This window comes from Tiliqua scincoides, chromosome 2, assembly GCF_035046505.1.
Source record: "Tiliqua scincoides isolate rTilSci1 chromosome 2, rTilSci1.hap2, whole genome shotgun sequence".
NCBI classification, from domain to species: Eukaryota; Metazoa; Chordata; class Lepidosauria; order Squamata; family Scincidae; genus Tiliqua; species Tiliqua scincoides.
Genome location: NC_089822.1, coordinates 236,284,829 through 236,356,917, shown reverse-complemented (window position 1 = coordinate 236,356,917; position 72,089 = coordinate 236,284,829). Strand labels below are relative to the sequence as shown.

The window sequence follows — 72,089 nt, the reverse complement described above, 5'->3', positions numbered from 1 at the left end:
CAATTTCCAGTCCCTCTGACAGCCATGTTGCCACTTGTTGCCTAGGAGGCTGTGAGCATATGAGGCTGTCTGATCCCATCAGGCCACGTGCCCAGCCAACTTGCCTTGACTGACAACAGCAGCAAGCCAGAGTTTCAGACACAGTTCTTTCCCAGTCCCGCCTGGAGCTGTCAGGGATTGAACTAGCCTTCCATATTCAGCATGAGCTCTACTAGGGAATGATGGCCCTGCCCTTGAAAATTGATGATTTGGAATAGTAGGTCTGGTTTTGGTTTGGCTGGATTTGCAAATTATGCTTTTGAATGATTGTACAGTAGCTGCAGGTCAGTGGTACAGGTCATTGGTTCTCCTTTGCATGCAGAAAGGCCCAGGTTCAGTGCTTGACATCTCCAGGTAGGGCTGGGAAAGACCTCTTCCTGAGACACTGCAGAACTGCCCGTCAACATTGGCAGCAGGTGATCAATGGTCTGAGTCAGTATAAGACAGTTTTCTGTGTCCTCTAGGAGGTTAAAACATTTCTTGTTTCTGTTCCCAGAAGGTGAGAAAGAAGGATTTTCATGGCTACCATATTAGGACTGAATAACGCTTTATATTAATCTGAAGTGTACAGTGGGGAATAGGGGAATATTTCCACCCTCCTTGTTACATATAAGAATTTTATGTGTTCTTTTGGTGGCTATGATTGCAATAATTTGGGATGCATCTTCATTTTGTTCTTCTCCCATGGCAATTTTTTTTTAAATTTTTTTTTGGATCAGCTGCTAGAGCTGCTATGATGGAACACATGTTATAAAATATTTGTTGCTTTAATGTAATGCTATAAGTGACCTAGTGAGACAAGGTCATTTACTTCTAGCACATGTCCCTCATACTGCAGGCGGTCTTTCATTCTGTGAGAAGCAATGGCTTAATGTGCGTTGACATCAAGAGAAAATTAAGTGTTCTTTAAGGTGTTAAAATGTTGTTGCTTCATCTTATGCTTATGAATATGCTTATGCTTATGCCTTGTCTTCTATATGCAAAGAACTTTATTTAACAGAAATGCTTGTAGTCTTGATAAAGATAAAAAGAGAAAAATAAGCTATTCTTCATTGATGATGTGAAAAGGATTTGGGGGGGGGGAGTTTTGCATTTCTCATAGCTTTAATATTCCAGGAGCGCTAACATGCAGGGATGTGTCCAAGTCACTGAGCTCGAGTTGCAAGTTGAGTCATGAGTCACCGACCCTGCAACTCAACTTATGAGTCATAATACTCACCAGTTGCAACTTGACTTTAAAAAATTTCAAGTACTTTGAGTTGTGAGTCTGAGGGCACAATCCTAACTGCACCTTATGCCAGCCCAAGTCCCTTGGGCCAGCCTGGGAGGGTCGCAAACATGCTTTAAGGCACATTTGTGCCTCCTTGGGAGGAAGCCAGGCTGGCGCTCCCAGAAGTGCCAGCCTGTGGAGACTGATGGAAGCCTTCACACCAGCTTCCTCCCATCTCCTTGCATCAGCTTGGATGAGCCGACACAAGGAGCAAAGGTAGGTGTGGGGGAGTCGCGGGGAGGAGGGAGGGAGGCGTTTCTGGGCAGGGGGAGGGCGGGTGGTGGGCGGCCCCAGGGTCGGGAGGGCAGGGAGAGGGAGAGGGAGGTGGTTATGCCAAATTCCAACCCCCGTTCCCAGGGAGAATGGAGCGGCTTGAAGCCGCTCCACTCTCCTTGGACTTGTGCCACCTCCAGAGGTGGCGCAAGTCCGAGGAAACCCATTGGCACCAGCAGCCCTTACCCAGGGGTAAGGGGAAAAGTTTCCCCTTGCCTCTGGGTAAGCCACTTGTGGCCACAATCCTGCACTGGATACAGCGCAAGCCTCCTGGCTTGCCTGTTCCAGCGCAGCATAGATTTGTGCCCTGAGTTATTTCAAGTCGTAAGTCATGAGGCCTTGAGCAAAAATGCAGAGAAAAAAAGGAGGGGTGTGTAAGTAAGCAAGAACACTCTCTCTCTCTCTCTCTCTCTCTCTCTCTCTCTCTCTCTCTCTCTCTCTCTCTCTGGACTTGAATCATTTTGAGACTAGACTCTCTGAGTCACTGGCCCTGAGTTGTGAGTTGGGTCAGAGTCAGTGACGTCCATGACTTCAGTCATCTTGAGTTGTCAGAAACAGCTGCCCAGCCCGCCAACATGTACCAGAATCCTAGTCCCTTCCTTATACCCAGTCCCTCTACTTTTCTCTCCTTGAGCTTACACCAGCTATATAGCTGGCATAGGTATGAGGAGGTCTATAAACCAGTAGGAGGCCTACAGAGAGGTAAAGAAAATATATTTTTCCTTCCTCCTTCTCCCTCCGCCCCACCCAAGGCATGCATAACATGCCTCTATGATGCACCTGCATGCTATAGCATGGCAGGGGATAGGATTGAGCTGTAAGACCCAGTTTATATAGAAAGACTGCCTACTCTAAGAGGGGGCATTGAAAACCACCTCTGCAGGGTACATGTCATGTAGTAATGATAAAATTTGCAACCCTCTTATCACATACGCTGGCCCAAGTATGAGGATCTTCATAATACTACCAGGGATTGCCAACAGGACATACTGTTGAAAGGATTCTAGACAGCATAATTCATGTATTTATATATATATTTATAAAATATGCCTATCATATTTTTGTCAGAATGCTCTCAGCAGCTTCCAACATGTAAACATTATAGTAAAACCAATAAAAGACAATATAAAATCAAACATATAAAACAAAACAAATTTGCAGCAAATTGAAAGCACTACTCGAGCAGTACCGACCATGATGGCAGCAGCTGTCAAAACTTTGGTGGAAGTGAAAGGTTTTCATAAGGCAACAGACAATCTTTAGGAGTACAGTTAATATACTGTTTTGCAAAAATGAGGACAAGGAGGCAAACCCCAAAATACAAAGTACTACTTGCGTATGGTGACTACCATTTTATCAATGGCATGAATGTAAGAATTCCAGATCAGCCCCAAGGAAAAATATGGAAATTATACAACTATGTTGACGGATGTTTTGTTCCTCTCCACCACCCCCAGCAAAAGTTTGTATGTTACTCAAAATGAAGGAATAGTAGTCTAAGAGCCCAATCCTGTGGTCCACGCTGCACCTCCGCGGCACGGACCACAGTCGCAAATGTGCTGTAAGGCACGTTTGTGGGGCTCACCGCCGGGCTCCCAACGGAGGTGGCTCAGCTCCGGCTGGCACTGAGCCACTGCCCGGCGGGCGCCTGTGTTCCGCAGCTCAGCGGTGCCTGCGACCACCAGGCTGCGGAACAGGGAATGGGGCGGGGACAGGGGCATTCTGGGGGGCGGGGAGGCCAGCATGACACGGGAAGGGGGCGGGGAGGCCGGCGTGATGTGGGGAGGGGGGTGTGCCCTAGGCATGCTCAGGGAGGAGGTAGGAGGAGGATCCGTGGAGCTCTGCTCCGCAGGATCCTAAGCACTCGTGAAGGCTGCGTGCCTTACACAAGCGCCTTTACTTTAGTGGCGCTCAAAGGAGTAGCCCCATTGTGGGGCTGCCTCCCTTACCCGGGGGAAGGGGACGAATGTCCCCTACTCCCGAGGTTCCTCACGCGGTAGTGCAGGAGGCGCTGGATTCTGCGGCAGCTCTCGTGGTACCGCCGAGCGGGGGCACTTTGGGCAGCTCAGGATTAGGCTGCCCTTTAGGATTGGACTGTTAGTAGCTAAAAATCATTTAGTTATTGTGAATTGTGGCACTGGATTAAGGAGGAACAGGACAGTCAATTTCCCTTTTGCTTTTTTATTTTGCCCTTTATAATTATTTTGGATCAATGCTTTCAATTGCACTTGATAACTGATATCAACATTGCCGCCTTTCTGGAGAGATGCCTTACTGTGATGCTGTGCTATGCAGGTCTATCTCTAACCAGTGACTGCAGTTCCATTTCTCGTTGAGCAGAAATATGCTATCCAGAACTGATGGCACACAAATCATTTTCCGTGCAAACACGTGTGTGAACTGAATCATTTTCACTATTAATGCAGTTGTTAAAGGTAGTGCTTCTCAAAACACATGTAATAATTTGTATAATCTGACTCGACTCCACAGGTCATCCAAGAAGGCCCTTTTACTAGTGCTGTTGCCTAGGGAGATGCGAGGGGTGGCAGCAAGAAACAGCACAAACTCTGTGAAACCTCCTCCCTCATGTTGAAGAATGGCTCACTGCTTGGAGACTCACTGGGGCCTGAAGACATTTTTGTTTAGATAAGTCTTCTGAGTTTTTGTTTAGAGTTTTTGGCCTTTTTAATGACATTAATGGCCATCATCAGGTGGCACAGATTCAAGTAGACCCATTGGGCCCACTGCGGCTCTCCCCAGTGTAAAGGGAAAAGTTTCACCTTGCCCCTGGCTGAGTCACAGTCAGTCCCAGACTTGCACAGGCCTGCCTGTTCCAGCACAAGTTAAGATTGGGTTGACCATTTATTGCGTAGCTTGCGTTTTAAGTTGTTTTTATGTTTTCTGCAAATGTGATTTTATGCTTTCTGCATGTTTGCATCTACTTTTTTGTAAGCTGGTTTGGGTCCCTTCAAGGAGAAAAGCAGGATAAAAATACTGTAAATAAATAAATACAAATAAATAAATAAATAATTTGTGATATGTGCACATGGGGAAAAATAATATAATTATGTGGAGGGGCTCAGTGTAATGGCCAATGAAATAACTGTAGACAGGTGGCCCTAATTATTTTCAGGGGTTCTGTTCCCAGAACCCTGGTGGTCTAGTCGAGTCTGGAGACTCTTCTGAAGCCCGCAGAGGCCGTCTGTGGGCCTCAGAAAGCTACCTGGAGTCATTTAGAGGTGACTTCCTGTTTTCACTGAAAACCACAAGTTGCCTTTAAGCAACTCTGGGCTTCATTCTGAAGTCCACAGAGGCCATGGGTGTAAATGAGCGGCCTCTGTGGGCTTCAGAAGAGCCTCCAGACATGACTGGGGCTCCAAGGTTCTGGGAACAGAAGCCCTGAAGATAATGAGGGCTGCCCTCATTGTTCCATGACCTCTGGTCTAGAGGATAGAGCCTCCGTCTGCCTGAAGATAACATCCACAAGGTCGCCAGTTCGAGGCCACCGGCACCGTGCGACCTTGAAGCAGCTGACAAGCTGAAGCCGAGCTATTTCCATCTGCTCTGAGCGTGGGAGGATGGAGGCCAGAATGTGAAGCCAGATCGGAATGAAACACCTTGAATGTAGTGGTTCTTGAAAGAAAGAACCTTCTTTCAAAATTGTAAAAATCCCTATTTAATAAGGGATTTAAATAAGCCTGCCTATGTAAACCGCCTTGAATAAAGTCTTGAATAAAGACCAAGAAAGACGGTATATAAATACCTGTTGTTGTTGTTGTTGTTGTTGTTGTTGTTATTATGACCATTACACAGGTTGGCCTGCAGGTACGGAACCCGCTGATAATGCAGGCCACCTGTAATTCAGTAGTGAAAGGAAAATGGAGACAAGAGTGAAGGTGGACAGATGTTTAGTATAGTACAGTGCTCAGAACAAAAATGGGGATTCAAACTGTGAATTAGCTCACGCACATTTAATCTATACAGGAAATGCAAATGACAGAAAAAGAAGAGGACCCTGACAGATGCTAGGAAACAATTCAGTTGTAGAAACGTTCTGTAGTCTGATGAGTTTTGGGTTAAAAACCTCCTTTAGAGGCAGCTCAATTCATTCATTTCTTCCTTCAGATAACTCTTGCTACTGACATCTAAGGACAAGGACTAGTAACTTTTACAGGGAGCCTGCAGAGCTGTATGGCGGCTGCGCAGGGGTAGCTCCAGAGCACTCAGCAAGGATGACATCATTATTGCTGAGCTCTGGAACACCCTGACATAAGCTGCTTGGTGCTCCGATTTCAGCTGTGCAGCCATGCAGCTGTGCAGCTAACGGCGCAATCCTAACTCCTTATGTCAGTACTTTCCAGCACTGGCATAGCGGTGCCAATGGAACGTGTGCTGCATCCTGCAGTTGGGTGTCACTCAGGGAGGCCTCCTCAAAGTGAGGGAATGTTTGTTCCTTTACCTCAGTGCCCTGCATTGCCCTGCAAAGCACTGACATAAGGGGTTAGGATTGCACCCTTAGCGAGAGAACAATTTTCAGAAATAAGCCCCATTAAGTTCACTAGGACTCACTCCTAGGTAAGTGTATATAGGATTGCAGCCTATATAACTTCAGTGTAGTTGTATGAGGGCTCCCAAGTGAGCTCCAAGTATTTAAAATGCACTGTAAAAGCAAGAACAGCTCATAATGCGATCCTATGCATCTTTACTCAGAAGTACACCCCACTGTGTTCAGTCAGCTTACTCGGAGGAATGTGTGTATGGGATTGTAACCTCATAGAACTAAAACCACAGAAAAACAGCGACTAAAGTTGCAACCCTATATATATTTATGAGGGAGGAATCCCCATTGAATACACTGGGGAATGTCTGGGTGAGCATCCTGGGATTGTGCTGTAAGAAGAAAACTAAAGTCAGGCCACAGAAGAATTTCACTTGCACCAATATTTTCATCCTAGAATTCTGACTGTGATTCAACAAATCTTCCTTGGAAATTTCAAGATCCTGTAAAGCACAATTGAATTAGTGCATAGTTCATCGATAAGATCTTCTGTGGAAATCTTGTGGAAATGTAGGAGCAGCACAGGAGAAAGACCATGGTGTATGCATCCCTCTCATGTCAACAGGACTTGTGCAGAAGAAATTTTCAATAGGTTGCTTATCGGGCCCTTAGTTTGTAGCAGAGAGAATACAAAACTGCCCAAGCATCTCAGGGGTAACCTGGTTTATTATGAAATTCACCTCTGCAGCAATGGCTTGCTTCACTAGATTCACAAAGTGAACTGCAAAAAGGATCTGTTTGGGTCACAACTATAATAGGAAAAATAATATCCATTCCGATTGCTGGGGAAGGAATATAACCTGAATAAAATGGGCAACCAAACAGGAGATCATCACTTTGCAGTATTAATATTCATTAACAAATCTGAATGCTTTTTTTTGAGGACCTGAACAAGGATTATGAGTCAGTTTCCCAATTTTGTTTTTTTAATCTGCCATTTGACCGTACATTGAATTAATGTTTCATGTTCCAGTATTTGAGCCTCGTGTGTAATAGGACTGTACTGCAACGTGCAGTTTTTGTTCACTTGTAGAGTTTGAAACTCAACAGGAATAGATGATGTAACACAAAGAAGATGATCTAATTCCCCTAAGCAGCTATGAAAAATCCTACCTGTGTAGGCATTGTGAACTGTAATTGTGTCTCATTTGTATCTTTTCTGCCAGTCTATGTAGAGACCTGACTGTCCAGAGACTTTCACAAATAAATCCCAGCTATCTCACACTTAGCTCATTTTTATGTTCCGATACTACAGTGCTGACGTTAATAGGGACTAAGCATTAGCTAGCTGATGGCTGCATGATACTTGCCAAGACTTCTCTCTTTCTGCTAATAGACAAATCTGGTTAGATTGAATATCCTTTTGGGGGCAGGATTTACCCGTGTTAGACCCTGAAAGCATAGTAATGCTTCACTTATTGGCATATGCCTTGATGAATAAGTTGCAACGCATACAAAACTATAGTCTTCGTTGGATTCCAGGTAACAGCAAAGCAATTTGATCATGTGAACCTTGCCCCTGTTGCACTTTGGCACCATCAGTCGGACCTGTCTTCAGAGGCTGCTGATGTGCACAAGCCACATTGGCTTGCCAGAGCAAGCCAGTCATGCAGAATGGTATGATGCCTTTCCTGACAGCCGTAAAGCAGGCTACACCACTGGAATGTGAGTTTTGGCTGTGCAGCAGGCCTATAGGATTGGGCCCTAAATCTTGTTGCCCCTATCGACTGAGAAATGGGTGATGATCATAGTCAATGTTTAAAAAACAGGATTCAAACCCAGAACTTTTAAGGCTATATTTTTGAAGATCATGATCCCTTGCTTACTCCTTAGGGTTCAAAAAACGTAGGCTGCAGTCCTATTCACAAGTCCTTGGGAGTATTCTATTGGCAACCTTCAGTCTCGAAAGACTATGGTATCGCGCTCTGAAAGGTGGTTCTGGCACAGCGTCTAGTGTGGCTGAAAAGGCCAATCCGAGAGTGACAATCCCTTCCACACCGGGAGCAAGTGCAGTCTGTCCCTGGTCTGTCTCCCTGGCTATGGGCCTTCCTTCTTTGCCTCTTAGCCTCAGACTGTTGGCAAAGTGTCTCTTCAAACTGGGAAAGGCCATGCTGCACAGCCTGCCTCCAAGCGGGCCGCTTAGAGGCCAGGGTTTCCCACTTGTTGAGGTCCATCCCTAAGGCCTTCAGATCCCTCTTGCAGATGTCCTTGTTGAACACAGTGGGATTTACTTCTTAGTAGATGTGCATTAGATTGCGCTCTTAGACCTGGAGCTTTCTGGAGTCTTTATGTTGAACCAGTTCTCTCTCTACCTTTAAATATCCTTCAGAAGTTTTTTTTTTCCTAGTAGCCTAACTTAATACCGTTGTCTTCCTCATTCCTAGCCAAAGCAAACTTTAAATACATATACATTTTGGGGAAATGTTTCTTTGTACAGTATTTTTGGCACTTAGTACACTTCAGGTTTTTTTGCATAAAGCAATACAAAGTTCTAACAACTGAACAGGAATGAATCTGTCTGAAGAAAAAGACCAACAGCTTGGTGGGAATCACGGCTCATTAGCACTGAACATGTCCATTCTTTCTTTGTCTCTGGAAAAAGTCCAGTACCTAAAATTACTCATGAATGTTGTGGCAGGTCTGCTGCCAGTTGTTGAAAACCAAACAATAAACATTGATGCTCCTTTGCTCCCTCCCCCTCAGGCTTCTTTACTGTCTAGTGGAGTTTTCATCCACTGTGTCATTGCCAAGTGCCATTTTCAGATGCAGTGTACTCAGAACCAATCTTCCCAGCTGTTGCATGATGGTTGCTGCATGATGCCAACTGAAGGGATTGTCTGGCATGCCATTGTTACATAACAGAAAGTGACTAAGTTGGCCAGATGAGGGCTGTCACCTTTAGAGATCAGCTAGAATGGAAATGGCTAGGACAAGCTGTTTTCCATAAGCAGGAGTTATAGGAATGGAAGTTTACTTGGAGATGGGGAGAAAACATTGAGAAAGATAATTCTTTCAGAAAATAAAAAGAGTACACAGAACATCTAATCCCAAATCTCCAGCTGTCTGACTTTTCAGCCTGGATGCTTCATTGCCATCTCAAGTTCAACATGTCCAATCCAGTTGCCCACTCCGCTGGCACTAGCTGTTGCAAAAGTGCTATAAAGCACTTTGTGATGGCATGTCTACATGCAGTGCAGATGGGAAGGCCAGAACCTCCTTGCTGGTGCCAGCAGACAGAGCTGCACCTGCAGGAGCAGGTATTTCTGGTGCAGGGGGTGAATCAGGGCAGGGAGAGGGCAGGGAAGGGATGTAATGGGGTAAGGGAGGGCAGTGATGGCTGGAGCATGGGCAGATCCCAGGAGGAGGCAGGATCAGTGGTGTCGGCACATGCTGTATCCTATATTCCCTTTCCTGGGCCTTACCTGCTGACATGGGACAATGTCGCTGGTGCAGGTTCAAGTTGACCCATAGTAGCAGCTGGGGCTTTCCCCAGGAGCGGGGGACAAATATCCTGCTGGCTAAATTCCTCTGCAGATGCAGTGGACCCCAGTCTGGTACCACTGCATTGGTGTTGGGGAACTTGCATTGGGCTACCCAACTTTTTCCCCAAATTCTAGTGCAGTGTTTCTCAAACTGTGGGTCGGTGTCCACTAGGTGGGTCATGAGCCAATTTCAGGTGGGTCCCCATTCATTTCAATATTTTATTTTTTAATATATTAGACTTGATGCTACCATGGTATGTGATGGCATTTGGGGAAATGTTACAGACCTGTACTTTGAATAAGCTACTATGTATATTCTTTTAACAATGATAGTAAATGGGACTTACTCCTGGGTAAGTGCAGGTAGGATCACAGCCTAGGTTTGTTAAAAATGTTCCTGCTTGATGATGTCACTTCTGGTCATGACATCATTTCTGCTGGGCCCTAACAGATTCTCATTCTAAAAAGTGGGTCCCAGTGCTAAATGTGTGAGAACCACTGTTCTAGTGCAACTAAAAGCTCTGCTGTCTGTTCTATGTTAATAATAGTATCAGTCATAAAGTGAATCTTCACAGTTGTATACTGCGACCATCTTTCCCAATATGATAGAAATCAAGTTTATTATAAGAGTCAAGATAAGAGCAGGCAGCAGTTAACTTTATTCTTGTTTGTTGAACATACTCCCAAATATGCACTTATTGAAAAAAAGTCTATATATTTATGCAATTAAATTAATGGCTCATTATGAAATCTCCTACAATCCAATAAATATCTTGGTAGGGGATGAAGATAATTCTATTAAAAGGAGCACTAAACTCTTACACAGAACCTTTTAATAGCTGCAAACATTTTGATAGCCTGTAAATGGCCCTCTCCAACTGTTCCCATCATTAACAAACAGTTGCACAGGACCTGGAAAATTGCAGAAATGGGAAAAACTTATGGAAATTGTACAATTAGGAGAAAGACAGAAGAAAACAAACCTTTGAGTTGAACATAGGGACCTGGTTTACCTGGAATCAGATTGCTGATCCATCTGGCTAGGCATGGCTCCCCAGGGTTTCATGGAGAGGGGCAAAAATGGGGCCTTCTGAATGCAAAACATGTTTGATGCAATAAGATTGTTGCTTACACTGTCTTAGTTTTGGTAAAAAAAAATGCAATACACTGTATATATTTGTTGTTCAGTCATTAAGTAGTGTCCGACTCTTTGTGACCCCAATGGAACCCAGGCCTCCGACGTTTGTCCAAATTCATGTTCATTGCCTTGGTGACACTAACCATCACATCCTCTGCTGCCCCCTTCTTCTTTTGTCTTCAATTTTTCCCAACATCAGGGTCTTTTCTAAGGAATCCTCCCTTCTCATGAGATGACCAAAGTATTTAAGCTTCAGCTTCAGCATCTGTCCTTCCAATGAACAGTCAGGGTTGATTTCTTGTAGGATTGACTGATTTGATCTCCTTGCAATCTAGGGGACTCTCCAAAGTCTCTTATATATATAGGCATCCTATATAGAAGGTTTCTATATAGCATCTATTTACACAAGTATAAATGCTTTGTGGTGCAACAAATATTTACACTACTTTACTGCTTCTTCCTAAATAAATGGGGAGTAAAGTGAGCTATATTATTTAATAATCTTCTCTCTCTCTCTCTCTCTCTCTCTCTCTCTGAAACATTTTGTTGTACAGGATGTTCCAATAATGTACAAATAGCTGCAACATTAATAAAAAGGCTGAAACCAAGGCTTCAGCAAGGTTCCATGTTTCTTTGTTCTACCACTTCATGCCCTCCATTTGTTTTCAGTACCGGAAATTTTTTTGGGGGGGTTATTGAAGGAAGACAGAGGAGAGTGAGAGGTGTGCCAGAATTCATGTTATGAAGTACAGTAAGTGCAACTCTTTTATGTGAGTTCTCTGTTTTGTGTATAGGTGACTTCTCCATACATTAGGTTATGGTGCCATCTTATGGTAGCTTTCTTACCAGAGTGTTATGTCTGTTTAACAATTTCACAGGTTATCTTCTTGCTGATTTTAAAGGCAGTAAAAAACGAAAGCCCAACTACCACACAGCATAAGACCTTGAAAGAGAATCCTGAAAGGGGACTGGAACAGCTCCTAGGTATCTTATGCTCTCGGAGGTATTCCGCTTTCTTGAGGCTAATACGAAGCATGCTTCCATGCAGGAACTAGTATGCAATTTCCATGTGGATTATCATCTGTGAGGATCACACAAGCCTGTGGGGAAGACACAGTTAGTGCTAGCCTCTCAATATGTAACTCGCAGAGAGATAGAGGGCTGCAGCAACACAGCAGAAACAACAGAGATCTGTAGCAACCACTGCTGAAATAACTTTGTTCCTTTTTCACATTTACATGCACTTTTTGAATATGCGAAGTGCTTCTTATGTATTATCATAATGTTGCGCTTTTGAACAGGTTAGATAAGTCTTAATATCCCCACGTTGCTGCTGGGAAGTTGAAGCTGGGATGGAGTGGCTTGCCGAAGGCAATCCAGTGAGAATTCGTAGCAGAAGTGAGACCTGAACGGATTCGCAGTTCAGTCTGTCAGCCAGCTGGAAGGGTTTGAACAATCCTGAGAAAGGAGGTGGGGATGATGAAGTGCTTCAAGTGTGGAGGGTGGTTCCCCCCCCCTCTATGCAAGCTATTCAGGGACTGGTTCCCCCAGGGAGATCCAGTCTTGACATCATTATCCTGAAAAGTTTGGCCAAGTTAGGTTCTTGTTGACCAGGGAGGGCTTCTAAAAGCAGGCCAGGAGCATTGTTTAGTATAGCCCCCACATGAGAATACCTTACATATGAATGCTACAAAAAGTTGGAACTGGCTTGTAATTGCATAAATCACTAGATAAGCTGAAAGCCAATCTGCTTCTGAAATATGCCATTTCTGCCCAACAGTACATATACACAACAGGGACTAAATGTGTACACCTGTGGGTCAGGCAAAAATGGGTTAATGTACAAGATTAATTTGTGCCTAATTAACAAGTTAACATTTTCTCCCTTTGGCTTAGGTTGGATGTTCTGTAGGCTATCTGCATTGTTTATCATAGGTGCCTTTATGCTCTCCATATACTTTTCCAACAAATGCTTTCATATAGCATTGAAAGAAAATTAAAAACCAAATTAACAAAACAACTGTCTAGTTGTGTCTTAATGTGGGAGGCATACATATAACTCAATCAGAGAATGACCTAGATACTGCAACGCCAATCGTTCAGGGAACCTGGCGAGTTTCTGTGACGTGGTCAAATCTGCGTTCCTTCTTCTCCACATTATCATCAGAGTCTTGCATACACAATCCTAAGCCTTCAAGTTGTGACATGGAATCCTCCACCCCATCAAATTCAGAACAAATGGGAACTAAACAATCCCGTTTACTGCCACTTCTGCATCAAATACCAACTTCTTTGAGAAGCAAATGCTGCTTCTCCACCAGGAATCCTGCTGAGACAGTGTGACTTCTCCTCACTCTCAATAAATGCAGTAATTAATTACATTTGAGAAACCAATGCCAGAAACCTCAGTTTCTCTAGAGCAAATTAAAATTGAATCCAGCAGCAATGTGTGAGCTATTAAAAATGAATTAGTAACCATGTTTTCAGAGTTTTCATGCACAATGTGCCAAAGTTCCAACTGTCAGTGCGCCCCATTTTGCAGATGCCTTGAATGTACATATGCTTCCAACACAAAAGGCCTAGTTTTAGTGATGAAACCGAACGTAAACAGCCTGCCTATTTGTCTAGATCAGTGGTTCTCACACATTTAGCGCCGGGACCAACTTTTTAGAATGATAATCTGTCAGGACCCACCAGAAGTGATGTCATGATCAGAAGTTACATCATCAAGCAGGAACATTTTTAACAATCCTAGGCTGCAATCCTACCTGCACTTACCCAGCGGTAAGTCCCATTGACTATCATTGTTCAAAGAATATACATAGTAGCATGTTAAAAGTACAGGTCTGTAACATTTCCCCAAATGCGGTCACATACCATGGTAGCATAAAGTCTAATGTATAAAAAATAAAATATTGAAACTAATAGGGACCCACCTGAAATTGGCTCACAACCCACCTAGTGAGTTCTGACCCACAGTTTGAGAAACACTGGTCTAGATCAGGGGTGCCCAAACCCCAGCCCTGGGGCCACTTGCGGTCATCAAGGCCTCTCAAAGTGGCCCTCAGGGAGCCCCTAGTCTCCAATGAGCACCTGGCCCTCCAGAGATTTGTTGGAGCCCGCACTGGCCTGACGCAACTGCTCTCAGCGTGAGGGCGACTATTTGACCTCTTGTGTGAGCTGTGGGATGAGGGCTCCCTCCACTGCTTTCTGTTTCATGTCTGTGATGCAGTAGCAGCAGCAAAGGAAAGGCTGGCCTGGCTTTGTGCAAGACCTTTTATAGGCCTTGAGCTATTGCAAGACCTTCATTCATTCATATAAGTTCATCTTTAATATATTGATTTATGTAAACTTATGCAAATTTATTCAAATTTTAAATGTAAATTAATTTTTTTTCCCTCGGCCCCTGACATAGTGTCAGAGGGATGATGTGGCCCTCCTGCCAAAAACTTTGGACACCCCTGATCTAGATGTTTGACTTCCTAAATACCTTGAATGACTCTACATTAAACAGAATAAAAGAGATTGTTATGGTACCCAGCTATGAAGAACAGAAATATCTGAGTGAAGGGCTGACTTGAAAGTGACATACACTAGACAAAAAGTGGAAAGTTGAATTTCCAATTAAAATATTGTTTCAGAAGTGACTGTTTTTCTAGTATACTACCTCCTTTTTTGATGACAACACAGTCATTACCAATGGAAATATAATAATTGCCCCACCTGTACAGGTTTCTTAACTCCTGTATGGAAATGCCTTCAGCTCTAGTGAAAGATTTTGTGAAACAGTGTGGTGTTTCCCAACACTCTGTACACTGTGTGTGCAAACACCTTCTGTGATAGGTAATAACACTACATTGTAGAAGCTGAAAAGATGAATGACTTGTCTAAGAACCCAGGCAAGCCATTGGCAGAGATGGGATCCAAAGTGTTTTTCTACTTGAGGATCCCCCATTGGATGTAAAGAGCCTCAATTCTCAACGCATGAGGTGGCCATTCTCAAGGGGGAACAAGTTGGAGAAGTGACTGCATGTAAGCAGTACCACCCAGTGAATATATTCAGAAATTATGTTAGCATTGGCTTCCACCAGTAGAGGGAGTTTGTAAAGGCTTGTGTCTTGCTCTCTCCTGCTGTTTCTAGACCTCTTGCTTGACTTCTTTTTCCATCTTCTTGTTTCTGCCTGTGGATAGCAATGAAAAGTGGCGTAGCTAAGGGAGGGACAGTGTGGTAAGTACTGCAGGAGCCACAACACGCCATGTAAGCAACCCCTCCCACTTGCCATTGGAGCCATTCCAGGCAGTGACAGCAATGCACAGGCACACCTACATGTTGTCGTTACTCCGAAATGGCTCTGACAGTGAGTGTGAGTGACCTCTTCCATGGCGCATTGTGGCGCCTGCAGTACTTAGCGCGCCACCCCTCCTGTAGCTACGCCATTGACAATGACTGAAGTTCTCTCTAGGTTCAAATTAAGTTCCCAATAAAGTCGGTTTTGCTATGTATGAAAGTTCTTAATTCCTTCAGCTCTGCTAACAGAACAGCACAAGCAGTTGCTAAAGGATAAAAAGGTTTCTCGGGGACCCTTTTCTCAGTCCTATGTATGTTTTAGTGCTGGTCACTTGCTGTCTGAAACACTGAGTGATTATTTGAATATGTGAATGAGCCACACAGCCCAGGCACCACTGAGAGAACTTTTAAATGTCAGAATGCCAGATGCAAGGGAGGGCACCAGGATGAGGTCTCTTGTTATCTGGTGTGCTCCCTGGGGCATTTGGTGGGCCGCTGTGAGATACAGGAAGCTGGACTAGATGGGCCTATGGCCTGATCCAGTGGGGCTGTTCTTATGTTCTTATGTTAAATATGGTGCTTTTAAATGGAGTCCTGCACTTCCCACATTCATTAATCAATTTATTAAAAACAAAAATTAAAAAAAAATCAAATGCTTACACAAACCAGTAGACTGCTAAAATTCTTCAAAGTACCCTTGCTTAGAGGAGCTTCCCAGCTCCAGTTCAACAATGTGGGAGGCAAAAAATAGAAGATAGGGAGGAAATGGAAAGGCAGTAAAGCAAAAATGTGGGTTAAAGCCCTCCCCCCCTGCCGTGGTCCTGATTCAGATCAGACAATTCCCCAACAGTTGCTATGTGACCTTAAATAACAGCTTCACTCAAGTGCCAATTGTGTGCTTGTCATAACATGTTGGGGAGGAGGGATAGGGTTTATCTAGGTTAAATTGGAATGCAATGGTTAAATTGGAATGAGTTTTTGCTATGCACACTTAGTGTCAGTATGGTAAATGAACTCTAAACACCCAGTTCCTTAAAACAGTCCAATGTCTGATATGGTAAATTTAAGGAACAGAATGATGATGAACTATAACCACTATTTGATTAAAAATAAACTGAGGGATTTATTACACTAAATCCTGGTGCTACAAATCCATCATGCCCATCCTAAATTACCATCAAGCGCTAGTTTCCCCCTATCAGCTTTCATTAAAACTGGTTCTCTGCTCCTTGAGTGGTGATGGATGGTTCCTGCATTGGTCTTTGCCTTCAGCCTGCCTTGGCTCGCTGATTTATGGAGTTTTATTGACAGTAGCTCTAGCGGAAACCATTTCTCCTAGCCCTCTCCATCAAAGATAACATGTCGCAGACACAGATATTGAAAGCAGACAGTTTGGAGGGGTTGATAGAGGAAATTAGGCATCAGTAAACCATGAAATCCCACTGACTGGCTGGTCTGTGGCATAACAGCTTAGGAAGGACGGTTGTGTCATTCTACAGGAAGAATACAGACCACTGCTCACTTGAGAGACATAAGAGCATTTTCTGCTCTTAACTGCCATTCTTGAAGGATTAACGTATTTTGTCAGCCATGAATTCCCCTCTGCCTATCCACATGGTGGATGCAAGCTATGGGCATCTATTCTGAAATACACAATCCACATGGTGAATGAAGCGGTGTAGCCAAACTCCAATCTGCCTATTGAGAACTTTCTTTTCTTAAGCAGAGGTAGTACTTCTTGAGGGACCTTCATATTTACACTGATGCACAAATTGGGGTAGAAGGTGAATCTCTGTAGTGGAAAAAACCACATCACTGCTTAGGAATTTTCTCAATTCTGATTATACTATCCCCCCCCCCCCCAATGACTATTTAATTTTTAAAACATACACATGCAGGGCCAAACTACAAGTTTAATCAACATGTAGTTTCCCCCTGAATCACTTTAATTTTTTTAACATTTAGGAACTCATTTTAAGATCTTTCCATCAACATTTGTATCCCAGACATTACATTGCATAAAAGAGCCCGATCCTATGCTCCTCAACCCTGCTGATGCAGGTGGGCCAAATTGACATGCGCTGCGTCCTGCAAGGAGGGGAACATTTGGTAAGGTGCAGAGGGATGTCCTCAGACCTGCACTAATGCTTGTACAGGTAGGTTCATGTGGACCTGGGCTTCAGAATTTGGTTATGCAAAAGGTTTTGGATTTGGCAGCCACCACTGTTACCAAACCCAGCCCCTTCCTGGACCTGTGATTGTAAAGTGCATCAGTGTGTTCCACAGTTGCTGTAACTGAAGGGCTGCAAAATAATAATAATAATAATAATAATAATAATAATAATAATAATAATAGTAGTAGTAGTAGTAGTAGTAGTAGTAGTAGTAGTAGTAGTACAGGTATTTATATACTGCCTTTCTTGGTCTTTATTCAAGACTTTATTCAAGGCGGTTTACATAGGCAGACTTATTAAATCCCCGTAGGGATTTTTACAATTTGAAAGAATGTTCTATCTTACAAGAACCACAACATTCAGGTGTTACTTTCTTGATCTGGCCACACATCCTGGCCTCCATCCTCCCATGCTCAGAGCAGATGGAATAGCTCGACTCAGCTTGTCAGCTGCTTCAAGGTCGCACGGTGCCGGAGCCTCGAACTGGCAACCTTCGGATGTTATCTTCAGGCAAATGGAGGCTCTACCCTCTAGACCAGACCTCCTGCCCAAGTATATTCCAAAGTCTAGTCCCACGCTGTAAACAATATGCCAAAGTTCTTATTTTTTAATGCCGGGGGGGGGGGGGGGAGGATACCCTGCAAATAACTCCAGTGCTTCAGTTTCCCTAAAACAAGTGATTTTGTCCTCTGGGGGCATAAAATGGGGTGACCCTAACACTCTGGAAACTGTGCAGAACAATCCTTTTGCCTCTCTACTTTCTACAGGAAAAAAGTTTCAGAAAAATTGGTGGGGTTTTTTTTGGGGGGGGAGGGTAATTTCACCTTTGACCAGCGTTGTGCTAAAGCATCTGTGGTAGAATTTAAATTAAACACAGCAGTTTCCTCTTTAACATGTTGGAGAGCATCAAAAATAATATTTATCTATGCTCCTTGTTCATTTCACCATTGATAAGTGCAGTATCCCAATGGTAGAGGGTTTGTTTCTGGCAAAATAGGATTACAGCCTACTGAGCACAACGGGCTTACTTCTGAGTAAAATAACACTGTTTTCAAACACTTCTACCCATTGGCTTCTAATGCAAATGCCCGCTCCTTCTTGTTTCTTCAGACAGTGCACCCACAGACAAGTTTTCTTCAGTGCTTCCTCAGCATTATTGCATTTGTGGCTTGAACATATGAAGCAACTTGATAGCAAGTCAGACCATTGGTCCATCAGTAGCATCTGTTCTGAGCGGCAACAGAACTGTAGGGTCTGTGAGGACTTCCCAACCCAGTTCTTCTCTCTGGAGGTGCCTGGGATTGAATTTTGGACCTTCTGCATACTGTATAAAGTACGTGCTGTACCAATGAGCTGTGACAACTGTCCTAAATCCTTTCACTGTAGAGTCTAGCAAAATGATTCCACCTCTTCCAACAAATTGCAGCCTTTGACATCTGCTCTGTTAGTGTATTTTGGCTTCAGTATAATTGTTCACACATATTTAAACCATTCCCTGTCATTTACTACATTGGCACAAGGCATAATGTAAGCCTGTTTCAAGAAGCAGAGGATTTCTGACAGAATTTCATTCTTCATTAACTTGTCAAATTAGGAGTTTTGTCAGATTTAAATGTAGTTAAGATGGATATTTCCCCCCACCTCAAAATTTGGGATATCCTTTATCATATTCCTTTATCTAATTTCTCTTACCTTCCCCACCACCATCCTCAGAGAAATAATTAAAAGGGGACTTTCACTCAAAACCGTTCATTAAAGTTTTTTATTAAAGGGGGGGGGAAGGAATCAATCTGACGTTAGGTATATGTGAAAATGTTTATACAAGTAAATCACTGTGTCAGTTATTGTGTCTCTTGCATTTGGAGTTATTTGCATTATAAGAGGACTCCTCTCCCTCACCCACCCTTGTTCTCAGCTCTTCAAGTTGATCCCATGGCAGTGGGGAAACACAAAACAGTTCTCTTCTTTAAGCCTTCTAGTTGGCAGAAACGGAGCATTGACATGGCCCTTGGGGAGCTGTTGTTCCTTTGTAACCCACCATATCCAAGGACAACATTTAATTAATTGGCACTGATAGAAATGTGTGATCTCTTCAGAGCTTTCCTTTGAAAAATATGTAAGACATGGAATTTGGGAGACGAATGAAGGCAAACTCAGGAGTTGTAACTGATACAGGCCTTGATGTACTATCTTTCAAATAGCTAGTTCCCCTCTTCTGATATGCCTCCCATTTTACTTCTGTTCCTTTTAACAGCTAAATCCTCTTATCCAAGACACTGGTGTATCAGATCCAAAGTAATGGTCCCAACCCTAGCACAACGGCTCATTACTCCTTGGCAATCCAATATTCTTGAGCAAGATGTTTAATACAATGTGAAGATGTATGAAATAAGTGATTCTTTGACCTCAGCTTGAACAACATAATAGACTTGAGAGTTTCTGGATATATACATTTTTAAAAAGTGAATGTTTGGTAAACATTGGATGGCTATGTACATGCCAATAAACCCTTTTCTTACATAAAAATAGGAACAAAAACAAGACATCAACTAGACCTGCCATTGTGCAGACAGAACAAGAAATTTCTGCTTTCAATTGCAGTTTTCCATTAAAAATGGTTTCCTTTTACAGGTATCACAGATGACACAGTCCAAAGAATTGCCAAATATATATATGCAACTGAAGATTTGAATGTGAAAATGTTGATGCCAATAAAGGTCTCTAAATCTAATCTAAAGAATGTGAAAATGAACCAGACTCAAAACAGTGATTATTATCCTGCTCTCTCTATGTGCAGAACAGTGTAATCAGCATTTATGGAAGGGAAGAGAGAAAGGATCTACTGCTGTGTTCGGGGCTAGAAAAAGTTGAAGGGATTCCAATAAGCCATCTCTCTGTATCCTCAGCAACCAATATGACAACATCAGTTTTTTTTTTAAAAAAGGAAAGTACTGTCTGTAGGAGAAGGTATGTCCTCTTTTCTCCATTATCCTATGCCCTCTAAAACTGCTTGGTCAGGTACAAGCATGGTGTACAAAAAGGTACACTAAACTTGGGACACTGAATGTAATGCTGATAAAGTAGAAGACATTACTGGAAAGGCAATGTCTATACAGAAGATCCCCTACTTAAGGTTAGGTGCCAGGGGCCTCTTTATAAACTTTTATTCTTAAGTTTAACATTACTATTGCAGGCATGCCCCCATATCTGGAGGGGTTCCATTCAAGAGCCCCTTGTAGTTAAAGTGAAACCGTGGATATGGGCAAACACTTTCTCCCCTCCACCATTCAGAGCCAAGCTCTTCTCCCCTCACCTCTGGAAGGTCCTCTAAGCCCTAGAGGTAAAAAAATGTCACTTCCTGTTTCCTCTGTGGAACTGTGACATTTTTAGTGTGTTACAAGGCATTGGGAGCCCTGGGGAAGCCCTGGAGGTGACACACCCGGTGAGGCCCTGAGGACCCAATCCATGTATAACTAAATACACAGGCATGGGATCCACAGATACAGGGCCCCCTTGTACTGACAGCAAACATGTTGTGCAATATGCAGATGCCCGATCTTGTCTGATCTTGGAAGCTAAGCAGGGTCAGGCCTGGTTAGTACTTGGATGGGAGACTGCCTGGGAATACCAGGTGCTGTAGGCTTATACCATAGTCTTTCGAGACTGAAGGTTGCCAACGGTATACCAGAGTATAGTAATTTACGGTATACCAGAGTATAGTACTGTCCTCTATATTATGTAGTCTTACCTTGGAAAGTAGGCTAACTAGGTTTGCTGAGGCTGACTGGAACAAGATGGGGAATGTTTAGAAATGCTGGGAATGGATGCTAACGCCATCTATGGATATGTGGTTGTACATATTTGCATCTTTAAAGTTCTTAAGTTGAATGTTCTTGAATGGGAAGCTTCTGTACTATAGTATGTGATGCAGTTGATGGTCCACAGAAACCAACTGACAGGTCTAGGCAGGCCTCAAACAGTATATGGTTTTGACCGTTTTCTGACAATCATTGTGACCAAATCCTTCTTTTCACCAGTGTAACTCCTAGTGACAGTATTTGGATGATCAAGCACCTACAGTAGTTATAACTACAGTGGTGCCTCGCATAATGAAATTAATCCGTTCCGCGAGTCCTTTCGTTATGCGAGTTTTTCGTTTTGCGAAGTGCGTTTTCCCATAGGAATGCATTGAAATTTAATTAATGCGTTCCTATGGGCAAGAAAAGTCAGAACAAAGTCAAATTTGGTTTATAAAGTGTTTATTAAGTGCTCTTTAAAGGCATACATACTGTACAGAGGATTTCAAAAACGGGGGGGGGGATGCTGAGTGGGGAGCTTGAAGGCTGTAATCCTGTGTACACTTTCCTGGGAGTAAGCACAATGGGACTTACTTCTGAGGAGACACGCACAGGATTGTGCTCTAAGCTGGGGAGGACACAGCAGCTGCACTCAATTGCTTGCTTTTGCCGTGATCATGGGGGGAAACGTGAAGGAAATGGGGCAGTGAGAGGGTGAATTAGCGATGGGGGGATGCTGAGTGGGGAGTCTGAAGGCTGTAATCCTGTGCACACTTTCCTGGGAGCAAGCTGACATGAAGATCCTCCCCTTACTAGGGTGGACGGGATCATAAAGGGACATGAAGATCCGCCCCTTACTAGGGTGGACGGGATCATAAAGGGACATGAAGATCCGCCCCTTACTAGGGTGGACGGGATCATAAAGGGACATGAAGATCCGCCCCTTACTAGGGTGGACGGGATCATAAAGGGACATGAAGATCCCCCCCCTTAAGACAAACCAGGACAATAAAAAAAAATTCGTTATGCGAAGCAGAAGTCATAAAAATTCGTTATGCGAGTTACCAAACTTCGCACACCGCTTTCGTTCTGCGGGTTTTTCACTGTGCGGGGCATTCGTTATGCGAGGTACCACTGTACAGTGGTGAATGAATTGAGATTAGACTAATAGTAGAATAGCATCATGGCTTCTACGTTTCCTTTCCCTTTCTACTTTCCCTTACAAGAGTTACCCACAAAGAATGGCTAATTTCCAGCAGTGTGCTTTGTGGCAGTTTTTATTACCAAATCCTTGTCTATTCTACCATTCTTGAAGGATCAATACGTTGTCACGTGTCTCATCTGTGTTACTTGCATGGGAGCTGCCACTGAAAACTTCTGTAAGATTTTCAGGAGGGTCAATGCATGACTGAGAATTATGCTACATTTACATGTTGTGGTGGAGGGGGAGAAGAGACCAGCTCAAAGCTCCAAAAAGATAGAGCCATTCAAAAATGCCTAACACACAATTCACTTTCAGGAACAGGCAGTTGTAGATCATAAAAAAAATTAAAAAAATTTTGTAAACAAAATGGAAAACTAGATACCTTTAAAAGGGACAATTATGAGAAGTTTGGCCTTTCCCCGTCTCATAATCCCAACATCTTGCAAAATATGTCTTCAGATGAACTATGTGCTGCAAAATTCTATGCAATTAGAGCTGCAGAAGTCTCTTAATTAGAATGCCCCAGTGGACAGCCTTTCATCCTTATTAAGAATTCATAATTAAAAAGGCATTGTGTTAACTGTATTGCTGCTCACTGGGGAGCTGTAGAGCCCTCTAGGTTACTGAAAAGGCCCAAGTCATTGGGAAAGAGCACTAACAGCAGCAGCATTCTCTTCGTGCCCATGGCAAGGGCAGCAATTCCTAGTATAATAAAAGCAAGTCTAAGTACAGTGGAAGGACCAAAACAAAAGAATGTTTGAGTAAACTTACATTGCAGTCCTATGCACACTTATGTTAGCAGTAAATCTCACTGAACACTGTGGGCCTTCCTTCTGAATAAACATGCATAGGACTGCACTGTAAGGCCACAATCCTCAGCATATTTTTAGAAGCCAAGTCCTATTGAGTTGAATGGGACTGACTTCTGAATACATACAGGATCTGGCTATAAGTCAAGTATTTTTACGTGTTACCAACTTTTAGAAAGACATTCCAATTCTTTCCAAACTGACAAAAGGAGAAAAACATGGAGGAAGAAATGGTAGTGAGTTGGCCTAATCAACCCTGCTGAGTCAAGGAATAAGGAGTCACTTGAATTTCTCCAGGAAACTGCTCATCATTTGAGATTTCTGGCATTCAATTAAAATTCCCCACCCTACCTTGCAGGGGGGAAAAATACATTCTGTATGCATAAAAACAAGTACAGGTTGAGCCTCATTATTCGCGTGGGTTCCGTTCCAAGCACTCAGGTGGATGGCAAAAAACGCACTATAGCAAATCAATTTAAAAAACAAAGTTTCTTTGCTCTGTTGATTTAAAAACAGCTTTGATGACCTTTGTGATGTAAGATAAGAGTCATTAAGAAGACAATCCATCAATCAGTCGTCCTCCAATTGCTTAGAAAGGCGCTTCACTCAGCCCCTCCCTTCACCAATGCAAAGTGATCCCTTTCTTTCACACGCTCAGGGGGAAGGGACGAAGGGAGGGGTCGCATGGAGAGAGAAGAATTAATGGATTGTCAGCCAGCTGCCCTCTCTCTCTCTGTCATTAAGGAGGCTATTGTTAAAGGACTGTTCAGTTTTTTAAACTGATTTTAAAGGAATGCACTTTTCTCCTTCTCCAGGGATCAGCAAACGGAGGATGATACAATTGTGTTATTCGGCAATGTGGTCACAGTGTAAACTCAATGTATGGCTCTTGCATTTCATGACACATACTACATGAGTGGACTTGCAAGCAATCTGCTTATTTAAAAAAATGTTGCCACTTAACTAGTAAGTTAACTAGCACTATTTGGATGGGTTGTTTTTTTTATTGCATTAAAGGCCCAGCCTATTTATACACGGATTTTTTATACATGGATTTGACTCAACACGAATGGCCCCTGCAAATGAGAAGGAATGTGCTGATCCCTGGAGGAGAAAAGTGCAATCCTTTAAAATGCAGTGGAGCTCCACTCCACTGGATCCAAGGCGTTTGTGTGGGGCTTGGTGCCCTACACGAATGCCTTTACCTTACCTAAAGGTCACTGGTAAAGTGAGTAGCCCCATTGTGGGGCTGCTTCCCTTACCTGGGAAGGGCGCTGCCTGTGGTGGGAGCCATTCTTGGTGCCATTGCAGCCATGTGCCCCAGGCAACGCAGGATTGGGCTGTGAGATGCCTCTCCTGACATAAACCCACTATATTTTCTGCTGCTTTCCTAATGGGCCTCTTTCTAGTTTGTTGAGGCCTCCCTTCCACTTTGACTCTGTAAACTTGATACAGTAAGCCCTTGAGAAAAACATAGATATATGGCTAAATGTTCACTATCATATAAATGGATGCCAAGTGTGCAATTTAAAAAATTCATGAAATTCCATAAAAAAATTACTGAAAGTATGACAATAAGTTTATAAAACTTTTATTTTATAATGCTTTGTAAATGCACAAATTTTAATTCATAAATACAGATGAACTAGTACAAAAATTAAAAAGGGGAAATTGATTTATAAATGCATTAAGTTCCAATGGCTACGTCTTGTAGAACTGAATGAGCCAATATCAGTGCAGTCAGAACAATTTCCAAACACTAATACTACTCCATCAACGCTGCCTTAGAGGAATATGTGCTCCTTTCTACTCAACGGCATCCTCATGTGAAAAACTAAATTAATCTTTGGTACTGCAATAAAAATACACTGAAACCTTCAATAAGTAGTTTGGGGAAGAAACCACACACGCAAACTAATGTCAAAAATGTTCACACCCAGACTTTAAAAGTGTAATGGACTTCTCTACATTGGTGGGAAAAATACTTAAGGCGCCATCATAGCTTGCAACTAGACATGGTGGATCTGGTTATGTTTAGAATAAAATTACTATGCATTTGATACTGACCTTGATGAGTGTAGAACACATCTGATATGATCACAATAACAGAGGGGAGGGAAGGACTGTTTTTTTATAGTGAGTGCTAAAATGGATAAGAACATAAGAACAGCCCCACTGGATCAGGCCATAGGCCCATCTAGTCCAGCTTCCTGTATCTCACAGCGGCCCACCAAACGCCCCAGGGAGCACACCAGATAACAAGAGACCTTATCCTGGTGCACAAATCCTGGATTTGTGAAGTTTCCCATTTTAAGTGAGAACATAGCAGAGGTGTTTTAAAAAAACAAACCACACAGAATTTACACAATGTGATCAAAATTGGCCGCCTCAGAATATCAATTATAATTTTCCTACGGAAACATTACTAATTTTTCTAAAATCAGGGGTATCTTAAACCAGCTTAAAAATGCTGATTGACAATGGGCCACTTCACACCTGTAGGTAGTCTCCACACCACAATGAGCACAAATACAGGTGCTTGAAAAAGTGCTGCTACAATCACAGAAGATGCATAATCACAGACCACTTGCGCTGAGCACCACCTGGCTTTGAGCCCGAAAATGAGGCCACATTGCCAGTTGGGGGCAGCCGTCAAGCCTGAACCAGCCCCAAATTTAAGGGGCTAGTATCCCCAGAATTCAACGTTAGTCACAAGAGAAATGTATTCTCAGTGTACAGACTCTCTGCTCAGTGATTATGAGGAAAAAAAATAATGCTACAGCATGGATATCAGCAGACAACACTGAAAGCAACTGGTTCAGCATAGGCGTGGTGCAAGCTCCATTCATTTCAACAGTGCTTCAGTAGGATTCCCATTACTCGATCTCTCCCATTATATGTTAGGACAACAGTGCAAATTTCAGTTTCACTTGGGACAAATCTGTGAATAGATCTTAACATGATAGGAATGTCTTAAAGCAAACGTTACAAAAAAAATGATTCACAAAGCTATTATTTCCTCTAAGTACAGCAAATCTAGAAAAAGCAGCATGTCATGCCTGTGCATATTTGCATGTCAACTAGGTACAGTAACACAACCATAAAATCTTCTACTTTAAAAAATATATATACTAAAGTAAACTGAAAGAAAAACAGCTTTTCTTGTGGAGAAGTCAAAAGAAATATCATAATCAGCAACTTCTCCTCGCTTTCGAGTGCCAGTGACTCTATGGGAATAGAAAGATCTACAAGAATCAGGGGCATGGTGTTTTGTCCATCTTCCCACTGTGATGATCTCAAAAAAAAAAAAAAAATTACAGCTTATGAGTTCAGAACTGTTAATGCCTTCCACGTCCACCTTCAAAAGCATGATGCTCTTTGTGAGCTGAAACACAAAATGCCACACAAGTATTAGAACACAGTTCTCTGACAGAACTACACAGATAGCACCACACATCCCACACTGTATAAGCACCACTTACGTTTATAAAAAACTGCTTTAAAAGACGTGCGTGGCAGAAGTTCATAGATTTTTTCTAAAACTGAAGCTTCACTTGCTAATGATGCATTTACATTCCAAACTTGAACGACATCTTCCCGGTCACGAACACTGACACTGACCCCTATTACTTCATCACCTGTCGAGAAGAAAACAAAATCATTTTTTTTTTCAAAGCTTGTCTTTAAGCTACAAGAATCAGTATTGAACTCTTAGGTCAACCAATCAAAACACAAACACCCAGAAATAAGAACAGTGTATTAGAACTGAAAGGAACATAGAAAATATTAACATGTGTTTATTTCTTCATAGATAAATTATACTACAACAAATCTATCGTAAAGCTCTAAACCAGAGGTGTCAAACTGATACTGAGTGGCTCATCACATCTGAGTGGCACCACTCATCTGAGTGGTGTCAAACTCATCTGCTCAGTGGCAGAAGTGATGCAATTAAGCAGGAAGGGGAGGAGGCAGGAGGAAGGCGTTCCAGGGCAGGGGAAGGGCATTTCAGGGAGCGGGCAGGCAGGCATAACTCGGCTGTTATGCCAGATCCCAACTCCGCTCCTCGAGCAGTACGGAGCAGCTTGAAGCTGCTCCATTTGCCTTGGACGTGTGCCACCTCCTGCGGTGGTGCAAGTCTGAGGAGACCCATTGGGGCTGTGGTGGCTTACCCGAGGGTAAGGGAAGAGTTTCCCCTTGCATCTGGCTGAGCCACCTCTGGCTCCAATCATGAGCCACTTCCGGCCTCCTGGCCAGCCTGTTCCAGTGCAAGATAGGATTGTTCTGCATATGATTTAAGACAGGAATATCTGACAGACAGACTTCTCCCATATTGTTCTGCCAATGTTTTAAGATCAGCCTGAGAAGGCCCTCTTCATGTCCCACCATAGCACTAGGCATTACCATCTTGCATGGTGGGCACTTGGCAAATTTATTCAATTTTCTGATGGACACTGCCAGTTTGTCAATAGTTTAGCTTCTAGGGGTGCAATCCTATCCACACTTTCCTGGGAGAAAGCTCCATTGACTTACTTAATGGAACTTACTTTTGAGCAGACAGGCATTGAATTGGGCTCTCGATAACTTGCACACATACACATTTGAAGAGTTCATGAAATGACATGGGCATGAATAGGAACTGTGCCACTTAAATGAAACAGGTATCAGGCAACAGGTATATTTAACTTGCTTAACCAGAGCCTACAAAGCACTCACCACACTACTGAGAGTGCAGTGGGAATAGTTGGGTAGTGACATATGCACTCACCAATCATGAGCAGTTGGAATTTTATAAACACTGGCAATCATATCTTTCCGACATCAAATGGACAGCTGGCACTGAAGTGCCTGCAAGCTGTGGCTGTGGATGGTCCATTCTCCACCCTCTCTGATAAACTGTGGGGGAGCATTCATTTAGCAGATGCTTCTCCATGGACCTCTAGAAAGGCAGCCACAGCCAGCAACAAAAACATCAACCCATAAATCTTCTCTATAGATAATAGATCTCTAATAAGTTTGTCATAATTAAAGAACTGATTGTGTTTTTTTGTGTGGTGCCACCACACCACACACTACACCATAGTGGTGGGGATGGGGGGGGTGCATGTGATCTAGGATGATTCCAATTTTTCTCAGTGATCTGTGGGCTCCTAAAGGTTGGGAACCATTGATACACAGTGAGATGCACAAGGCATTGGCATTGGTCAACACTGGCTAAAATATTAAAAACAACTCCAAACAAAAGAAAATGACGGAGAGAGAGAGCACATTTTCTTACCTCCTGCACAGCGGTCTGTAAACTGTTCCCCAATAGTAGCTAACAATAACTCTTTCCAAACTGCAGCCTAGCAAAACAAAATGTCAAGAAACTGATCATGTCAATAGTTTGGTGTAAATGGTTGTGAGCAGTTCAAACACTGCTATTATAACTACCCATTTTGTAATATCATCCCCATTCTTACTTAAACTTAACTGCATTAAGAACACCCACCCAATTGCTGTTTGCTACCATATAATTAGAACAAGCTTTGAAACAGTTGTGCAAGGCATTCTAGTTCAAAATATATCATCTCTGCTGTTCCCAAAAGTTTTCTGCCAAAATTGTCCTTCTGAATTATGGCCATCTATTGTTATTGTCCATGTCTACGAATAATTACTGTTCAGTTTCAGAAACAGATGAGTGCAATGCTCTGGAAAGAAACACATTTTAAAATTTTTTTTGAAGGGTCTTATGTGAACTTTTGATGACACAAAAAATTCAGTGTAAAATAAACTGAAAGAGAATGCTTCTGCAATCTTGATGACAAAAGTTAATATACAGGGGATTTAATAAGTTACAGAAGCTAATGCGCAAGTTTATATATGTGGAATACTCTTTCCTGTGACCCCATTTGCAGTATCTCTACTGAGTCTTCATGCAAGTTACTGACTCATGCATCAATGCATTCTAAATTTTAAATTGTGATTAAATAGAGTGAAGTTGGTAGCTGAAGTCATATATGACTTCAGGCACAATCCTAACCAGGTCTACTCAGAAGTAAGTCCTATTTTGTTCAACGGGGCTTACTCTCAGGAAAGTGTGGTTAGGATTGCAGCCTTTAAATGTTATCATCGTGCCTTCTGATTAGGGTGGAGCAACTGTTGGGCCCGAAGTATACCTGAGCTCAACTGCCTAGAATCATTTCCTATTGTCTTCCAAGCTCAATTCAAAGCAATGACCCAAACAAAAGCATCACATGAACTGGGTCCAACATACCCAAGATACTGCCTCCACCCCATGTTCTAGCACAACTATTCAGATGACCAGGAGCATCCTTATGTTTATCATTTTATACACAAAACCTTGACTGAAGGGGTGTGCAGAGAGGCCCAATGACTCCCTTCTCCCAAAGAATGCCTCTCATGGGGCATCTTCCAGGAGCAACAGAAGAGAGTTTTATACCTATTGGTTCTTGGTGGACAGGGTTAGGAAGGGACAGGATAAGAAAAGGATAATCATGAGCAACTGTTACCTTGCACATGCCTGATCTTATCTGATCTCGGAAGCTAAGCAGGGTCAGGTCTGATTAGTACTTGGATGGGAGACTGCCTAGGAATACCGGGTGCTGTAGGCTTATACCATAGTCTTTCGAGACCGAAGGTTGCCAACCAATCATGAGCAGTTGGGGCTTTCTAAACATATTTTAGTCTCCCAAATTGTTAAGAGAGGGCAGACTACAAAGTCAGAACTCCAGTGTTCTAATTAACACAGAGAAAACTGCAGACACTGAAGAAAACTGCAGGCAGTGAAACCAGCAAAGAGGACAAATGCAACAAAAAGCAGATATGGGCAGCATTGGCCCACCCATGAGGCCAACTGAGGTGAATGCCTCAGGCAATAGATTGGCAGGGACCGCTCAACTCCACTGCTCCACTAACTATGTAAAGCTAACTCAGTCTTCCAAGAAAGAACAAAGGCAAAACAAAAGCAGCATTGAAGTGAAAATCAAATAAAAATATCTTAATCCGACAGCAATATTTTTAAAACTTCTTCAGGGAAAAAAAGAAATTATTTGGACATTTAGATGCTACCTTCCCACCTCCTAAGAGGCCCTGAGCGCAAAAGTTCAATGTGAGCAATCCATGGTACTCCATCCTGATAGTTTAACGGAACAGTCATCTAGAAAATTCATCCCTTTCCCACCATTCCACTGCAGCAAGGTCAGAGAAGGCCTAACCATACAATGCTACACATACCGTACTGTCTTTGGGGACCTTCATTTTCCACACACCTCCTTTGGCATTGCTTTCCTCTTCCCTGATGCAAGAAGAAAAAGATCAAAGCTAAGTCCTGCAGTTATGTAAACAACGTTATCAACAGGCACAGCTCTTTCTATTCCAGAATTTCTCACAAGTGCAGAATTTGGTACTGGGCACAAAATTCAACATCTTAGAATCTTATCTGGCATTAAAAAAAAGAGAAGATGAAAGTTTCAAAGAGAGCTTAAGAGAGATTACTTATGGTTTGATACTGGGGCACTGAGGTGCCTGGCACTGCCTAGTGGGACATGGAAGATTCCAGTGCTTCAGTGTCTTCATCTCTGTCCAAGGCCAGCAGAAGCAGAATAAATTACTTACAGTAAGCAAAAGATATGCACATTTCCTTATTCTGCATACTTTAGAGAGGTTGCAGAACTTGAGTGGTGCAGAATTCTTCTCAGCATCGAATATGCACAGCCCTGCTTAAGGTATCCCCCCAAGAAAATAAACAAGCAAACCTATTTTGTGAAATTGATTGCTTCCAAGAAAACAAAATATACTTTGTGAATATATATGTGAAATCCAATTCCAGGCAAAAAGGCTCATATGACGGATTTTTTTGAGGGAGTCTTGGAAACATGCTCTGTTTTCTATATAAGGACTGAGGTTTGCATTTATGCCTTTGCCCTCTTCATACAGAAAGTAGTATCTGGGGATCAGCAGTATGGTTCATTTCAGCACTTTCTATTGCACTGGGATGAACAGGACAGTAGTGGCATGCCTGAGGGGTTCAGGAGTCACTTGTCCAGGTGCCCCCCAGCCATGCTGCCTCCCATGGTCCTGCCTGCTGTCTCCCTTCTAGAGGCCTTCAGAGAGCCAGAGAGCCTGCGTGCGGCCTCCCTGAACGTCCAAAGGCCTCCAGAAGAGAAGCAGCGGGCGGGACCGTGGGGTTGGGCAGTTTGCAGTCACTGCCCCGGTCGGTACTGGGGCCAGGATCGCCACTGCAGGGCAGGATGGTAGGAGCACAGGCAGTAAGACCAAAACCTAAAATCCCCCTTTTAAATCAAAAACAGGAAAAGGGTGTCCAGACAGGGCTAGAAACTGACAGCCATCTCTTTCAAATTCTTAATAGTGACTAAAAAATGGCTCCTTCCCTCAATGACTACAATGTGTTACTGAAATGGTAGCCAGTTGCTATGACATATGTTCAAGGAAACCAAACAGACGTCATATCACAGCCCCATACTTCAGGCACCACCACTTTGCCAAAAATTTCCATAATTTCTATGGCTTGAACAGAAACACAGAGAGCACTGGAGATCTGTATGGCTGTAATTGTGCCATTGAAGGTTATGGCTTCTAATGAAGAAACAATAGTTGGAGTAGAATCCTGAAAGTCTCTTATCTAGAAGAAAAATACAAAGAAAAAAATCTTCAAGCCCTCATGGAACAACAATTTCTGCTAAAGGTTAGGTCAACAGAGAGGATCAAGTTGAGTTTATTATTATGGGTGTGCATCAGTCCCTGTCAAAATACAGTGGACCTCCACTTTACAATGGGTTCACTTTACAATCAAATCACTTTACAATGAACTCTCCTTAGTAAAATAAAGTTCACCATATGGTAAGTTACTCATTTATACTGGGCTCATGATTGCCACAACCAAGACATCATCATGGGTGACAGCTGAGATGTTACTAAATGCTTGTATTTGCACAGCTGATTTCCTTATCCAAAAGCAGTGTTTTTAACATCATGGCTGTGTGTATGGAAGGAAGGATACAGCCAATGTAAATGCTAATATAATACTGTGTAAACTGATAACCTCTGAAGAGAACAGCAGGCACCTTTTAAATTACCTTTTTTGGAGGGAGGGGAAATAAAAATAAATAAAATTCTGATGTTGCAGAAACATCAACTTCCACAGTCATGGAACGAATTACCAAAAAGTAATATGTTAAAGGGTTCACATTACAATATTTCTACAATACCATTGGTCTCCAGAATGCATACCATGGTAAAAGAGGGTCCAATGTATAAGGCTAACACAGACCTAAATTCTGAAAAAGTGAAGCTATCTAAAGCATGCTAATGAACTAAAATAATGTAGATATGCCAACTGGCATAATATATGGCAAAAAGGGAATATGAAAAAGAGACCGAAGGAGTAGAACCAATTTCTAGATTCACTGTACAAAAAACAATACTTGTTTTTTAATGTAGAGAAAAAATACATATTTTTTAATGTAGAGAAAATCGTATTTTTTCCTTAACCCATTTTTGCCTGGCCCACAGATGTACACATTTGGTCCCTGTTGCATAAATGCAACTTTGGGCAGAAATGGCTTAACAAAAAAGAAAAGATACACTCCATATAAGGGTTGACATACACATGCAACACAAAACTAATCTGTAATCAAAATGAGCTACTACTTTCAAACTATTGTTTTTAAGATGAAGATTCCTTCTCTTTGAATCTCCAGATTTTATCTGAAGTCTTGAATTTAAAACAGTTCTTCCACTTGGAGAAAAAAATAGAATAATAAATTATACAGTTGGCCCACATCTTATGCAAGATAGACTCAGATCAATTTGTTAATGCATTGCCCCACCCTGAAGGACAGAGAAAAGCAACAGTTTGAGTAGCGCAGGCGACTCCGGCCATTGCACTTACTTTGTGTATAACCCAGAGCAAGCCTGAAATGGAAGAACGAAGCAGCTGTTCTCTCAGTCGCCATGTACTGTGGTTTTAATTCTTAAAGGGACAGTGTTTGTTGGCTTTAAAGGACTTTCTACTACATGAGATTTTGGCTTTACACGCTGACCTTGGAACATAACTCTTATGTAAGATGTGGGCCAACTGTATTTGCACAAAAATCAATACCTGGGTAATAACCAAACTTCAGCACACAAGAACTATTTTGTAAATAATATGGGTATACCTTCTATTGCTAAAACTCATTTTGTAAAGCAAAAACTCCCTTGGAAAGTTTTGCTTTAAACTTTACGAAGACAGAAGTTCAGAAATTGTCATTGCTACTTTCCCTCCAGCACAAATACTGTAAAGTACTGATTACACAGGCCAACCCACATTTTGCTGTCTTAAAAGTTAGACTCTAGTCTGGGTATATCTGGGATGCTGATTCCAAATATGGCATCAGTTTTACCCTCTCATGTCCAGTTTTGGATATATGGCATAGCCTCATCAGTGAATGGTTCAAGCAGCTACTTGTGAGGAAGCCCACGCCATGGCTTCCTCATGAGGAAGCTGCTTGAACCATTCACTGACGAGGCTATGCCACATATCTGAAACACAGATATAACAGGGCAAACCCGATGCCATATTTAGAATCAGCAGCCCAAATTAATATAAAACCACCATAAATTTAGAAAGAAGTTTTTCTGACCCTCAGTTTTGCAGGTCTGTTATTAACCAGACATTTGGTGGGTAAGAGGAGAAAGGAGGGGCTCCTCTCCACCAGTGTAATTAAAAGAAACAACTTAGCTGCATCACTGGTACCAATTTTGTAAAGGAAGGTGAACATGTATTATTATTATTATTTTATTAATTTATACCCTGCCTTTTTAATGGCTTTGATTAAGAAAAGTAAATGAATAAGATACGTAATGTTCAGGTATGGCCTTCTGAATGTCAGCTTCTTTGGAGACAGTTTCCTAGTACAAGCACAAGAATGAAAAGAAGCGAAACAGCTTTTTCCTTGGTGCCCTGCATATTAATGACTTATAATAAGAGCCAAATAAAAATAAAACCATTCCAAGCCAATTCAAGAATGGCATAGGTCACTTGCTCAGCAACATAGCCCAAGGTACATCGGACTAGGAAGTTCACCTTGATCTTACTTCTGTTCACCTTTTGCATCAGGCCTTGCCAATGTCTGCTGTGAGATCATCTCACTGCTTAGGGGAGGTAGGATTGGACTCAAGAGTCAATGGAATGAGTCAATTCAAGTGTTTTACACTTACAAAACAAATATTGCTTTGTTCTGTGATGAACCCTGGCTTAACACATGCATTGGGCAGAACCTCACTGCAGCCCCCAGTCAAATAAGCTTAGCAGGAGTTGCAATTTTCTTTTCTTTTTTTCCAGAAACTGCAAGCAGTGAGTGCTTTTTTAAGAGTCCATACAAATATCCCATTATTCATTATTATTCATTAACAGGCCATATTTAACATACAACCTTAGCAATGTTCATCTTTTTTGCCCCATTGACTTTATAAATGCTCATCATGAATTTATCTGAATGTGCAGGAAATATATGTCAGCTCTCAAACAAATTTTGAAAAATGCCCATCTTACTAAAGCACCTAGAAGCAGGATCTTTGACAGATGAAACCTGAAACAAACCTCCTGCAGTTCCTGTAGCACTCAAAAAATAACATGTTGAAAACTGATACTAGAGAACTTGGTACTGCCTCACCTGTGATAAGTAATACCACACTATTTTGCGTGGAAAGGAAAGAAAAAAAATGTGATTAGCTCAGTCTAAATGTTCATTATTGTCTCATTTTATCTTATTTGAGGCGCAATCCTAACCAACTTTCCAGCACCAACATAGCTGTGCCAATATGGCAAGCACTGCATCCTGCAGTGGGGAAGCAGTCAAGGAGGCCTCCTCAAGGCAAGGGCATGTTTGTTACCTTAGCTTGGGTCTGCATTACGGCTAGGTCAGTGCTGGAAAGTTGGTTAGGATTGCTCCCTTGGTTTTATTGTGCCTGGAGTTACTCAGCATACCTTTTATTCAAAGGACCAAATGCCTACATTTATAGTTAGGCTTGGCAGAATTCACCTTGGGATTTAACTGAGAACTGATAGCTTCGTTATCGCTAGCAATTTTTTATACTAAATAGTACTGTTTTAATGACATCAGAAGTCATGAATAAAAAAAATCAAAGCCAAAAATTAAAAGTCATTAGAACAAAATGCCATCATTGTGTTTCAAAGTATATAGATCATCAAATCAAAAAAATCTATTCAAGATTTCCTATATCAACTTTTATCATTTTTAGTGAGTTCCACTATTTCTGTGAACAAATCAGTTGCTCACAAGTGGCTCCTGTTGAAGGAATAGAACTAGTTGCACAGTTCATTGAAACTTGGCCTATGCTCTTTAGCATTCATTACAATGCCCAGCAATAAATTTTGCTAGTCGAAGTCATTTTTACATGGATCCATTTAATTCTGCAAAGTCTGTTTTGCCAAATGAATACAATGGACAAATATCATATTGCACAACATAAACTTTTAATAAATGCTGTTACCAATCCTTAAGCTTGATAAGGCATCTAATGACATAAATAGGTCACTACAGTATAACAGATTGTGATATTTACAGAGCATAGTAATAAGGCCAACCTTTTTAAATCCCTTGCCTCTGCACTTTGTTTCTGTTGCTGATTAGTTCATAACTACATAGGTGAGACTTTCTGTGCCCAAAGCACAATAACCATGCGAATATACGTACCACAGTGGTCGCCTCTCTCCACGCATTAAATGATAACTACATCTCAGGGGCAGGTTTGTCACAGGGGGAATATTATTATAAACACTCCAGAAGATCTAAGGAGAATGATCACAGTTTTATTAGTTCACACCTGACAACAAACATAATGATATTTCTTTTATTTTGGACATAATATCAGGAATAATCTTTTCTAGAATCTTCTTAAAAATGAACGATAACTGCACAAGAATCTTTATTTCAAGAGATGATGACTATGCCCAGACGCAGTTCCCAAAGAAGCCAAGTTATTTTCACCTCTGTAGAACTATGTCTTTGGTAAAGGCAAGCAACCAACCTGTAACAAACAGGCAACAATGCAGCAATTCCGTATCTAGGGTAATTGCATGCAAGTCTGGAAGCCAACACTGAAGCTGCAATCCATAATAATATTGATGAATCAACTAATGCATTTTAAAGCAAGCTGTTAACTGCACTATCCTCATAAAGATAAATTAAACCCCAGGGTTCCAACAATAAATCTTAAGAAGCAGCTAAGTTTTACCAGGAACTTCTAAGCAAGTCTTTAAAAGATACAGTTAATTATCATGGGTGTCTACCTATAGATTTTCATTAGCCTTGCAATAAGCAGGTATCCCAATCAACCTGCCCCCAAGACTTAATAGATTGTAGCTGAAGACCAGGCTTCACAGTTGTTTCCCAGCTGGTTTTCAGAGTTTCATAGGATGAAAAGGGTGTGTGGTGGAAACCTTTCCATCATCATCTAAGCAAAAGACATTTTGGACACAAGAGAAAGAAGGAAAGTGAGGGTGAGCATTTTTTTTTAAAGCTGGGAGCTAAGCTCAGTTAGGAGGAAGAGAATCTCAAGTTCCAAGTTCTCGGCATCACCTGGCAGGACAAAGTTCCAAACAACACAGTCCTGGAACGAGCTGGAATCCCCAGCATGTATGCACTGCTGAAACAGAGATGCCTGCGTTGGCTTGGTCATGTCGTGAGAATGGGCGATGGCCGATCCCAAAGAATCTCCTCTATGGAGAACTCGTGCAGGGAAAGCGCCCTACAGGTAGACCACAGCTGCGATACAAGGACATCTGCAAGAGGGATCTGAAAGCCTTAGGAATGAACCTCAACAGATGGGAAACCTTGGCCTCTGAGCATCCTGCTTGGAGGCAGGCTGGAGGCAGCATGGCCTCTCCCAGTTTGAAGAGGCACTTGGCCAACAGATTGAGGCAAAGAGGCAAAGAAGGAAGGCCCACAACCAGGGAGACACACCAGGGACAGACTACATTTGCTCCCAGTGTGGAAGGGATTGTCACTCCCGAATTGGCCTCTTCAGCCACACTAGACGCTATTCCAGAACTACTTTTCAGAGCGCGATACCATAGTCTCCGGAGACTGAAGAATGCCAATGATGAACATGCTACATGTTATCCTGTTGCAAACCAGACAACAACCTTGTATGGTAAGTGTGAACATTTTTATCCCCACGCTGCAGACTGGGGGGGGAGGGGAGTAAGTGGGAGTGTCTTACCTAACAGAGTTTGTGACAGAAGTGAAATCTGAAATGGGGACTTCTTGACTCAGTCTCTTAGCCACTACACTTCACCAATCTCTCATGAGGCACACACACACACATAAATACAGATGGACCCTTTTTATCGGAACCCACAAATTTGACTCACTGTGACCCAAGGTGGAGGGCATCTGGAAGCGCCTTCTGGTCACATCTGGGAGGCCACGCACAACCTCTTGGGCCTCAGAACACTTTCAGATGCAACTGGAAAGTGCTTCAGGAAGTCCTCTATTGCCCAGACCTGCAGATTTGCTTATCTAAGGGTTTCAGTATCCATGGTGTGTGTATGTGTGTGTCTGGGAATGGATCCCTTGTGGATACCCATAATAAGGCAAGTTGAAATATGTGTATATAAGAAATAACCTTGGAAAGTCTGAAAATATGCCAGTAGTTGGGTACTAGACTGGGACTGGAGAGATCTGGAATTAAAGTCCCACTCAGCTATGAAGGTCTCTTGGTCACCATGAAACAGTTAACTCTTTTAGTCTTACCTACCTCACATGGTTGTTGTAAAGATAAAATGGAGAAGGAGAAAAGAGAATGGACTAAATATACTACAGTGACCTACTTAGGGGAAGGAATTATACTGTATAATGTTAAATGCAATAAGCAAGATTTGAACTTTGGTCAGTATTCAGACTTAAGCTGACCCAAAATAAAGCAGTTGCTTTAAAAAACAAAACAAGCCAACACAATTTCATGATCACTGTTCTACTAAGCAAGGAAGTAAGCAATACAACCCTCTGTAAAACATGTGACTGTTTGCCGCCACTTCATTTAACATTACCATCATTTAAAAATATATTATCATAGTAGTTTTCAACAGAAAGTTCACAAAGTGGCTTACATAGCAAAAGAAAAAAAAAGCATGGTTCTCTGTCGAAGAGGACTCACTATCCAAAGATAAACATTCAAGAGACACCGGCAAACAGCCACTGGGAAAGATACTATGCTGGGTGAATAAAGATAGTTGTTCTCCCTGTCAAACCACTAGTTAAAAGCTGCCTGTTAGTCTAGTTGGCAAAGGTTAGCTTGGTAGACAGATCACTATGATTTATCCTACAATGTGCAATTCTCACATGCAACACTTTTGTTTTTACCTGTACAGTTTGTACTGTATAAATCTTCTTTAAATTCGATGCACATTCAGCTGCTGTGGTTCCCGGAAGTGACCTTAAGAAGGAGGGAAAGCAAATATTAAAATGAGGCAGAAAACTGTGGCTCAGAAGCAAAGGCATGGCCTTGATAATTCTGTGGTTGATCAAGGAATGCATCCAAGGCATATATCTGCATTTTTTTTTCTATTGGTTCAGAGAGCTTTTAAGATCAGACTGAGAGCATGGGCATGGTATAAGAACACAAGAACAGCCCCACTGGATCAGGCCATAGGCCCATCTAGTCCAGCTTCCTGTATCTCACAGTTGCCCACCAAATGCCTTAGAGAGCACAGCAGACAACAGACACAACCTGCCTCCCAGTGCCCTCCCCTGCAACTGGCATTCTGAAATAGCGCATTTCTAAAATCAAGAGGTTGCACATACACATCATGGTGTAACCCGTAATGGATTTTTCCTCCAGAAACTTGTCCAATCTCCTTTTAAAGGCATCCAGGCCAGATGCCGTCACCACATCCTGTGCCAAGGAGTTCCACAGACCGACCACACGCTGAGTAAAGAAATATTTTCTTTTGTCTGTTCTAACTCTCCCAACACTCAATTTTAGTGGATGTCCCCTGGTTCTGGTGTTATGTGAGAGTGTAAAGAGCATCTCTCTACCCACTCTGTCCATTCCCTGCATAATTTTGTTTGTCTCAATCATGTCCCCCCTCAAGTGTCTCTTTTCTAGGCCGAAGAGGCCCAAACGCCGTGGCCTTTCCTCATAAGGAAGGTGCCCCAGCCCAGCAATCATCTTAGTCGCTCTCTTTGAGTCGCACCTTTTCAATTTCCACTATGTCCTTTCTGAGATGTGGCGACCAGGATGCAATACTCCAGGTGTGGACACCAACCTGTTTGTGTTCCTATGCCTATTTGAAGAGGCTGCAGTGGACTCTCATGAAGTACAGGCGTGCCCCTGTATCCACTGAGTATCCATTCCAGCCAGCCCCCCCCCCCATGGATACAGAAACTATAGATATGGGGAACACTATCTCTATTGTCCCTGTGCCCCTCCTCCCATGCTCATTAACCTTGTTTAGAACCGGGAAGAGGTTAATGTGTTAAATTGGTATTAATGTATTACATTGGTACAGCAAACATTTAAAATATTTGATCCAATCCTGGTGTGATAGGCCACATTTATCTGCGAGCTATCAAGTTATTTAATGCTATTTGATTAAACCATTTCTGCCCAAAGTTGCATATATGCAACAGGGACCAAATATGGGTAGAAATGGGTTTTAACATGCTTTGCGGATAGACGGCAATGAACAGAATAAACAACAAAATTAAAGAATTAATGCTTTTTTCTTGGTTTTGTAAATAAAATTACAGCTAAAATCTTAGGATGTTTAAATCCTACTGAATTAAATCGAATTTCAACTGTCTAACTATGTAGGATTGTAGCATAATGCTGAACAAGGACAAGTTGGGAGAACTGTTGTTTCAGATCAGCTGCTCATCTTGTCTATGATTTTTCTGTTCATTAACAAAAAAGATGTTCATTATCATTTAAAAGAGAGAAAGGGACTATCAGGTTATTCTGCATTTCATCACTGATATATTACTGAAACTATATCTAGTGTTTTCACAAGCATTTTACCACTGGCATATAATTAAAAACATATCCTGTATTTTCACAAGCATTAACATACATGTGGAGGTTTCAACAAATCCAAATTCATTTTACACACCACTAGATGGCAACATACTACAAATCTAGCATTATCCCATACAGGTACTGAACCAAAGAACAGCTCAAACCTATTAAAGGACTATAGTTAACTCAGCAAATCATGTTATTTTATTTCATTTTCATGCATTGATGTCAACACAGAAAATCAGTCATGCAGAGGTCTCAAAATAAATGCTTATACTTATAATGCCAATACAACACATGGAAGCTCAACCACATTAGCCCTGAATGTTTTTTTCACAGATTAAATCCATGTTAAGAAACAATCCCCATCACCTCCACAGAAACCTTCTCTGTTGAATGAGCTTTTTTGCAGAGCAACTTTGTGCAAAAGTATGAACCAGCAGCTTATTACAATGGCACAGCCAACAAGAGGCAGACCAAGACAGACTCGCTAAGCAAGGAGACCCCATGAAGATCATAGCAACTGGTGTAGTGAAGGGGACAGCTCTGGTCTTCGATTCAATCCTTTATCAACTGCTGACTGCCCATACAGACTGCTCTACTGTTCAGCCACAGTTCAACCATCTGTAAAATGGGAACACTGATGGCTTATTCCAAGATTGCTGTAAGAAAAATAATTACAGTATCCTGAATGAGCAAGACTACACTTTTAAAGCAGTTGAACAATACAATGCAATAAATTAACTGGCAGTTAGCAAACAATAAAATATAATACAATAAATTAACTGCCAGTTAATTTATTGTATTGCTTGTTAGCTGTCTTGGGCATCTTAGCTTGTTGGCAGAAAGATGACATATAAATGTTTTAAGTAAATAAAATAAAGTGCACCGTGCCCTAAAAGTTCTATATAAATGAACTTGGATAATGCCAGTCAGCTAACCCATCTCCTCTAAGATAAGCATATTGTTAAGGTCAGGGTGGTAAACTGTGATTATGTTATCTCTCGCAACAAAACAGCCAAATGGATGAAGCGATCTACCAACTGATAATAGTTGCGTAAGTATTGCAACACAGACAGGCAGTGAGGAGATAATGCTCCAGCATACTAAAAAGCTGCAAGGATTCTGTGCACATCCTTCTTGAAATGTTTTCTGTATTTGGCTAATCATAAAGTACATTACAATACCAATTGAGGAGGACCACCATGAGTTTTGACTCCGTCTTTGAAACAGGTGATGGACAATATCAAAGTTGAAGCATGTAGGTGTAGAAGTGTAGGTGTAGGCGTGAAAATGTAGAAGTGGCTCCACAGGTAGGGTCTAGTGGGCCAAATGCCAAGGGCCACACAAGGGCTCACCACATATCCAGCTAAACCCTGAAGCAGCGAAGGTCCACTGCTACACTCTGGTGTCACCCAGTTAGTCAGGGGATGCTTAACAGGTGACTGCAGTGGACCAACTTCATAAGAACATAAAAAGAGCCCTGCTAGATCAGACCAAAGGCTCATCTAGTTCAGCTTCCTGTATCTCACAGTGGCCCATGCCTCAGGGAGCCCACAAGACAACATGATACTGCATCCTGTTGCCACTGTCTTGCACCTGGCATTCTGAGGTAGTCAACTTCTAAAACTCCAAGGTTGCATATAGTCAACATGACTTGTAATTTGTGATGAACTTCTAGAAATCTGTCCAATTCCCTTTTAAAGGCATCTAAGACAGAGGCTTTGCCACATCCTATGGCAAGGAGTTCCACAGATTAATTACACACTGGGTAAAGAAATATTTTCTTTTCGTCTTCTTCCCCAAGGGCCATTTTATGATACCCAGATGTCCTGTTTGCCCATCCCTAGCAGGTGAAAGAAAGAAGTCATACTGCTGCCGCCACCTGCTCCCTACTGCCTCCCAGTAAGGATTCCCCATTGGGTGCCCACAGCACCCTTCCACAGAAAATAACTGAGAACTGGATAACATACAGATGAAAATCCTCATTCACAGCGACGGCTGCAGCTGCAAGTAGTAGCATGAAGATGTCAGCCTCTGCTCCCATGCATGGGGTACCATAAGGTAGTAGCTGATGTGCATATGTGCTCTCCACAGAATGAGGGGAGTGCACCACCAGGGAGAGCCCTGTGGGGCTTCCGTCCCAGGATGGCTTTTGTCCCCAGAAGCCGATCTGCCTCTGGTTGGATGGTTAGGCATGCAAAGCCTAACGCTGCATGTATTTCCTCAGGATTGTGACCCTTTTCTGTAGTTTTCAACTGAATTCCTATTTGCTGCTAAAACATTCACTATATCTGTGAAGGGCAGAATGCTATAAAACTACTCTAAAGCATGGGGAGAAAGACACAGGTATAACCTAATAATCCACTAATTTTTCATCTGTGGTTTTATCTCAACATGCTGAGAAGTGCACTTTAAATTAAAGGAAAAAAGTCAATTAACAATAGCCTCGTTAATGCGGGAGAGGGCAGCCAGCAGACAATCCATCCATCAATCATTCTCTCTCCAGGCAATTAGAATAGCTTCACTCTGAGGCAAGCGACCCTCCCTTCCCCGAGCATGTGCAAGAATGCAAGTGATTATCACCTCCTCTTTGCATTGTGAAGAGGGGGGTCTCTGCCTGGGAGTGAAGCCTTTCTAAGCACCTGGAGAGAGAAGGATCAGTTAATTGTTTGCCTCATGGCTCTGTCCTGCATTACAAAGGCCAGCAAGGCTGTTTTTAAATCACTGAGCAAAGGGAAATTGTTTTTAAAATGGATTTCTTTTAATGCTCTTCTCAGGATACTGCCTAACTGAAGCTATGGGGATGGCGGCAAGGAGTAGGACCTTTTCGGTTGTGGCACCATGCCTCTGGAACCAGCTACCAGAAGATCCGGAAGCAGCTTCTTCAGTACATGGTTTCCAGCAGGGGTTGAAGACATATCTGTTTCGCCTGACCTTTGGGGAGTGAAGTACCCCTTAGGAACCTCCTTAACTTTTCAAAACTTTTATGCTGCTATATGTTATTTATTTCCTATCTGCTCTTTTGTTGTAGTTTAAATTGTTTTATGGTTTTAATGGTTTTTGATTTTAATAATTTATTTTGACATGTATTTATGTTTAATTGTAAACCGCTTTGGATGTTTAAAAAAGCTGTCTGGAAATCTTTTAAATAACAACAACAATGTGATTTTGGCATCCACGTGGGTTCTGGGAACGGAATCCTGGATACTGAGACTCATCCTGTACTTTTGGTAATTTTCCTCAGAGTACAAGTAATTTGACAGCAGCTTAGAAATTATTTTCTCTTTTTCGTACAGTAAATACAGAGGTGCTGAATCATCACAACTAGGTAAAACAGTCATAATAGCATCAGTAAGGCTGCAATCTTAAACGCACTTACTAGGTACTTAGCCGTATATAAATACAGTGGACTAACTATTGAGCAAACATGCAGTGTCATGACTTCTAATGATTCAGTAGGTACTGACCAAATGTGTGGGTTTTTTTGTAAAGTCTTTAGAGGATCCTTGCAGGTTGTCTGAAACCATCTGTTTCAATTGAGAAAATCTACTGTTGCATTATTAGTGGAAACAAAGGGATATGATTGAGAAGGAGAAGGTATCAGAGCTTTAAATTCTGCACCAATGACCTCACTAAACAGAGTTAGAGATAGGAAATAAAGTGTTGATTGACAATCAACCATTCTATAGCACAAAGAGAGAAGGACCAGAATAAGGACCAAAATAAGAATCCTAAATTCTTCAGATTTAGGGCGCAATTCCCCTTATGTCAGTGCTTATGACAGTGCTTTCCAGCACTGGCATAGCGGTACCAATGGGACATTATGTCAGAATGCCAGATGCAAGGGAGGGCACCAGGATGAGGTCTCTTGTTATCTGGTGTGCTCCCTGGGGCATTTGGTGGGCCGCTGTGAGATACAGGAAGCTGGACTAGATGGGCCTATGGCCTGATCCAGTGGGGCTGTTCTTATGTTCTTATGACATGTGCTGCATCCTGCAGTTGGGTGTCACTCACAGAAGCTTCAAAGTAAGGAAACGTTTGTTCCCTTACCTCGGAGTTGCATTGCCCTTATGTCAGTGCTTTCCAGCACTGACATAATAATAATAATATAATAATAAAACTTTATTTTTATCCCGCCCTTCTCCCTAACGGGACCTAACGGGACATAAGGGGTTAGGATTGCACCCTTATTCTTAAAGCATTTCACGAGAATGATACGTCGTTCCAATTCTGATATGGCAAAATGGCATGTGCACGACTTCAAGAATAACCTTAATAAATTAGGGATCAAGGGTTGGTTCTGGTCTGGTATTCTGACCAGGAAATCCTAACAAAGAGTCTTCCTGCATATCTTAAAGACTAAGGGTCCAACCCTATTCAACTTTCCAATACCGGTGCAGTTGCAATGCAATGCAATGCAAGACAAATGTTCCTTTACATTTAGGAAGCTTTTGTGACTGACCCCTCCCCACAGGATGCAGTGCATACCCCATTGACACAGCTGCATCAGTACTGGAATGTTGCATAGGATGGGCCCTAAGAAATTAATTTCAGCATAAGCTTTTGCAGACTACAATTATTATTATTAACAGTATTTATATACCGCTTTTCAACTAAAAGTTCACAAAGCGGTTTACAGAGAAAAAAATCAAATAACTAAATAAACAATCTGGGCAAAACAAATATTTTAGCCTTTAAAAGTGCCAGATGTTTCTTGGTAGATTTTCCTGGAAGACACAATCACCCCTGAAGTTTTTTTCTTGGACTTTTCAAGAGTTTTCAAATTTAGCCTTCTTCTCAGGCATGTAAAAAACCCTTTGGGTTTTTTCCGAAATATAAATGGACATACAGAAAAGGAGCTCATGTAACAATGGTCACTCTTGCTTGAGGATTAGAGACTGATAGAGTTAATAATGTTGCTTACTCGGAACACCTCGCTAGTGTTTGCCACATCAAGGTGCATCCTCAAACAAGGTGATCCAAAACAAAGTCACAAACTTGAGTATTGGAATGAGTAAGCACAGCAACACCAAAGAGGGGAAAAGGTAACTTTTAAGTTTGATAGAGCAGGACAAATGGGCAGAAGAGGGACTTGTAAGGTGGCTCACTGTGATGTTACAGACATCACCCCATAATGATGGGGGGTAGTTATTGTTAATTACTTCCAGTTTGACCAGTCAAGCATCTCAGGAAAAGGCATGCATATGCCCAACCATTTTAAAAGCCATTGATATTCCTAACTTCCAATAAGGGTCTAATATGGAGTGCTAAATCTGTGCCTGGACTATACCACTTCTGGCTGCAGAGGGAGAAGTCACATGATAGAATGTTCCCCCCCAACACCCCTTCCCCATAGAAAATGAGCATGTCAAGGAGAAGAGCTTAGCACAGTATTCTCCTTGAAATGCCAGTTTTCTATATGAACCTCCATTTGCAGTCAAGTGCAGCACAGGCCAAACACAGATTAATCATCTCATCTATTGTTTGAGAGAGCTTGGCCTTCCTACCGCTAACTTTATTTGGAAACGAGAGATTAATAAAGAGGAAAATAAGAGATATTTTTGAAGACACATACACAAAGATGAATGGTTTGCAGTCACCAGAAGTACATGCATACTTGTAGTGAGTAGGAAGGTGCAAAAATGCTGTAAACGTGTGCATGGTTGGTTGGCAACCTTCAGTCTCGAAAGTCTATGGTATAAGCCTACAGCACCCGGTATTCCCAGGTGGTCTCCCATCCAAGTACAACCGGCCTGACCCTGCTTAGCTTCCAAGATCAGACGAGATTGGGCATGTGCAGGGTAATAGTTGCTGCTCATGTGCATGGAAGCCTGGACTAATTGAAAACTTCCAGGTGTGTGTTTACCATATGTCCACAGGTATAACATCAAACAATATGGTGTCCACCACTGGAACAATTGGTGAGCACTCTGTAAACATAAATTTCTCTCTGTCTCTCTCTGAAAGTGGTGCTAAGAAATGTTTTTTTAAAAATGATTTTTAGGCAGATTTGAGCATCCATTTTTGAGGGTTTTGGCATCCATGGAGGGTCTGGGAACAGAACCCTCACAGCTGCCGAGAAACAAATGCAGATACAGTGGAGCTTTCCTGCTGTCCCTGATGACCAAATACATTTAAGGAGATGACCATTTTTTTGTACACAGCAATGTCAACGGAAGATTTATCATTAACTTTAGATGGCTGGAATACAGGCCAGCACCGGGCATGAGAAGACATTCTTATCTGAACATTTAACTACTCTAAACGAAAATATTATACCAAAGGGCTTATTGGGAGGGAGGGAGAGACCAGAAAATTTCCAAGCCAATATAAAATTGCTCTAATGACACCAATGTCAATAGTTTCAAACGTATCCTGAGAATTCCTCAGTGACTCTTCCAAGCTAAGATAACAATTTAATAAATTTCAACTGTAGGGAATACAGTTAGATGAAGCCGGAACATGTTATTCCCTTATCAAGTTGTTACTGACCCAGTTTTCTCCATGAGATTCTAATCTTTTCCACCATTTCAGCTTACAAATACTAGAATTGTGAGCAAGCAATAGCACCCAAGGAAAAACAGCCATTTTAAAAAATATGAATGAAATAGTTAAGATGCATAACTTTGTCACAGATTTACAGCCTCTGGAGACTGACAGGCGAAGGCATTTCAGGGAACAAGAGCTGAAGTGTAGAGTGAGTTGAAATTGTGCACACAGGCTGCAATCCTACACTCACTCCCTGGGAGTAAGTCCCGCTGACCACAATGGTACCCGAGTAGACATGCAAAGGAGTGCACTGTAAAAGTATCAAGTTTTTTCATGGATTACATGGGTTATCAAGCACAGAGAACAAAGTGTAACATTTCTCTTTTTATTAGCAGAAAGTCAGTGTGGTGCAATGGTGATAGCAAGATAAAAACTGGATTGGGAAACCCAGACTCAAAATTACCACCAATGTTTAATTTATAAAGAAAGGTGCCAGGGCTCAAGCTGGTCTAGAAGTTGCAACCTCAAACCTGTTGACCCTGTTTGTGCTCAGAAGAACATAAGAGCCCCACTGGATCAGGCCAAAAGTCCATAGTCCAGCGTCCTGAATCTCACAGTGGTCCACCAGATGCCTCAGGAAGCATACAAGAAAACAAGAGATCTGCATCATGGTGCCTCCCTCGCATCTGGCATTCTGATGTAGTCTACTTCTAAAATCAGGAGGATGCACATACCCATCACGGCTTGTAACCTGTGATGGACTTTTACTCCAGAAATTTGTTCAATTCCCTTTTAAAGGCATCCAGGCCAGATGCGATCACCATGTCATGCAGCAAGATGTTCCACAGACTAATTACATCCTGGGTAAAGAAATATTTTCTTTTACCTGTCCTAACTCACCCAATACTCAATTTTAGTGGCTCGGGTGTTGTTTGTGTGAGAGGGAAAAGAACACCTCCCCATCCACTTTATCCATTCTCTGCATAATTTTGTACATCTCAATCATGTCCCATACTCATCCCTGGTGAACAAGGTTTTTTCACAAACTTTAGGAGCTTCCCCCTCTAGCATGCCTAGTTAGGCATACTGATAGTCTCTCAGTTATTTCACACCTAGCCATATTCAAGCCAAGATGGACATATGCCCCAGTACCATTTGAGAGTGAACCAGGAAACCTGGGTTCATGTTCAGTCTCTGTGAAGCCCTGCAGACATCTGGCAAGTTCCCCAGCCTCAACCCACTACCTGTAAACTGGGAATACGTAGTATTCACACACCAGCTTCACAATGCACACTTCAGCTTCCTCCGTCCTTCTAGTAATGGCTTCCTGGATCTCTCCCCCCCCAGAACCTTTTACTTTCTTATCCTTCTTTCACTTCCCTTTCCCCCTTGAAGTCCCTTCTTGCCCCCTTTTTACTTCTTCCCCTCTTTACCACTGAACAGTACATGCATTTGTCACATTCAAACAAGTGATATCAGGGGTGTCAAACATAAGGCCCGGGAAGCTTTTAATCCAGCCCTCAGGCTCTCAGCTGCTGAGCAGAGCTGAGGTGTTACTGCTGAAACAGCAGCCCACATGAAAATTGGACTCTCCCATATCTTGAAATATAATCAAGATTTGCGTATTTTCTCTTCTGTCATTTGCAGTTAATGAGAACAAAATGCTGGTTTCTGGCCATCAACTGCTTAATGATATCACTTTCTGGTTAATGACGTCACTTCCGACCTTCAGCAGGCATCCCGAATGCTATCTTCGGCCCTCTGTATGGAATGAGTTTGACACCCCTGAGTTAGTTCAAGGCAACATCTAGTGCCACTTTGCAGCACCCATCCTGCATCTGGAGAGCAGATAGGATCTATGCAGTTCCAGTTAGTAGCCCTCAGGAGTTGCAAACTAAATTTCCAGTGTAGTCACATCTGGAATAAGGAAAGTCACTCCTTTACCACAGAAAAGGTCAGAAGAGGGCTAAAAGCAAAAAAGAGCTGCAAATCTGTCAGCCAACTGATCCCTGCCCCTACTGAGCGACTTTGGATGCAATCCTGAGGGTGCCCTTGGCTGGTGCAAGTCCCTTGCACTGACCAAAGAGTGTCATGAAAGTGCCAAAAGTACTTGCGCACCACTCTCGGGGAAGATAAGCCGGCACACAGATGTGTGCTGGCCTCCCTATGCCAGTGTGAACCCCAGAGCTCAATAAGTCTGTGTCAGCTGAGCTTGGCCACACAGGGGCCTGGGAGGCATGGGGAGGGCAGGGAGGAAGCAGACAGGGGGCGTTTCAGGGTAGGGGAAGGTGGGTGGTGGATGTTCCCGGAGGTGGGTGAGGAGTGGGAGGCAGGGCCAGGATCAAGCACTTATGCCGGATTCTAGCCCCATTCCCGTGCTTCTCTGATTTGCACCACTGATTTTGGTGGTGCAGATTCAAGTAGCCCCACTGGGGCTGCTGCAGCTCTTCCATGGGTAAGGGGAAAGTTTCCCCTTGCCTTGGGCCGAGCCACAGCCAGCCCAAAACTTGCACTGGATACAGGCATGCCTGCTCCAGTGCAAGTTAGGATTGCGCTGCCCAACCATTTCCATCCAGTCCATAGGTGTACATATTTGATCCCTGTTGTGTTAATGCAATGTTGGGCAGAAATGGCTTAAACAGCACATCCAGCAGTGCTGTAGTGCAGCTTTATGCATGTCTATTTGGAATAATAATAATAATAATAAGTAGGTATTTATATATCGCCTTTCTGGTCATCAGATTACTCCTCTGACTTTATTCAAGGCGGTTTACATAGGCAGGTGTTTCTAAACCCCTCAAGGGGATTTTTACAATCCTAGAGGTTCTCTCTTTCAAGAACCAACAACATTTCAGAATGGATCTTCCTGGTTTGGTCTCACTTCTGGTCTCCGGTTCTCCCACACAGGCTGACACGCAGCTCCATCTCTCACATGGAGGGCAGCCAAGACGCTTCTTGCTCACACCGAGAGCAGGTGGAATCACTCAGCTCAGCTTGTCAGCTGCTTCAAGGTTTCTCCATTCTCAGCCATTCAGGGAGCTGCTGGTGTCCTCGAACTGGCGGCCTTCTGATATTATGTTCGGGCTAACAGAGGCTCTACCCTCTAGACCAGACCTCCTGCCTTATTTGGAAGTAAGTTCCTATTCAACTCAAAGGAAGTTATTCTCATATAAGTGTGTATAAGACTGCCTATTTAAGATGCCAACATTTATCCCCTGCTAACTGGTATAGCATAGTAGCTAAGCTACAAACCAGAACTTCTCCAGTCTGAGGGCTCAATCCTATCCAATTTTCCAATGCTGATGTAGCCACAATGCTGCCCCCAAGATAAGGGAACAAACACTCCCTTATCTTGAAGAGATCTTTGTGACTGCCCCCCTACTGCAGGATGCAGTACACATCCCATTGGCACGCCTGGATCAGTACTGGAAAGTTGGATAAGATTGGGACCTGAGTCTTGCCTTTGCCACAAACTAACTGGGGCTGCAATCCTATCCATATTTACCTAGGAGTAAAGCCCATTGACTATAATGGGACATTTCTGCGTAGACATGCATAGGCTTGGGTTCTGTGAAGCCACCCTCTCTCAGCACCCCAGTTGCAACCTGGGGATGATATTACTTATCTTATAGGTTTATTCTAAGGACATCAAGATATACATGTGAAGCATTCTGCACACTTAAAAAGCAGTATGCAAATGCTAAATATTAATTATTACTGTTATTAATAAGTGGGCAAAGAGGACACTTGAAAGCAGTGGTTTTCTTAGCAAGTGGAGAGCACCTCTCTATCCCAGCATAGCATCTTCTCCAGCGGCTGTTTGGCTGGTGTCTCCCTTAGACTATGAGTCTGTTTGGGAGAGGGAATTAATACTTTGCTCTGTAAACCGCTTTGTGAATCTTTTGTTGCTGAAAAGCAGTATATAAATATTCTTAGTAATAAAATGTTCTTTTTGCTGGAACAGACCAACACATTTGTCACAGCATAACATTTCAGGAGCAAAAAGCCATACACAGCACAGCAGGCCGCTCCTCCCCTCTTCAGTAAAGACCCAATTTGGAGTTGCCTTGCTTGCCACACAGCATACCCACAAGCAGTTAACTTTTGCAGCTCAGATATTAATTTATTCTGCCATAGAGGAGGGTCAACATTATGTTCTTCTCTCCCTGCCAGCCACAGGACCCAGTGGTAGGATTGTTGTGATCCTCAGTGATCAGACTGTTGCAACTTTGCACCCCTGAGAGTGGCTGTAGTAACAAGTTGCAAGGGATATGCACTTTTTATATGCCCATAGGTATTCTTTTTCATTACAACTTTGTTCCAGAAATCAGGCCTTATGAGCCCAGAGCTGGGCTGAAATTAAGCCTGCACTGTTACAGGAGGAAAAAAAAAATCAAATCCATACTTTTCATGGCCCAGGGTAACTTTTAGTGTTAGCCAGTCTAAGTGGTTATCATTTGTAGATAACTAAGACTATACACACATATTTTTGGAGCACAGGCTATTTGCCCACAACTGCATATCTACACAACCACAAAGGCTCCAGTATGCCCAACAAGTTTACAGAACATACATGAATACCCAGACTGTCATGCAGTTTGCCATTTCTCTTAAACATAGTTATTTGCCTTAACTGATTTTATAGCTCAGTAACTTTCAGTGAAAACAATCAGAATTCTAGGAAATGTATACAACCTGGTAGGTGGTATAGCTAACATTTTGAGCCTGATGGTGGCTGAAATGAAATGTGTTTTTTTTTACATTAATCAGAACAAAACTAGCGCAAGTGCAATGCATCCTGAGCACATGGTTTCAAACCAAGAGACCAGCTACTAGCTACTCATCTAGACACTTGTGACAAGTAAAATGCACCTGTAGGCAATCAGGTGGGGGTAGCTTTTATAAACTGAGATAGAACTGGCTCTCTCTCAGACTAAATGTGCTTTAACTGACAACATAATGGGCAAGCAGAAATGTGTGGGCTATTAATTTTTGCAAAGACAAAGACTACTGAAGTCCTGCTCAGGTCCCCTGAAATTCACAGAATCAACTACTGTGTGACTTAGGCATTTGTAATCTCTTGAGGGGGAAGGATAATCAAAGATGGTCTGAAATCATGTGACCCACATCCTTCCTCCTGTGCCACAGGAACTACTCTATCTAGCCAAACTCTACTCATAACCAGTGAGAACGATGCAGTTTTTAGCACATTCTACACCACTTGCTGTCAGAAGAAGAGGCCGCCTGGAACAGGTCAAAGGACTATCTAGTCCAGCTTCCTGTATCTCACAGATGCCTCAGGGAGCACACAAGAAAACAAGATATCAGCATCCTGTTGCCACTCCCTTGCACCTGGCATTCTGAGGCAGCCTGCTTCTAAAATCAGGAGGCTGCACATACCCAGCACAGCTTGTAACCTGTGATGGACTTCTTTTCTACAAATCAGACCAAAACCCTTTAAGAGGGGCCACATCCTGTGGCAAGAAGTTCCACAGATTAATTACACACTGGGTAAAGAAATATTTTCTTCCGTCTGTTCTAACTCCCCTGCTACTCAATTTTCATGGATGTCCCCTGGTTCTGGTGTTGTGTGAGAGGGAAAATAACATCCCTCTATACACTCTATTCACCCCCTGCATAATTTTATACATCTCAGCCATGTCCCCCCTCAGGTGCCTTTTTTCTAAACTGAAGAGCCCCAAATGCCTTTCCTCATAAGGGAGGTGCCCCAGCCCAGTAAACATTTTGGGCACTGTCTTCTGCACCTTTTCCAGTTCCACTATGTCCTTTTCGAGACGTGGCAACCAGAACTGGACGCAATACTCCAAACTGATGCAATACACAGGCTGAGTCACCAAAGCGATCCCCGCAGATAACTATAAAGGAACTGTGCAGATCCTGTATCAGAAATTCTGCAATTCATTGTATCAACTCAGAAGAGCCCAAACATTGTAGCCTTTCCTCATAAGGAGTTGCTCCAGCCCAGTAAACATTTTGGTTACTCTCTTCTGCACCTTTTCCAGTTCCACTATCCTCTTTTGGAGATGTGGAGTCCAGAACTGGACACAGGATTCCAGGTGTGGCCATATCATCAATTTGTACAATGGTATTATAATATTAGTTGTTTTATTCTCACTATCTTTTCTAATGACCCCAAGCATAGAATTGGCCTTCTTCACTGCTGCCGCACATTGGGTTGACACTTTCATTGAGCTATCCACCAGTACCCCAAAATCCCTCTCCTGATCCATCACAGACAGCTCAGAACCCATTAGCCTATAGGTGAAGTTTTGATTTTTTGCCCCAATGTGCATGAATTTACACTTACTTACATTGAAACACATCTGACATTTTACTGCCTATTCTCCCAGTTTGGAGAGATCCTTCTGGAACTCCTCACAAACCCTTCTGGGAAACTGTCCCCCCAGGGAAAGTTAATATCATCTGCAAACTTGGCCACCTCACCGCTTATTCCCAACACCAGGTTCAAATCCATTTTGATCAATGGAGCTTACTCCCAGATAAGTGTGTTTAGGTTTGCAGCCTTAGTAAGATGGGAATGGTTCCTATGAAAGCGGTCAGAGGGTGGGGTGGGGGAAAAGGGTGAGGCTTAACAACAGTGATTTTGCTTTCCTGGCTGGCTTATAAACTGTTGAGAGGTATCCAACTGGGCACTGCAAAGAAAAGAATGCTAGAATAGACTGGTCTGATACAGCAAGTCTCTTGCATTCTTCAAGTGGAGTGCTTTCCCACTGCAAAGTTCAACCATATGATTACTGTGTCACATAACTGCCTAACTTTTAAAAAATTACACCTCAAATTCTATACTGCTTTTGACACCATGAGACTGAAGGCAAGGAAGGGAACCTTCTCCAGATTCATATTTCCTATCAATGAAACAAAACCCTAAGACAGAGCTAACTTATCCTACACTTAATCCTCACTTATTCTCAAGTTTAACTCTTAAACACAAGAGGACAATGGCCTCTTGGGCTAGAGGAGAATCTCTGGTGTTCTTCAATTTGTGGGTCAGGACCCCAAAGGGGTCACAAACTCATTTGGGGGGGGTATCCTTACAAAGCCTATGCAAAGAGGGCTTGGAGCCAATCTCATAACGGTACTGCCTTATCAAAACCAGGTTCTTGATATAATCCTGCACAAGATATCAGTGGTCTCTTTCTCCATGTTCTTTTACTTCTGAACACTTAAAAATCTGCCTCCACTGACATACTTGCCATGAGACAATAAGAAAATTAAAACAAAAAAATTCAACGTTTTATACCACACTGCAGTATGCAAATGATGGAATAATATATGATGGAATTATAACTGATGGAAAATGGAATTATGGATTTACATGAATTACCCAATTTATATAATCTACTTCTATTGTAGTTAGGGTTCACTGGGCATAGTTTTTTAGGATTATGTACACCTTACATAGTTGATGGAAACCTGCTGCTATGAATTTATGTGAGAGTACTAAGGAAATTCTCTCTAGGGTGGTTAAATAAAGCAGTTTATTTCACATTCAGGGTTTAATTACTACATTTAGAGGTTGGACGGGTAGTAACTTTGCCATCACACTGAGTACTAGCAAGGAAGAGTTTTTGTTTTTTGCCTTCTCTACCTTGATTTGCCTGCTGAAATATTTTGCAAGTTTCTGCTGAACTATTCATTGCCTGCAGGTACCTTGGATGCAGGGCACCTTTGCTTCTTTTTGTTCCTGTCTTGTGCCATTCTTCAGTTTGTGGACTGAACTGAAGTATTCTGCCTCAGGCTGGGGGTGGGGCAACCTAGTTCATCACCTTCAAGCATCAAGTTTCAGTTTTATGACTTGCTGAAAGTCCTTTATCCCACATCAAGATGTCATGCATTTGTTCCAGCGCATCAAAGACAGCTACAATTCAAAAAGCAGCCAACATGATCTCAGTCTACTGTTAGGATCAAATAACATGGGGATTGAAGCTGTGTGTTTACATGTAGAAAGAGAGTGGAGGACATGTATCTGCCTGACTTTCACAGCAAAACAGGTAACCACTATAAGCACTGTTGCTCCTTAGCAGAGCTCCAGTACAGAAAGCAACTCTGGTAGGGCAAAACACACCCTGGGAGAAGGACAATAGGGAAGTGAAAAGGAGCTGAGCACCCTTCCTCAAAAAAACCCAGCTTGATAACAGCCTGTTAAACAGTGCTATTAAAAATCTAAGGGCACAAGCCTAACCAGGTCTACTCAGAAGTAAGTCCTATTTTGTTCAATGGGGCTTACTCTCAGGAAAGTGTGATTAGGATTGCAGCCTAACTCTCTCCCTCTATGTATTTAGGAGAGTTCTGCATTTAAACACACATAGTAATTGCTGCTATCACATCCAGTTTGGCCCTTAGTATTTCACTTGATTAAACCCTTTGGGAAAAAAGGTGCTAATGAAATGCAATTGTTCATAAGCATGTTGCAAGCTACTGCTAGTTAATCGGAGGAAGCTGTTTATGCCTCAAAGACTCATTTCTTTCTCAGGTTACAAAATCAGATCTGTAAAGCAAAACAAGTCAGCCACCTATTATGGGCTCTGACAGGGAGTGTGTCAAGTGACAAGTGTTGGGATATCAGAGTTATAAAAAGTGAGAGTAAAAAAGAAACAAACTATAGTTTCAGGCAGTACAAGAAGAATACATTCAGCCTGATTTTGGAATTATTGGACAAGTGGATCTGGAGTGCAACAAACACTGAGATTAACAGTGCAACCCCGATGCAACCACAATGCTGCCCCAAGGTAAGGGAACGTTTGTTCCCTTGAGGAGGCCTCCATGACTTTCCCCCTGTCACACAATGCAATGAGTGTGTCACTGGTATGGCTGCATCAGTAGCAGAAAGTTGGTTAGGACTGGGTTTTAAGTTTCAAAAATCAACACTGATGGAAATCATTACGTTTTATATTCTAAAGCTTATATTTAATTGACAACTAGAACAGAGATTAGGAGTTTTTTTTAAATAAAAAGTGGAGGAAGGTATGGAATCTCAGACAGATGTCTTTTAAAAGTGGTGAATGAAAAAAGAAGGTGAGAAGAAGTCAGGTGGCAAAGAAAATCATAAATGAAGGTTAGTGGATCTGCTGCCCTGTACAGAAGCCTCCATCTCCATCCATGCTCTGCTGGTATAATTTGTAAATAAAGCAGATATTATGTCATAAAAAAGTCCCTTTGTGCTCAATGGGACTTACGCCCAAGAAGGTGTGTACAGGATTGCTGCCTCAGGATTGCAAATGTGTGAAAATGCCTTATTTTCTCACCTTAGGAAACCTTTTGTTTAGGAATAGATCTTCCAGTTAATGGCTAGACTTAAAATCTCCAGAGAAGAAGAGTGGGTTAAATAAACAGATCTTTTCACATCAGCTGTTCCCAAATTGTGAGCAGAGCCGACAATGAAAACACAGGTGTCAGAAAGATCACATAACTAATTGCCCCAAGCCCTGAGGCTATTCAAAAATCACATAGCTACTCATTGTCCTGCAAAGAACTCAGTTCCTTGTAAACTGAGCTCCTGCCTTTGCAAGCATATATAAATACAGGGAGATAAATGAGCATTTTTTTTTGTTATTGTTACTTGAAAACAAATAAATGTCTTTCTAGATCTCCCTTTTTTAAAGTCTGATAAACCTAGGTGGGTCCCAATAGTGTTTTTTATAAAGTGGGTGCGGGTCCTAAGAAGTTTGGGAACCACTCACTCTCTTACACAGATGCTTGGTAAAAACCTCAAAACCCAGTGATGATGGGTGGGCCAAAGGGGCCTTGCAGACACAGTGGTGGTGCAGGGACATATTGACATTCTTCTTTGCTCTGTACCCATAATAAGGGTTGTCCTTTTTAAAAATTAGCAAGGCTTCTGCACATCTCTGTGCAGATTGGACAAAGAGCTATACTTGCTTAATATCTGCCTTGTCTATTGCCAATGGCACAGAAGCATTGCCATGAAGTAAAAAAAAAAAGATGGTGACAGTGACTGATTAGTAAGAAAAAGGTGCTCTGCTCCTGCTCAGAGACATACATGACTTTATATTTCCTATGATTAAAAGCCCTGCCATTGAAAGCAAACTTCAGGGTAAAAGTCTTGCTTTATATTTAAATCCTGGCAAGGCACACTAAAATGCAGAAAAAACAGAAAGGGGGAGGGGAGGAGAAGGTGGGTTGCTGCTCTCCAAGTGCCAATTCTTAGGGTGGGGAGTGCAGCAATCTATAGGGCTGCAATCCTACTCACACTTGCCTGGAAGTAAGCTCCACTGACTATAATGGGATTCACTTCTGAGTAGGGGCGAGGCGATCTAGGGGGCTGCCAATCCCATCCACACTTGCCTGGGGGTAAGCCCCACTGCCTACACGGGCCTTACTCCTGAGTAGGCACTCAGGGGGCCTTCCTCGCCCTTGACACAGCACTGACTTCGCAGCGGGGCGGGCGGGGGCTGAGGAGCGAGCCCTGCCGGGCAAACAAAGGCCAGCCGCAGCGCGGGCCTTCCTCCTCCTCCTCCTCCGCAGGCCGGGGAGCCGTCCTGGCGCCCCAGCCCTGCTCCCGCCGCCTCTTCCTTCCCCGCCCGCTCGCCCGCACTCACTTGTCGAGCCAGAAGGTCCAGGGCGAGTGCAGGGGGATCCCGCCCGCCTCCGGCTCCAGGCCGCGGAGCCGCTGCGGGTCGAGCTCGGCCTCGGCGTCCGCCTCGCCCTCCTGCTGCTGGGGGGGCGGCGGCTGCCTCTCCGGGGGGCTCAGCGCCATTGCCTCCTGCGCCTTCCTCCGGCCGGGCTGAGTCAGCGCCGCCTCCCCTCCCGCGCTCGCCGAAAGCCCGCCCGCGCTCGCCCCTGCACGCACGGCCGGCGGGCAGCAGGGGGCTGCCTCGCGCTGCAGCGCTGCCTGGGGGCGAGTCCCGCGGAGCTCGTGGGACCTGCACAAGCTTCGGCTGCCGCTCTGTGCAGAGGGCGCGGGCATCGCCTTTTTGGTGGCGCGACCCACGCGTGAGTCTGGGAATGGGACCCCGCTGCCCCCCCAGGACCCACTCCACCCCTCCGTGCTGTCCCTGCTCACTGGAGCCGGGAAGTCCCCTTGAAGCGCCAATGAAAACACAGAAGCAGGCTGTGGAACTCATCGCCACAGGATGTGGTGATGACCACTAATTTAAGGTGGCTTTAAAGGAGAATTTGACAAATTCATGGAGGGCAGGTCTGCGAATAAGTACTAGTCATGGTGGCTATGTGCTGTCTTCAGTATGTATACACATTTTCATACCTCCCTTCCTCTAAAGAGCTCAGGGCGGTACACAGCTCCTCCCCTCCTTTACTCCTCACAACAACCCTGTGAGGTAGGTGAGGCTGAGAGAAAGTGGCTGGCCCAAGGTCACCCAGGAAGCTTCATGGCTGAGGGGGGATTCAAACCTGATTCAGTAGCCTTCAACCTTTTTCATGCCACGAATTAATAAAGTTTGAGACTGGAGACCCTAGTGGCCATCTCCCAGGATCCACTCCACTCCCTTCATGCCCTTCCTGCACTGTTCCCTGGAGCCAGGTAGTCTTATCAGAGAGAGCAGAAAAAAGTCTCCTTGAAGTACTACTAAAAGCATATAAGCAGGCTGTGAAACTCATTGCCAGAAGAAGTGGTGATTACTACTAATTTGGATGGCTTTAAAGGAGAACTGGACAAATTCATGAAGGGCAGGTCGATGAATAAGTACTAGTCATGGTGGCTATATGCTGTCTCCAGATTCAGTAGTGGAGTGGTCTTCAACCTTTTTCGTGTTCAACCTTTTTCGTGACCCCAATATATGAATAAATAAGGTATGAAACTGAGGACCCCACTGTTGACTCCACTCTCTCCCCTATTGCCATCCACTCTCTGCCTCCAAAATGCCATCTCAGCAATGTTTACTGTAACCAGATATTCATATTAGAATAGGAAAAGTTAGCATGAAGCCTGGCACTAGTGAAAGCTGTTTCAGCACAATTGCTAGGAACCTCAGCAGGATTGGGTCACAGTCTTCTGGTACCTGAAAGGATACACCAGATCACGCCCCCTTTACCTGGTGGTGCTCTAGTCCAGTGGTCTTCAACCTTTTCATTCCTGTAAGTTGCCGCGACCCCATAACTGAGGCTTTGCGACCTCATTGGGGTCTTGACACCACAGCTGAAGAACACTGGTGCAGTGTTTCTCAACGTTTGTCACCCATTGTACCACTTCTCATGGTCCACCTATTTGAAGTACCACAAGAAGTTACATCATTGCCAGTTACTTTCAAGTTGGAAGACCAGGTGTGACACTGGTTGGCAACCTTCAGTCTTGAAAGACTATGTTATAAGACTACAGCATCCAGTATTCCCAGGTGGTCTCCCATCCAAGTACTAACCAGGCCTGGCCCTGCTTAGCACCAGTAAGAGACTCAGGGGCCAATCCTATCCAGTTTTCCAGTGCTGGTGCAGATGTGCCAAAGGGGCATGCACTGCATCCTGTGGTGGAGGGACAGTCACAAAGGCCTCCTTTGTAAAGGGAGTGGTAAGGGGACATTTCTTACTTTACCTTGGGGCTGCATTACAGCAGCACCAGTGCTGGAAAGTTGGATAGGATTGGGCCCTCAGAGCAGACAAGAGGACTTTTTTGAACATGAAAAAAGCCCTGCCCATGGAGCTAAGCCTTCTACTGCTATTTGTTGGGCCATGTTTATTGGTCTCACTGCTGGCGGCAGATGTCCAGGAGTCCTGTGGGTGCCACCAGACATCCCCTCAAGTACCACCAGTGGTACCCATACCACTGGTTCAGAAACACTGGAGTACAGAGCTATCTATCTGCATGGAGTTTTACAGTCTAATTGCTGTACAGACTAATAACAGGCCCCTGCCCCGAGGAGTGTACTGAATAAAATTGAATTGGCGGTGGCAGAGGGAGGGGGAGACAGTGGAGATGTGTGCTTAGGCTTAGTTTCACAAGGGGAATGAGGGATATTTGCAAAGCATTAAAAGTTATTAAAAGTTCCTGTCTGTCTTTAATGTGTTTCCATCTTTACTGGAGAAATGTAGGGCAGATACTTGTGCCCTGAAGTGACCTCAGAGAGGGAGTCTGTTGAACTGAGTCAAATAGAAGTGGTTTCAAACAGAGTCAAATAGAAGTCGGGATGAGGTTTTAAAAAATATTGACAAATTAAACAATTACAAAATCAATGAATCCAGGTAGTATCCACCCTAGAGTTCTTAAGGAACTTATATGCAAAATTGCTGCTCTTCTAATAAAAATATGTATCATTTAATTCAGCCTCCATGCCAGAGGACTGGAAGGTAGCCAATGTATCATCAATATTTAAAAAGGTATCCAGCAGGGATTCCGGAAATTACAGGCTGGTTAGCTTAACACCTCTTCTGGGTAAACTGGTGGAAAGCATAATTAAGTATAAAATTAATAAGCCTATAGGAGAACAAGTCTAGCTGAAAGAGAATCACAGTTGAATCCTACCTAAACTTCCCTGCACCGATGCAGCACTGCATCCCATGGGGAAGTTTAGCAGGCAAAAAGCCTCTAAGTAAAGGGTCATTTGTTCCCTTGCCCTGGGGTATGCTCCAGCCTGCACAATAGGTCAAATCCAAACTGCTATAGAGCTTGGGCAAGTCCACATCAATCCATGTTGCCAGATTGGACCTGGGAAGGGGGATGCCAAAGCTTCTCATTCTCATGCCAAAGCTGCCAATCCTCCTCTGGGCCTCCCACCATCCCCCCCTGCCCTTGAGTTGCCCCCCATTCTGATGCCAAGCACTGGGTAAACCAAGAGAACAGCTGGCATAGATGCCCTGCTGGTGCTGTATCTGGACTGAAGGGTGAAAGGTTGAAAGGCATCAGTGCCCTGCCTGGATTAGGACCAGAGCAGACAAACAGACTGCAGCCAGGCATCAGTGCCCAGCCTGGACTGGGAGAAAGGACTACACACTCATTCTCCGTTCCCTGCAACCCTTAGATGGAAGTCATCTGTCCATCTTCTCCCAGCATGTCCTATTCCATGTCCTAGTCTACTGAGTTGTGGGGGTCTGCTGCACGGGTGAGAACTCACCCCTGGGGCTTGCAATGTCCAGCCTCAACCCTTTTGATGCCCTGTTTTCCCTTTGGGAGGGGGATACAGAGGCCTGAGATGTGACAACAGTGGGAGATGCTGGGGATTGGTGGTGAAGGGGAACAACCCAACCAGCCTGCCTGGTTGACCTGGTGGGGATGCAGGTCGAGAGGGACCAGACCACTGAACAGCAGCAAGTCCTGACCACCTTGACTAATCAGTAAGCAGCCCTCCTGGAATAACTGGCTTCAGTCAAGCTGCAGGCTTGGAGGAGGGGAAGGCTCGGCCAGGCTGGACCCCACTTTTCCTAAGAGGTTGACTGATGAAGATCTGGAGGCCTACCTGAAAACTTTCAAGAGGGACACCATGGCCACTGCTTGGGCCATCAGTGGGCCACAATCCTCATGCCATGTTTAACAGGCTCCATTCAAGAGGAGACTAACCTAACTTGGGGTGGCGATCAGTCAGTTTCCAGTGGTCCTTGGACCTGCCTTTTGAGAGAGCAAGACTTTACCTCTCTGAACCTCAGACTTTAACACACTGTTCATCATCCAGAAAGCTGTTTAGCTTGGAAACAAGGTGTTTAAGGAGGTAAGACAAACTTCATAATGGTCAGTTCACAATGGCTTGGTGTTTATTACAGTCTAAAGTGGGCTATGAAAATGGCAGCCATAATCTGTAAAATCTTCATAGTTTCCCTCCTCTCTCTCTCACACACACACACAAAATTTGTATTCATTTTGTTAGCCAATTCATTCAAACAGATCACTACCACTTGTGCATTCAGTTGGCACAGGAAATGACTATGTAGGTTAACTACCTGGTTGCAATTAACACCTACAGAAAGAGGTTACTGAAACTGTTATGTGAATTGGAGAGTGGATTTGTGATGAAATGGACCTCTGGCTGTTTCAGCACACATCCCTGACCATCGGTTTGGGCACATGCTGAAGTAATTGGATTGAAAGGCTGTATGGGGCAATGGCCAGAGTTCAGTGGATACACTAGGGCAAGTTACAGCCCAAACCTATGCATGTCTACTCAGAAGTAAGCCCCAAGTAAGCCAATGGGGCTTACTCCCAGGAAAGTGTGGATAGGATTGGGCTGTTAATATCTCTCCACTTAGACTTGAACCACACTGGGCTATTACATAGCTAAAATGCCATTCTGGGGCCTGCACACATGGCAGTTTACCGCTTTTAGCATACAATCAATGTTTATTTTCCACATTGTACTATTTGATAGGATTGCATGAGTTGGCTCCCAGTTTGTACGTTTGTTTTTGTGTTTGTGTTGTAGAGTTACTGCTATAACAAGGGATGACATAGTACTAACATAATGCGTGTACAGTCACTATATATTTTTTCATTTATTCAGAACATTTTTAAAAATTTCACTCAAAGGAACTTACAATGAGCAATTAATTAGAATAGGCATACAGTGTTTCTGCTATAAATGAATATTCTGAACATCTTCACAGTATTCTCTTGACCTAATGTTCTTTTTTGCATTTCTTTTCTTAGTGCCTCTGCTGTGCTTCCAGCTTCATTTGTGGCTGTTCGAATGCTTTCAGAGAGGAACTTTAGGCAGTTACCCACAAGGCATCTGCTCATTAATTAAGATGGATGTTGTACTGGTTGGAGGTGAAAGGACATGGGCTCTGAGGAAATTTTATCAGGGGCTACAAAGTTTCTTTAGGGCCCTTTTGAAGGGTACTAAGTTTTTTTGGTCCCCATTTGGTACAAAGTTTCTTTTGGGCTCCCTCCCTTCTCCATTTGATCATAATTTCTACAAGAAATTATGTATGAAACTATATAGGCTTACACAAAATGTAAATGCTAGTTTTCACACAAAATATCCAAATAGTTTTTGAAATTCCAGGAAATTTCCAGTTTCCCCCTTTTGGCCACCAGGTTTTCTCTTTGACCCTGGCCACAGGTACAATGCATCTCATGGGCCCTGGGGAGAAAGGAAAATGTAAGATCCCAGAAAATTTCCTTTGGCTCCTAGGGTACCTTTTTGAGCCTGGCCTGGTTACAGTTAGCCCCCTGCAACCCCATCTCATGGGTCCTGGGAGAGGAGGCAGGTTCAAGAAGGCTGTTGAAGCATGACATCCACTAAAATTGAGTGTTGGGCGGGTTAGGACAGACAAAAGAAAATATTTCTTTACTCAGCGTGTGGTCGGTCTGTGGAACTCCTTGCCACAGGATGTCGTGCTGGCGTCTAGCCTAGACGCCTTCAAAAGGGGATTGGACAAGTTTCTGGAGGAAAAATCCATTATGGGGTACAAGCCATGATGTGTATGCGCAACCTCCTGATTTTAGAAATGGGTTATGTCAGAATGCCAGATGCAGGGGAGGGCACCAGGATGAGGTCTCTTGTTATCTGGTGCTCCCTGGGGCATTTGGTGGGCTGCTGTGAGATATAGGAAGCTGGACTAGATGGGCCTATGGCCTGATCCAGTGGGGCTGTTCTTATGACATGAACCAAATTGATGTCCTTCCTTAGCTATTGGGTACTAGCAGTTATGATGGAAGTGTTGCTGGCTGACTGGCTGGAAGAAAGGAATAGTGAGCAGATAAAGGGCAACTTTTGCAGCTCTCACGTGGGGGCAGAATCAAGCTGACCTCTTCCCTCCTACAATTTCCAGTGAAATAATCTCTTCCACAAAGAAAGAGTTTGTGCACATTGCGTACAGTTTGGGAATGTACATGTTTTCACATTGCCAACAGCATCCCACCTATTGTAAGCCTCTAATCTTCAGTGGAGCCTGAGCACGTCATGGATAATGGAAACAATGGGTGAGATAATATTCGGAAAGTATATTGAGTGGGCTGAACAATTTCCTGCTTACCTCTTCCCCAAAGAATCATCAACAAAACTTGTTTCCTTGCACAATATGCTGAATCAATGAAAAAGGTCACACAAATTATATAGATATTAAAAAAATAATGCATGCAAGGGAAGTGGAAGCAAACAAAATAATAATTGCATCATGCAGATGGAATATTTTAATTGCTTCCCAATTGAATAAAACTTTGAAACACGAGCAACATTTTTTTTTAAATTTAATTTACTCATCTTCAGATAGGCCAAAGATAGTGGCCATGTGGAACAGCTGATTTCTGCAGCCAGTTATGCTATGTTGCCCGTGACACCCTTGTTGTTGTTGGTTTCTTTTTTTATAATGATAGTTGTCTGCCAAGCTATCTGCCATGTCTGGCATGATTGCCAAGCTATAATTTTTGAATTGTGTTCAGTCAGAATAACCTGCTTGGTTTCAGGCAGAAACCAGAAAGGGCAAAAGGAGGGATTGAGGACTTGAGTGACCGTAAATAATATCTTTTGTTCTTTGTTATGACTTTCCCTCTAATGCAGGGGTGCCCAAACTCCAGCCCCAGGGCCACTTGTGGCCCTCGAGGACTCACAATCCAGCCCTCAGGGAGACCCCAGTCTCCAATGAGCCTCTGGCCCTCCAGAGACTTGCTAGAGCCCATGCTGGCCTGATGCAACTGCTCTCAGTGTGACGGCCAACTGTTTGACCTCTTGCGTGAGCTGTGGGACGAGGGCGCCCTCTTCTGCTTGTTGTTTCATGTCTGATGCAGCAGCAGCAGCAGTGAAGAAAAGGCTGGCCTTGCTTTGTGCAAGGTCTTTTATAGGCCTTGAGCTATTGCAAGACCTTCATTCATTTATATAAGTTCCATCTCTAATATATTCATTTATGTAATTTGATTCAAATTTGAAATGTAAATTAATTCTTTTCTTTCCCGACCCAAGACACAGTGTCAGAGAGATGATGTGGCCCTCCTGCCAAAAAGTTTGGACAGCCCCGCTCTAATGTAACATGAAATAAAGGGACCCTTCTGGAATGTGTTGCTCTGTTTGTAGTATGCTGTAGTGTACATTATGTAGGCTGATGTGTAGGGACTGATCACCATGGTTTTGGCAGTAGTTGCAAGACCAGCCTAGCCTTGAAAGTACCTAATGAGGCTTGTGTAATAAGTAGTACATTTTGACTCTGCCTGCCTAGTCCAAGTTCATGGGTAATTCAAGCTGTAATCCTTTCCACACTTACCTGGGAGTAAATCTCATTTATTATAATGATGCTTAATTCTGAGTAGACATGCCTAGGATTGGGTATCAGTGGGTTGTCATATCTCATTGCCCTACAGATGCTACTGAGGATTTGATTTTCCTTAAGAACCCTGGGGTTCTGTGCTCTCCTGGGACAGAGGTTTTCCCATAAAGCCCACTTCTTGATCTCTGTTGTAAGTCTTACAATAAAGAAAGGTACATATAAAACACTTGGAACACCCTAAAGCACACTATATTAGTAATTAAATTGCTAATAAGCCAGCAGCCCCATTAGTAAACCAGCAGACTAACAATATCAAAAGGAGTTCAAACACAGGAACTTCAACTAGTAACAATCTGCACATGCAGGCACGCACATGGTCACACCCAAAAACCATTTGGGCTTTGCCAGCTTTCCTGTTGAATGCTTGAAAAGGTGAATGGATCAAGTGTGCCCCCCTTTCTCTATATGTTTCCCCACCATCCGAATCCACAAGTGAAAGGAGACTTGGAGGAGGAGGTAATAGGTAGTCAGGGAGAGCTTACTAGCACATTTGTTGGACCTTTCCTTAGCTTCAGTTGTTGTTTCCAGCTAAGGAGAGGCCCAGCAACACCTCTCCTGTGTGGTAGTGAGTCCTCCCTGCTTTCCATTACCTCTTCCCCCTTTCCAAAGCAAATTCATTTTGTTTTGCTTGGGAAGGCAGAGAGGGATGGATATTGGTAGGAAAAGGATGTGAACCTAAAGATCTGAGTCCAACCAGACTTTTTTTAACAGCAGGAAGAGTTCTCATTTCAAGCTACTGCTATTCCATATCTCCTCTTAAACGCAACAACCTACCAATGGCAGAGTCCATAACATCTGTGCAATTACTAGTCCTTACATCACACCCAGGCAGCTGTGACCAGTGAGGATGGCAATGAGAAGTAACAACACTTGTCTCTTTTGAACTTCTAAGCCATGCAAGGCCATGCTGAGCTGGACAGATCAAATTGCCATCTGTAAGTGCTGGCCCATCCATGCAGTCATTCAATATGGATTGCGTCGGTGGCAGATTGAGAATGTCTGAGGGGGAAGCAGATTCAGGGAATCTTTCCAGAGTCTGCCTCCACAGCCACCCACTGCCACCCTCTACCTGCCACCAATGCAAGCCGCACTGATCTGTTTCCTGCACCCTCAAGCAAGAAGCAGATCATTCCCTTTCTTAGCATGCTCCTTGCTGGCTGCTGTGAAACCTGGAAGTGTTGAACTTCTGGTTTTATTCACAGAGAAAGTCCCACTATTAATATCATTCTAGTAAATGAAACTGGAAGTCTCACACTTCTGAGGTTTGTGGCAGTGTGACAAGGATCATAGTAAGGTGTTTTTTTATTTTTTATTTTTGGTAGTGCAGAGGTCAGAGGTAGTAGACCCAAGACTGCATTAGGAAGTGTTCTGGGTCATACTGTTCCTGCATACATACAATTATACTAATATGGATACTTTCTACAACTATGGTGTAGATGCTGCATAACAAGAAAGGGCGCAATCCAAACTCGTGCTGGAGCAGGCAAGCCAGGAGGCTTGCGCTGCATCCAACGCGGGTTTCTGGCCAGCAGCAGCTCAGCCAGAGGCAAGGGGAAGCTCTTCCCCTTACCCTTAGGTAAGGGCTTCTGGCCCCAATGGATCTCCTCAGACCTGCACCACCTCTGGAGATGGCGCAAGTCCGAGGAGAGCAGAGCGACTTGAAGCCGATCCATTCTCCCTGGGGACAGGGGTTGGGATCCGGCATAACCACTGGGTCCCAGCCCCACCCCTGACTCCCTATGCACCCGCCTCCCGGGGCCACCCATCGCCCGCCCACCCCCCGCCCAGAAACACCCCCTTCCCGCCTCCTCCCCACTGCCCCACGCCTACCTTAGTTGCTTGTATTGGCACGGGCGTGCTGGCACATGCGGCGGGGAAGAAGCCGCCACAGAGGCTTCTGCTGGCCTCTGTGCATCGGCAGATCTAGATGCGCCAACGCAGCTTTCTCCCAAGGAGGTGCAAATGTGCTTTATGGCATGTTTGCGACCCTCCTGGGGCTCCTATGCCGGCATAAGTGCCGGTTAGGATTGCACCCAAAGGGTGTTGTGCCAGCATAAGGGCACAGGTCTGAGTCTCCTCTAGTCTGTTCTTTGACAGAAGATAGTAAATAAGTAAGTAATGGCATGTACTCATGTCTAACAGTGTGCCCTGGGCCATACTGAGACAAGCCTTGCTGCAGTGAATTTTTTCACTGGTTTCAATCCCAAGCTCAGCAGTTGTTATGGTTACTCATTATACATCCCAGTATTTGGTATTGTTATACTGGTGACTTGCTGAATGAGCCAGCAATCATTGAAACTAATTACTGGTGGAGAAAATGCATGACTCAGTGAATGCACAAGCATCGTAGGTTGTTTGACAAAATGGGCCTGTGCATGTAACTGGTTGTTAAAAGCAAAGACCAAAGACTTATGAAAATAGGTGGTTGATTTTAACTTATGTTGTCACAATGATAATGATGACAATGATGAAGGTTTACAAACTTGAAAAAATTAAACTCCTTGAGAAAATATATCTACAGAAACACATGCACACGTATACACACACGCAGCCCACTCCAGAGTTTTTGTTTTTGGCAACAGATTTCCCATCTAGGAAAGATCTCGTATCAGCCGAACTGTTCAGTAAAGGTTGTCATGGAAACAGAAAGAGGTTTACTGATAATGGGCATATATGGGGTGCTCTATGCAATGTGTAATAGGTTCTTTGTGTACTCTCATTGTGGGAGTTTATTAATAATAAAACATAATTTTAACATTTAGTTGCTATTCCCCACCTGTTACATACTGGACCAAATCTCAAGAGTGACCCCATCTGAAGTCCTTGCCAGCTTCTTTGTCCTCAAAATGGAGTTACAAGCACACTCATTATTTAGCTTGAGTCTGTTGTGATTAATATCATGTGAAGAACAGCCACAGTGGGCTGACCTCTGGTCTCTCCACCCTCACGAAGCTTGAAGCTGGTCTCTCTCCTCATGAAGCTGTCAAAGTTATCTCCACAACCCTTGATTAAGAAGGTACAGTTCTGAGTTTCTTATTCATTACGCAACCCAATGCAAGGTCCGGCCATAACCCCAAGCGCAAGTAGGAAAGTGGCCTTTTTGGTTTTGGCTAGGTGACGGAGGTGCAGTGTGACGATCCAGAGCCCACCCCTCCCACACCCTCTTACCTTCAGCTCAAGGCTTGTCCTGTTCAAAATAAACAAGAAGGGCAGAGCATGCCGGGCTGCTTTTCTAGGTAGCCTAGTGTTGGCAAGGAGAGTGAGGCAGTGGCAGCTTTTTTTCTCTTCTTCCTCCAGCACAGCTGGGCTTTCAGCACCCTGGTCCTGTTCCTTCTCACTTTCACTTCACAGGAGGCCAATGCTGTCAGTGGAGAGGCCTCTGCCAGTAGGCATCCACCAGCGCTGGAGCTGTGCCTACAGACTGAGGTAAGTGAACCACTGGGCAGCGGGGAGGCAGGGGAGCCAGAACAGAGGTAGGAAGCATGGATCAGGGTGTGAAGGGGGGAACCAATGTTCCCTTACCTCGAGGAGACCTCCAGCTGCCTCCCTGCCCCCATGAGATACAGTGACGCCACTGTCCAACAGTGGACAGCTTGGTTAGGATTGGGCTGTTAGTCATGCCTAAGAGCCAGAGCAAATAATATGACTTTATGTGAAAACATAACATGGATTTTATTATTGCGATCTCCTGAGTGCAATTTCACATGCTATTTTTACTTGTTTTTCCATGTAGTTGACTCTCCTCCTCCCCAATCATGATCTCAGACTTTTCCACTCAGTTCAAATAATGCATGGGATAACATGTTACGTGTATGTGTTTTGAAGTAAACCCGAATAATTTCACAACACAATTGACATAGATGGGTGAGGCCTGACTGAGATTTCTCACAAGTGCATTTTGATATGGAAATCAATCAAGGAACAAATCCCAAATAAGGAAATTCCCACACAATAATTGAATGTTTGCTCTGACACCAAGTCTATAATAAGATCAGGCTGCCAGAGCTACAGATGCAGCCTGAATAAAGAGCTGAGCTCTGAACAGCTGCGCCTAAACTAAGCTTTTTATATATAAGCTCCACATTGTATATCTGTGCCATCAGCCGACTGTCCCCTATGGCAAAGTTTTATCTTGGTGCAAAGAGCATAAAGCCCTTGGCGAACATCCAAAACAAAGCAAATTCAGTGCATCTTATAAAAACCCTTATATAAAGTGACCATTAGAGGGAGTCTTGAATGTTTTATGAATGGAAATGGTGAAACAACTTGCTTGTTTTCTCTCTTTTTTAATTCCCATCAAGACTTTACACTGGAAGCAATAGCTTGCTATACATTTATGGATGACTCATGTTTCAGAGTATTGAACACAATACTTTACAAAACACTTTACTTTACAAAAGCTCATCCTCCCACATACCAGGAGCCACAGTGTTTAAACTGTGTGTGCCTGTCTCATTTGTGTCATGCCCAGGACAGGCCCAAGACCTCCTGATACCTGAGACGGCATGCCAAATGCTATCCCCCTTACCTGATGATGTACCTGCCTCTATTTCTCCACTCTCTAATGTTTTAGCTCAGCACATTTCTTCTTCCTCACTGTCTCCCTCTTCTTTTTCCAATCCCAGGAGTGAAAGGAAAAGAAGGGGCAGAGGAAGCAAGTAGGTAGACAGAGATGGGCACCCCTACCATTCTGCTGCCTGAGGTGACCACTTCAGTTGGCTTCATAGATGGGCCAGCCCTGGTCATGCACATACAGTATTACCTCATTGAATTATACAGTTCTTGAGTGTGAAAGATGTCAAAATTAGCCCATGCAAATATCCAAAAGGAATATACAGTATGTATTTATTGTTCCATGTTTGTATGTCAATCTTTCTGCCCATTTTCTCCTCCTTAAATGCCTCACTGGTCCAGATTGGTAAACTTGGAGTTAATTTATAATCTAGGTTTGTTCTGCCTGTGACTGAAATATCCCCCTCCCAACTCCTGTGTGTTTAGGCATGCTGTTTTTGTGGGGTAAGAAAGACACACATCAGCCTATCTCATCTCCCTATCCTTTCGCACACCTATTTGCATGATGATCCTATCACTAGCTGAGAGCTGCTAAATGAAAAGGGTGCCTAGCAGTTGACTGGCCCTCCAAACAGATGAACCTTCCTACACGGTCGGATGTGTAGTCCTGAGGGAACTGCATGGCCAGCACTACTGACATTCATAGGGGAAGAACAGTGGCATCAAAAGACTGTGTCCTATCACTTTATCTTCCACAAACTCTCATATGTTTGACACTGTCTCTTATTGTAGGTTGGAACTGAGGATCCCCTGCCCATCACAGAATTAATCCATTCATACTTCTCACAGACATCCATAGCATGTTCCCAGTTCCAAATACTGTATGTATGCATAAGTAATTAATGAATGTACTTAATTAATTACAGAACAGAAAATGCTTACCTCCCAAGGGAGGAGATTTTTAACTTGAGAGCAATAATAGCTTTAGGGCAGAGTACTAGTAGAGCTTCTAAGTGCCGCAAGCTACTTATAACTGGACTAAGAAGCTTACTGTATCTTTGGATCCTTACAAGCTGATTAGCTGCTGCAGTCTGTCACTTATAGGTGCATTCAGTATTATGGCTTTGGTTGAAAGCCCTTACCGTGGTTGGGCAATAGCGCTGTATTCCAAATAAGTGTTTACTTAGAAAATGTTTGGGTGTCTCTGACATCGTGTGCTTTCATACTAATTTGCTGCTACTTACTGGAGCCTTTTGTTTGTGCTGGGGTTCCTTTTAAGTGTGTGTTAAATAATTTATTTTATGTATTAATTTTTTTAGCATTGCTTCTGCTAGCCAGCCTGTGGTGTCTAAGCCTGAAAGAGTGCATATGAATATCTTAAACAAATCAGTGTTTAAAGTATCCTGCAAACTGACTTCAGAAAGCATGTTGATTATCCAAAGTTCTACAGAATCCCATTTTTTAAATTGAATGATGTGATTCCTGAATGATGTGAATGCTGTGATTCCTACAACCATTTATTTGGAATAAATGATGTAATTCCTACAACTGTTGGAATTTGGAATTCAACACTATTGCCCTACTACTGTAAGGCCCTTCAACCACAACCATAATGCCGATGTACTTAGAAGTGCTTACTGCTCACATCCCTTGTTCCACAGTGGGCAGGGCCAGTTGGATGTATAATTTGAACCAGCCCTGCAAGTCCTTTGTTTTGAAGGAGCATTGTACAAATGCCCCACTTTTAGACTTTTATAGTAGCTGGGTTGCTTTTGATGACACATTTAATACTTTCCAGTGCTGTAGCACATCAAGATGTACCCTAACTATTTCACCACCCCAGTGCCTGTAAAGGAATTGGTATCAAAGAGCCATTTGGCTTCATTCACACACACACACATTTAAGTGTTTTGAACTTGGAAAGGAATACTATAAATCTGCAACAGTGTTTCTCAACCAGTCATATGGGTACCACAAGTGGTACTTGAGGTGGAGTCTGGTAGTACTTGAGGTACCCCTGGACACCTGTCACCTGGCAGCGAGACCAGGAATGTGACACAACAAACAGTGGTAAGAGGCTCGGCTCGGCAGGCAGAGCTCCAAAGCATGCTTTTCTGTGCTTGAAAAAGCCCTCCAGTTCACCCTGAGCCTTGTACTGGTGTTTGTCATGTTGCAAATGGCCTCCCAACCCAGAAGTAACTGGTGATTATGTCACTTCCAGTGGTACTTTGAACAGGTGGACCATGCGAAGTGGTACAGTAGAAGACAAACATTGAGAAACACTGGCCTACAACATATTTACATTCCCATATTTCTGCCCATGTGTATCTTTCTTATACGAAGGAGTTGCATGTGTTTCATTAATGGTTCAATCCTATTGGCCTGGTGCACTGCTGTATCATCAGGTGTGGCAGCATGGCAATCTTTTTGCCTGTCTGCGCAGTGCTGCTGCCAGCGATTGCAGCAGCTGGAAAGCCGTGTTCCTCCAGCAGCATAGTGCAGATGAGCGGGGTTTGGCTAGCAGAGGGGCAGAGATTGGGGGTGGATCAGGGCTGAATGTCTGCCAAGCAAACTCTTCATTCACCATTCATTTACCTGGTAATCTTTGGAGCAGGAGCAACATCTGTCAAAGACTCATACTAAACAATGCAGATGCCTGCTGAATCAAACATCCTGGGTTGCTGCTGCTTCTGTGGATGATGTCCTGTTGTCACAGGGGAGCTGTTCCACAAAAGAAGAGTCTCTGAAGAGCGGCGTATAGCCTGCAGTGCAGAAGTATTCAGCTTACAAAAGCCGTGATGAAACT

At 43.2% G+C, this 72,089-nt stretch overlaps 1 protein-coding gene and 1 pseudogene across 1 annotated transcript; both read right to left on the bottom strand.

Annotated features, from left to right (window-relative positions):
• Positions 1-24,607: 24,607 nt before the first annotated feature.
• Positions 24,608-57,397, bottom strand: EIF4E3 (eukaryotic translation initiation factor 4E family member 3). The gene is made up of 7 exons (XM_066616237.1): positions 57,172-57,397; positions 38,425-38,497; positions 35,755-35,849; positions 30,269-30,329; positions 28,311-28,377; positions 26,515-26,670; positions 24,608-26,417 (listed from the first exon to the last, which is right to left on the bottom strand). Exons 1-7 carry the CDS (start codon positions 57,327-57,329, stop codon positions 26,371-26,373), a joined length of 657 nt encoding a protein of 218 aa, XP_066472334.1. The 5' UTR covers positions 57,330-57,397; the 3' UTR covers positions 24,608-26,370.
• LOC136642768 (5S ribosomal RNA) lies at positions 45,783-45,897 on the bottom strand (annotated as a pseudogene).
• Positions 57,398-72,089: the final 14,692 nt, after the last annotated feature.

What these genes read in the sequence shown, in the direction of transcription:
- EIF4E3 (XM_066616237.1), bottom strand. Translation starts at nt 57,329, where the DNA reads ATGGCGCTGAGCCCCCCGGAGAGGCAGCCGCCGCCCCCCCAGCAGCAG. An exon ending in ATACAGTACAAACTGTACAG is followed by an intron (nt 35,850 to 38,424) that starts GTAAAAACAAAA and finishes CATTCTCCTTAG; the next exon opens with ATCTTCTGGAGTGTTTATAA. An exon ending in TACAGACCGCTGTGCAGGAG is followed by an intron (nt 26,671 to 28,310) that starts GTAAGAAAATGT and finishes TCTTCTCGACAG; the next exon opens with GTGATGAAGTAATAGGGGTC.